Below are 72,089 nucleotides of genomic sequence, written 5' to 3' on the forward strand. Positions count from 1 at the left end.
TTCACCTTTCCTCCTTGGGTGGAATTTTATGAGTATCTAGAGTGTCTGTTTTTCTCCCAGCGCACTGAAATGTTTATCGTATGGCTATTTACTTAATCAAGCTAGAACATTTTTCTGTTAAACTCACTTCAGTTTCAAAGTTATCCAAAATATACCTCTACTTTGACTTTTTGATCTATTTTAAACTCTGGCCTTATTTGAAAACTTAAAATAGTAGTCAGCTATTATTTTTAAGAAATACTTCAGGTAGCCATCAATATTTAAAAATATATAAACCATTTAAAGAGTCACGTGCCTTCTCATTGCAATTTTGAGCACCTAACGTGTGCTATTAGAAAGTATAGAATGAGGTCAGAGTAACGACGATCAGAATAACTTGCCGTAGGAAAAAAAAAAAAACTACTTTAAAACTATTTTTAAAATATTTGAAGCCACTGGCAAATGGCTAATATTGGGTAGACAATGGAGGGAAAACAACCCTTGAAAGAGGCGGACTACACTGGGTGATATTTGCATTTGTGTGGTGCTTTCCCTGAGGGCACCCCCTTGTCCACATCATATGGGACAGCCAGGATTTAAGAAGATAGCCACAGTTTACAAGCTTGAAAAATCAGATAGCAATTAGAGGTCTGACTTTGGGGCTGTTATAGGAGCCTGAAGAGAAGGTATAAAATGCCAGAAGACAGGAGCAGCAAAGGTGGGAGCCCCTCAAATATACATGTGAACTTCATCTAAACTTTCTCTTTGATTGCTTGTCCACAGCATGGCAACTGTGATTAACAATGCTATGTTGTACAGGTAGCCCCTGCCTATCTGCAGGGGTGCGTTCTATAACCCCCAGTGAGTGCCTTAAACCCTACGTACTATCAAATCTTGCATACAATATGCTACATTTTTCCCCTATACTTTCACACCTATGATGAAGCTTAATTTATGAATTAAACGCAGGAAGAGACTAACAACAGGAACTAATAATAAAATAGAAAAATTGTGCCAAAATAAAAATAATAGGGAAACGTTTTCAAAATTTACTGAAAAACAAACATATGGATTCAGGGCACTCAGCGAGCTTCAAGCAAGATTGAAAAGACAAAACAAAACAAATGAACCAACAGAAACAAAAATGAGATAAATCAAAGTCAGACTGCTGAAAACCAAAGATGGGAAGTCTTAGAAGTAGCCATGGAAGAAAAACATGTGAAACGTTACCAGTGGTGAAACAACAGGTACGTGAAGGCTGATTTACAGAATTTCTAAAAGAGTAGATGGAAAAAATGAGGGTAACATCTTTAAAATATTGGAGAGAAAAAAAAAGCTGTTAACCCAGAATTCTATCTCCAGTGAAAATATATTTCAAAAAAGAACCAAAAAAGACCAAGTGAGATGTTTTGAAATAATGAAAAACAATTTGTTTCCAGAAGACTGATACTATAATAAATACAAACAAAGTTCTTCAGACTGCAGGGAAACAATGCCAGATCAAAATTTGGATATTCAGAAAGGAATGAAGAATACTAGAAATCATAAATATGAACTAAATATAAAAGAATATCATTATATGCTTAAATCCTTGATTTATTTAAAATATGCCTAACTTTTGGCCAGGTGTATTTGATCATGCCTGTAATTCCAGCACTTTGGGAGGCCAAGGTGGGAGGATCATTTAAGGATCCTCCAGGGGTTTGAGACTAGCCTTGGTTTGAGACCAACATAGCAAGACCTCATCTGTGGAGAAAAAATATTTTTTAAAAAAGTAAAAACAATTAGCTAGGTGTGATGGCACATGCCTATAGTCCCAGCTACTCATGAGTCTGAAGTGGAAGGATCATTTGAGCCTAGGAGGTTGAGGTTGCAGTGAGCCATGATCATCACTGCACTCCAGCTGGATCCTGTCTCTACATAATAATACTACTAATAAGAATAAAATATACATGACCTCTTAAACAAAAATTATAGTAGTGTTTGATGGAGTTTGTAACCAATACAGGCATACTTTAGAGATATTGCAGGTTCAGTTCCAGCCCGCCTTAATAAGAGTATCACAATAAAGTGAGTCAAATAATTTTTGGTTTCCTGGTGCATATAAAAGTTATCTTTACACTATACTGCTGTCTTTTATGTGTGTGAGAGCATTATGTATAAAAAACACAATCTATATGTATTAATTTAAAAATAATTGCTAAAAAATGCTAATAATCACCTGAGCCTTCAGAGAGCTGTAATCAGTTGGCTGGTAAAGGGTCTTGTCTCGGTGTTGACGGCTCTGCTGACTGATCCGGGTGATGGTTGCTGAAGGTTGAGGTGGCAGTGGCAATTTTAAGAAAAAAGACAACTATGAAATTTGCCACAGTGATTCTTCCTTTCATGAAAGGTTTCTTTGCAGCATGTGATGCTATTTGACAGGATTTTACCTAGAGTAGAACTTCTTTCAAAACTGGCATCAATAATCTCATACACTGCTACTGCTGTATCAATTAAGTTTATGTAATATTCTAAACCTTTTGTTGTCATTTCAACAATGTTCACAGCATCATTACCAGGAGTCATTTCCATCTCAGGAAACCACTTTCTTTGCTCGCACATAACAAACAAGTTCGTTTTATCATGAGATTGTAGCAATTCAGTCACATTGACTTCTAATTCTACTTCTCTTGCTATTCCCACCACATCTGCAGATACTTTCTCCACTTTAGTCTTGAACTTCAAAATCATCCATGAGTTTAGGAATCAGCTTCTTCCACACTGCTATTAATGTTGATATTTTGACCTCCCCCCATGAATCATGAATGTTCTTAGTGGCACTTAGAATGATGAATCCTTTCCGGAAGGTTTTCAATTTACTTTTCCAAGATCCACCAGAGGAATCACGATCTATGGCAGTTATAGCCTTATGAAATGTATTTCTTAAATAACAAGACTTGAAAGACAAAATTACTCCTTGATCTATAGGCTACAGAATGGATATTGCATTAGCAGGCAAGAAAACACATTAATCTCCTTGTACATCGCTATCAGAACTCTCAGATCGTTAAAGTACCCAGATGGCCGAAAGCAATAGATAAATTCAGTTCAATTCGTATCAAATTACCGATGTCTTTTTTTCATAGAATTGAGAAAAAGATCCTAAAGTTCATACGGAACCAAAAAGAGTCATAGTAACCAAAGCAGTCCTAAACAAAAAGAACAAATCTAGGGGCATCACCCTGTCTGATATCAAATTATAATACTAGCCTGTAGTAACTAAAACAGCAAGATTTTGGTATAAAATAGATTCACAGAGCAATGGAATGGAATAGAAAACTCAGAAATAAAGCCATATACCTGCAACTAAGTGATCTTTGACAGAGCTGAAAAAATAAACAATAAAAAAGACACCCTATTCAGTAAATGGTACTGGGAAAATTGGCTAGCCACATGCAGAAAAATAAAACTGGACCACTGTCTCTCACCATATACAATAATTAGCTCAAGATAAATTAAAGACTTAAATGTAAAACTCAAAACTATAAAATTCCTAGAAGAAAGCCTAGGAAAAACTCCTCTAGATGCGGGTCTAAGCAAAAATTTATGACAAAGACCCCAAAGCAAATGCAACAAAAATAAAAATGATAGATCAGAATTAATTAACCTAAAAAGGTCCTGTACAGCAACAAAATAATCAACAGAGTAAACTAATCTACAGAATAGGAGAAAATAATTGCAAATTTTGTCTTCAACAAAAGACTAACATCCAGAATCTATAGGGAATTCAAACAACTCAACCAGAAAAAACAATCCCATTAAAAGGTGGGCAAAGGACATAAACAGAAATTTCTCAAAAGAAGATATACAAGCAGCTAACAAACACATGAAAAAATGCTCAACATCACTAATCATCAGGGAAATGCAAATTAAAACCACACTAGGGTATCACTTTACACCAGTCAGAATGACTACTATTAACTAGATGCAGACAAAGGGAAAACTTGTACACTCTTAGTGAGAATGTAGATTGGTTCAATCTCCGTGGAAAACACTGTGGAAATATCCAAGGAACTAAAAATAGAGTTTCCATTCAACCCAGCAATCCCACCACTGGGTATCTAACCAAATGAAAAAAATTATATAAAAAGACAGCTATACTTGTTTGTTCATTGAAGCACTATTCACAATAGCAAAGTCACAGAACCAAGCTAAGTGTCCCATCAACAGTTGAGTAGATAAATAAGATAGATAGATAGGTAGATAGGTAGATAGATAGATAGATAGATAGATAGATAGATAGATAGATAGACAGACAGATATCATGGAATACTACATAGCTGTAAAAAATGAAATCTGCCTTTTGCAGCAACAAGGATGGTGCCCTTCTGAGAACTGACTCAGAAGCAAAAAATCAAATATTGCATGTTCTTACTTATAAGTGGGAGCTAAACAATGGGTACACATGGACATAGCCATGGAAATAATAGACGATCGGAACTCCAAAAGGGAGGATGGAATAAAGGGGTAGAGGGATGAGCTTTGAAAGATTACCTGGTGAATACAATGTTCAGTATTTGAGTGACAGTTACACCAGATGCCCAATCCCCAGCATTACACAATATACCCATATAACAAACATGAACATGTATTCATTAATCCTAACATTAAAAAGATAAATAAAATATACTGGAAAAAAAGAACTCAAGTTACTAGGTGCTTTGTCAGTGAACAGAAATATTTTGAAAGATTTTTTTTTTTTTTTCTGAGCAGTAGGTTTCAACAGTGGGCTGAAAATATTCAGTAAACCAGGTTATAAAGAGATGTGCTGTCATCCAGACTGTGCTGTTCCAGTTGTAAAGCACAGGAAGAGTAGCTGTAGCATGATTCTTAAGGGCCCTGTGATTTTCAGAATGGTAAGTGAACACTGGCTTCCACTAAGGTCACCAGCTACATTTGTCCCTACCAAGAGAGTTAGCCTGTTCTTTGAATCTTTGAAGCCAGGCATTCGCTTCTCCTCTAAGAAAGTCCTAGATGGCATCATCTTTCAATAGGAGGCTGTTCTGTCTACATCGTGAATCTGCTGTTTAGTGTGGTCACCTTCGTCAATGATCATTACTAGATCTTCTGGATAACCTGCTGCAGTTTCTCCACTTCACCTTGCACTGTTATGTTAAGGAGATGGCTTCTTTCCTTATCTCATGAACTGACCTCTGCTAGCTTCAGATTTTTCTTCTGCAGCTTCCTCACCTCTTTCAGCCTTCATAGAATTGAAGACAGTTAGGACTTTGCTATGGATTAGCCTTTGGCTTAAAGGAATGCTGTGCCTGGTTTGATCTTCTGTCCAGACCACTAAAACTTATATCAGTAATGAAGCTGTGTCTCTTCCTCATCATTTCTGTGTTCCCTGGAGTTGAACTTTCCCTTCAGGAACTTTTCCTTTGCATTCACAACTTCACTAACTGCTTGGTGCAAGAGGCCCGGCTTTCATCCTAGTTTGGCTTTTAATGTGCCCTCTTCACTAAGCGTAATCATGTCTAACTTTTGATTTAAAGTGAGAGACATGCGACTCTTCTTCTCACGTGAACACTTAGGGGCCATTGTGGGGTTATCAATTGGCCTGATTTCAACATTCTTCTGTCTCAGGGAACAAGGAGGCCTGAAGAGAGGAAGACAAAGAGAGAGATGGGGGAACACACTGTCGTCAGAGCGGTCAGAACACACAAACATCATTTATTGACCATTTGCTGTCTTATATGGAGGCAGTTCATGGTGTCCCAAAACAGTTACAATAGTAACACCAAAGATCTCTGATCAAAGATCCCCATAACAGATGATAATTTAGAAGTTGGAAATACTATGAGAATTATCAAAGTAGGACACAGAGACATGACGTGGGCACAAAATGTTGGAAAAATGTAACCAAATGAGTTGCTTGATGCAGGGTTGCCACAAACCTTCAATTTGTAAAGCATGCAGTATCTGTGAAGTTCAATAAAGCAAAGCACAATAAAATGAAGTGTGCTTGAATGTATCATACATGGTAACAAGAATACAAATACCAGATTAATGCATGTATACAGACACAATGCTTCATATATTACATGTTACAGCACAATATTAACTGCATAAACTATAATAATTTAAGGATGCATATGGTAATCCCTAGAATAATTTCCAAAACTATATAATAACAATGCAAAGAATTTTAGCTAAAAGACCACAAAACAAAAACAAGAAACATGTGGGACAAACAGAAACCAAAGAGTAATATAGTGAACTTAAATCCAGCTGTAACAAGACTTACATTAAGTATAAGTTGACTAAGCCTCACAATTAAAAGGTATGGATTGTCAGACTGGGTTGAAAAAGAATAATTTTCTTGTTGCTTTTCTGTATGGAGACTACCAGTTTTAATTCTAAGTCTTTGAATTATCTTTCAATGTTTCATACATTTTAATTCCCATTTTGATTTATTCTTTGATCCATAAATTAACCAGAATTGTTCTGACATTTACAATCGTATGAAAATGTTTTCCTTATCTTTGTGACAATTTCCAATTTAATTGCAGTCACATAATGTAGTCTCTGTGCTACGCATTTTTTGAAATGTATTGAAGTTTACTTTGTGATTTAATAAAGGGTCACATTTTCTTAATATACACCTGAAAGAACACACATTTTCTAGTAGTCCGTTTCAGGGTATGATACATTTCTGTTCAACCAAATTTTGGAATTGTGTGATTCAAATCTCCTGTGTGTTTACTAATATTTGTCTGTTATCTATGGCTAAGAGAGGTATGTCAGAGGTTCCCAGCAAGATGGCAAATGTGTCCGTTTCTCTTTGTCCGTCTTCCAATATCTGCGGAGCTTGTTTTCTTAGGGGTCTTTGAGTGAAAAATCCCTCCTGGTCATTGAGATTCTTCATATTCCTACACGTAATAATGCTTTTCACCTTCAAGATTGTGACATTTTGTTTATTTTTTTATTTTTTATTTTATTTATTTATTTATTTATTTTTTGAGACGGAGTCTCACTCTGTCGCCCAGGCTGGGGTGCAGTGGCCGGATCTCAGCTCACTGCAAGCTCCGCCTCCCGGCTTCCCGCCATTCTCCGGCCTCAGCCTCCCGAGTAGCTGGGACTACAGGTGCCACCACCGCGCCTGGCTAATATTTTTTTGTATTTTTTAGTAGAAACGGGGTTTCACCGTGTTAGCCGGGATGGTCTCGATCTCCTGACCTCGTGATCCACCCGTCTCGGCCTCCCAAAGTGCGCCACCACGCCCGGCACCCTGACATTTTGTTTATTATAACAATAATATTGCTGCTCAGCTTTGTTTTGTCTATTATGGAAGCATCCATTTGTAGCAAGAGTAGCATTCTCTTCAGCTGTTTAACCATGTCTTGACAATAGTGTATAGTGGTCTTATTTAATTCTATCTAAAAAAACCGTAGATTTTTCATTTTGCTTAGTCCACTCTCAATTTGTGTGATCATCGCTATATCTGAATTTGTTTAATACAAGCCTTCTTTTTATCTTCCACTTGTTTCACTTTTTCTGTGTTGTAACCTATTTAGAAGGTGGAGGTAGATTCTCAAATTACTCATTTGTTTTTAGTTTTTTTTTTATCCTTTTATTTTCTTTTGTCTACTGGTTTGCAAATAATACTCATCTTTATTTCTGTGGTTTTACTTGAAAATTATCCTACATAGTTAACTAAATAAATCTAAAGTTGGCATCTTAACCCCTCCCAAACAGTACTAAGAACTTAGAACAGTTAACAATGATCAGCCTCCTCTCAATTAATATTCCATTGTTGTGCACAATTTTAGTTCTGTTTTTGTTCCCCATCATAGATTAAACCTTTCTGTAACTATTTTATATGAAGGTTGGGAGTTTTTATGGTGCAAGTTTACCAATGTCTTTGTTTACCATTTCTTCTTTTTGGTCCTTCATTTCCTTAGACTTTCCTTCTGGGACCACAGTCCATCCTCTAGATACAGTCTTCAGTGTTTCTAAAGGTATGTTGGTTGTAAACCCTCTCACACTACTTGTCCACTCCTGTATTCTCCGTACCTGTAGCCCCCAATACATGAGAGCGAGTCAGTGCTCAAGTCACTGGAATAATAAGAATCTCCCCACATCCCACAAAACACTGGAATTTCCCTCAGTCTTGGTGATACCATCCGTAGGAAAAGGCAATCTCTTTACCAGCATTAGGCCTGAGGAACCCACATGGCCAGATTAGCTGTTGGCTTCCTCCCTAGGGCGGGGCACCTGACCTATAAATTAAACACACCACGGACTACAGTAGCAGGAGGCTGCCATGCGAATATGCTCACGTTAAAGTCGTAAAGGCTAATCTCAAGCAGGTTAATGATGCTCAGAAATCGTACCACATTTTCCTGATACATTCCTTCTCACACTCACGAGATAGCTGTTTCACGCCCTCCATTTGCTCGTCAGATTTTCTGTACCCTTCCCCGTCCGACGTCCACCTGATGACCTATGCCACTGATAAAACAGAAGCCACTGGGAGAAGCCTTCCACAAGCTCCCTCCACCACACAACACACGCTTGTGTCCCCGGCACCTGCTTTCCTATACTGTGCTCGTCCCCTATTTCTGAACTACTCATGCGGCTGTTTACAGCCACCCACTCCACAGGAACACCAAAATATGGCAAAAGCGCTGTTCCCTGCAGCCCTTCCCGCCGCCTTTCCCAGCTGTCTCCCAGGCCATTCCCCTCAGCATGCAAACGTGCTGTCATTTCTCCCATGCGGAAACAAACCCTCTATGGACCCCACTTTCTTCTCTTGGTTCCAATTCTCTATCCCTCTGCACAGCAAAAATCCTTGAAACCTGTCCGTCCACTTTCCACTTCCTCTGCTTCCTTTTCTCTTTAACCCAGTCCAATCAGTCTTATACCCCGACTATGCCACAAAAACTGTGACTTTCACAAATGGCGGTGCCACCGCTGCCTCCTGTGGTTACTCTGCAGTCTGCGTGCCATCTGTGTCGTTTGCAGTCTCCGTGACGTAGGTGGGCAGACCTTCCCTTCCCCACTCAGCGTCGAGGGCCCCAGCCTCCTCTGGCTTTCCTCCTGCCTCGCTGGCCACTCTTCCTCAGTCTCCTTTGCTGATTCCTCTGTGTTTCTCAGACTTTGTATGTTTTGAGTGTCTCTAGTCTGGTCCTTGAATTTATTTCCTGTGTTTTCCTCTGTGAAGATTGTATTCAGTCACATGGCTTTAAAATCGTCTACATACTGATTTCTCTCAAACTGGTAACTCCAACCTTGTCCTCTCATAAGACTCCAAAGCCATTTATTTAATTGCGTTCTTGTCCTTGCCACCAATACATATCTCAAATTCAACAGGTCCGAAAATGAGCTCCAATGTTACCCTAATCCTCCAAAATAAGAAAAAAATAAACTGATCCCTTCGGTCTTCCCTGTCTCAGTTGATAGCAATTCCTTCCTTCTAGTTGCTGTAATTCAAAATTGCAGTCTTCCTTGAGTCTTCTAATTGTCTCATATATTCAATCCATTAGCAAACCTGCTAGCTCTGTCTTCAAAACACACCCAGGATTTTAATATACCCCTGTTTCTACCCACGCTTGCCTCTCTATGGTCTATTCCCATCACCAACATCCAGAGTGTCCCCTGTTACGCTGGCCAGGTCTCATCACTTCGCTGCCCAAAGCCCTCCAGGGGCTTCAGGTCCCCAGGGAAAGGGCATCATGGTCTGATCCCATTCTGCCTCTCCTGTGCCCGGCCCTAGCGTCCTGCTACTCATCCCCTCACTCCTGATCAGACCACAGCCACTCCCTTATCACGCTGGGTACACACCTTAGGGTCTGGGTACTGTCTTGGTGCTCTCTGCCTGTTACAGTCCTTGGCAATATATTCACGTCTGCACCACTAGAGCCTTTATATTGGTGTCAAAATTTCGACTTCGTACTGAGGACTCCATGAGTCTGCCTCCACCCCTCCTTCCTCCCCCGACTGCCACAGCACCGGTTACAGAGATCAACTATCGTGTTTCTTGTCTGTCCACCCGACTGTCCACCCGAGGACTGTATGCCAGAGTCAGTGCTTGACCACGGTTTGGTGTATAATCAATATTGAACATGGTATTATCATTTTTCTGAAGTATCATCACACACAATTTACCAGTATTATCATCATGGAAGCTTAATATAAATACAAATACAAAACAAAAATAATTTTCTGGAAACAAGAACAATAATGTATTTCTAAATTTCTACCTCTGATTCTGTAAAGCTGATGACAAGACCATCATCTATCTATCTACCCATCCATCCATATGCATCCATCTGTATGTTTGCACGTAAGTAGCTTCAAATACAATTATTTTAGTTCACATGCAGACATTTCCTACTTAGGTAGTGAAATGAATTGTTGCTTAGGTGTTTAATACGCCTATGAGAAAATTCTGTTTCATTAGTTTATATTTAAAACTCTCATCTTTATAAGCTATTTAAAAAATGTTATCATCTGCCTTGGATAGAGATAGGAAGTTGATTCTTACATTCAATTTAATTGCATTTTGTTGTCTTATTGTGATGTAAATTACATGATATTATAATGCATCTAAATATCTGGGAATTAAATATTCATTAGTGTCTGTAAATCAGCATAAACCTGTATCTGAGTATTTTGTATCTTGAAAACACACCTCAAAGTAATACCAAATATGGCACTGAATTTAATGGAACAATAGAAAAAAATTAGGAGATAAATATAATGCAAAGTGTGTATTGTATTTGGATAATTGAGTTTTCGAAGTGTTTTATTATGAACATTTCCAGAGTCAAGTTCTAAAATGTTCATTATCACTGAATATGTTGATTGCAGAATTGAATTACATCATTAATAAAAGATGATAAATTTCACAAAATCATATAAAAGTTTTCTTAGTCTTTTCTGGGAACTGAATGTGTTAATGGTTTCATGTATCCAATAAGATTTTGTTTAATAAACTGAAGACAATTTTTGTGTTATTGGTCAATTTTTTTCATACCTTTTACTTTTTCAGTCATTAATTTTTATTTAATTATCACTGAGTCATAGAAACAATTCACAACTATTAAAATAAGTATGTTTTTCATGGTGCCTCTTTATTCTCACTCTTGATTGCTTCACAAGAGTCTCAGGAGAGCAGTGGGGAAAGGGAGAGGTAAATGAAGCCAGAATCTCACCACGCTTTCCCTCCTGTTGAGTATTGGACAACAGTACTTGTGTGCCTTGTTATAGAAGTCGGTTGCAATTTAGCACTTCAAATTAATGACTAATTGTGCCTAATATATTTTCCTGGAGATGTTAGTTGATGAAAATTGCTTTGAGTTCTAAAATATTTTCAGGGATCAATTAACATTAGGTAACTGGGAAAAGATTCTGAAATTGTCCCTGTGGTTAAAAAACAAAACAAAACCCACCTTTATTTTCCCAAATCTATTTTTAAGTTTATATAGCCTAAAACACTCATGGGTAAATATTCCCTTCTGAACATAAATAATAATATAGACTATTCATTAAAAATGTAACCATGTGAGGTATAAGTTAAAAGGCATTTGGAAAAGAAATATGAATCTTTTAGGAGCACTGAGATATTTTGGTTTTGGATTACTTGTTTTTTAAAAGTCCAATTCAGTTTGATAAGCATTTATTGAACAGTGTATTCGTCCATGGCATTATGTTAAGTGCTGACAAGACAAAGACGATGTAGTCTCTCCCCTCAATAAGAACTTAAAGATACTTCTCTTTGTTATACAAGTTCACCTCTCAAGTTATGAAATTAACCTCACTGAAAAAAAAGTGACTAAAAGTTTACTTCAGACAAGGGATTTTGAGGGTTTGCACTGCTTCTCCTTGAGCATAAACTAATGGGTGTTCGTTGAGTGATCCATATTCTTTGGCCAGAAATTTACATTTGAGCTATGAGATATATTTAGCCCAAATTATAAGAAATAGCTTAATCTTTCTGACAAATCAAGAGCAAATATTTGGGTACGTTTTTTGCCTGAAACACGATAGGTGAAAAAGACATTCTTCTATGAGTTTTCAAGTATTAGATAAATCTAGCTGAAATGGGCTCCCAAAATTTTCTCTGCTAGAGAGAAAGGAAATGGAACAGCCACAAGGAAGCAACTTCAAGTATGAGAAAATCACTTATATGTTGAGACCCGTTTTTGAAATCCTCACTATGGATCAGTGATAATTTGGCAAACTTGTTTATTAGTAAGCTTCCTCTACACTGCAAAATCATAAAATGTAAAATTATAAATAGAATAATACAAAATGTGATCTTGCTCTGTTTATAGTAGGAAGTTCAAAATTAATAAAACAAAGTAGCTGTATTAAGGACATAACAGTAATGAAATATGTATAAAGTACACAAAAAAGACAACCAGATAGGAATGGCTCCTTCAAATGTGAGAAAGTCCATATTTGGACATCCAAGTATAAGCGCTATGGGTTTCAGTCTGTAACTGGATTTTCATTCAAGCAATGATAACCGTTCCCTGGCATCCAGTTCATGACTGAATGGCTAGTTAGATTCCCCAAGTTTAAAATGTTTCTTTTTCTTTTCTTTTCTGTCTTTTTTTTTTTAAGAGATGGAGTGTTGCTCTGTCACCCAGGCTGATCCTCCCTCCTTAGTCTACTAAGTAGCTAAGAGCAGGGACGCACCACCACAACTGGCTAAATTGTGAAAAAAAAAAAAATAGAGATCTGGTCTTGTTGTGTTGCCCAGGCTGGTGTTGAAATCCTGCCCTCAATCCTCCCACCTTGGCCTCCCAAAGTTCTGGGATTATAGGCGTGAGCCATTACACCTGGCCTTCTTTAGTTCTTTAGTCTTTAATGATTTCTGAATAGTCTGCTTAGATTCTCTCTGGCCAACACATGTGTACAGAGCCCAAATTTATGTATTGTAAAAAATGCCAACCCCCAAATCAATGACCCAAATTAAAATCCTTACTATGCCCTTAGCCAGCTGTATGAAGATGAACAAACAGAATCAGTCTTTCTTGGCATTCCCTATCTGTAAAACAAGTTTGCCGAAAAAGTTTAGCTAAAACGGTAGTCTTAGCCCTGGGCTGGTGTGCATATGGCTCTGTGTGTTTCCTCGTCTGCGGTGGGGCCAAAGGTGTTCATACAGCTATTCTGGTGATGCCGATGGGAAAATTCACAACAAAGGACTTTTGAAATGGATAAAAATATAAACATAAATGTAAGTTAAAAAGTTTCAGTTATCATATATGTATATAAATTTTTCTAATGAACTATAAGCAACTATCATTACTTATAATATGGTAATTACTAATGCTTTTATATCTGGGAATGATATGTAATATGTAATCATATAATATGTAAGATTACTCACATTATAAATTACTATGAGAAGATTATATAAATATGGTTGTATATAATTAGAGTTGTTACATATAAATATATATTGTATATAATAGTTACTATATATACATATATATGTTGTATATGATAGTTACTATATACAAATATATATGTTATATATAATAGAGTTACTATATATAAAATACATATATGTTTACTATAAAAATAAGCAAATAGATAGCTCAATATATAGTTATTCTTAAAGCTCAACAACTTTGGGCCGGATGCGGTGGCTCAGGCCTGTAATCCCAGCACTTTGGGAGGCTGAGGCAAATGGATTACAAGGTCAGGAGTTCGAGACCAGCCTGGCCAACATGGTGAAACCCCGTCTCTACTAAAAACACAAAAAGTTACCCGGGCGTAGTGGCATGCTCCTGTAGTCTCATCTACTCAGGAGGCTGAGCCAGAAGAATGGCTTGAACTTGGGAGGCGGAGGTTGCAGTGAGCTGAGATCACACCACTGTGCTCCCATCCAGGTGACAGAGCGAGACTTTGAAAAAAACAAAACCAAAACCAACAAAAAAACTCACAACTTTAGAGAAACAAATTGTTTTTTGAAATTTTGCTTCCAGAAAATTGCTTATTTGCTTTAAACTAGCTTAATTTTTTGTTTCTGAACAAAAATTGTACCATGTGGGTGCTGCCCACTTCCAGCAGTGATTCTATACAAGTGGCTTAAAATAGCCAACGCTTTGGATACAGAATGATACTCCATGGTTTTTCATGTGGTAATGTGCTTACTAACAGTGTAATGAGGATCAACTAGAAGCCAGATACTGTGTAATGTCAATGACACGAGGCTAAATAAGAAAACATTCCGGCACTTGAACCATGCGTCGCCTGGCCCTACTGACATGCCATCTTGGAATAAAATCTCCAGGACTTACAAACTTGAAATCCACACTTGTTTATTATCAACTGATTATAATTCAAATTAAAACAAAATATGAAATTCCACCATTATTTTTATAGTTAACTTTGTTTCATTTATACTCAAATAATTCTCAGTTAACTGAAATCACATTAATTACTCAAGCCATTCCTTTGAACACTTAGGGACTCTGCTAGACTGTGGGGATAAAACCAGCTATGCTCATAAGCCACCTCTTTGATGAAAAAAAAAAAAAGTTCTTATATGTGGTGTTTGCAAATTTTGTGGTATAAATACTCCTACTGCAGTTGATTTCAAATAACCACAATGTAACCACCAGCTTGCAAAATTCTTGAATATTTAGTGATCATCTCTCACAAGCTTGTATCAGCCAGCATTAGCAGACCACTAGATAAATCATAAATAAGCTATATGATAGTCTTCATATATTAGTAGGGAGAAACAGGAAGACATCTAACAGGATCATTATTTTAGTAAAAGTTCTATGGGAACCCAAGAGGAAGGAATGCTAGTGGCCAGGGAAGGCTTTAGCGAAAGGGGGTAATTTGAATTGTGTCTTGAGGGATGAGGAGGACCTCCCCAGGGTGACAAAGCTTCTCCAGGTTGAGGTGGTATAGAAACACGAGGATGGGATGTCTTGACAGAAAAGGAAATGTATGTAGAGGAAAGTGTATAGAGCATAGTATGTTTACATTTTGGAATAATATGAGATGACCAGAGAGATGGGAGGGGCCAGGAGAGAAGAGGTACATACAGTAAGAACTGGGGGGTCTGAGGCAGAGCAGCTATGAAGGCACTTGTGTGTTATATTAACGAGTTCAAGCGACTTTGGTAACTTCCCCAGTTGAGCAGAGCAGTGCCATACTGGGCTTTTCGTTTTAGGAAGAACACTCTAGAAGCAGTATAGAGGATACTCTGGAGGTGAGAAGAGGGGTAGCAGGATGGCTTAGGAGGCAGCTACAGTGTACTATGAAAAAATAAATGAAAGCTTGGCCTGAAATGTTAAGTTTGAGGTGCTTGTGAAGATCCTTTATTATTTAAAACAAATCTGCCCACTCTGAACAACAGCCAGTGGGGAAATCTGGTTTTAATGATAACGATAATGATTTTTAAGTACATAAACATATTCTCCTCAATCTGTTTTCCCTTTTCATTGTGGGACTTTGTTGTCAGCAGACAAATCTTATTGTCTTCTCTTTTTTGGTGTAATTAAGATAGTAAATTGCGTGGAATGTTCCTTTCTTGTCAAATCTCTATATTATCTTGCTTCAGTCAACTGAAAATGTATTTGACTCTAGATGTAGTAACAAATCAGATGAGAAGATAAGAACAAAAGGGCACATTTGATTCACATGCACATTCTGGCTAGTCCGGCATTCATCAAATTTGATATTTTATGGAAATTCAGTGATCTTGCCAAATGTGTAAATAAAGCGTTAATCTTACTTTAAGGGGCAAACCATGTTTTGTACAAAAAACAAAAACTGCTCTTTTGGAGCTAATTCAGCTCACAAAAAATCTGTCTACTGTTCTTATCATACATTTATCTCCCCATTTTCCCCAGTTTTGAACTAACACTTGCGTATTTCTAATGTAGTGAAAATTATTTGTGCTCTGTTTGAAATCTACAGTGTCCCAGCACAATGCTGATGTCAGCACACATAGGTTTCAAACGGATGGGTCTTAGCTGGCTTCTAGTTCTTTGTGCCGGAAACGGATGGGTCTTAGCTGGCTTCTAGTTCTTTGTGCCGGAAACGGATGGTCTTAGCTGGCTTCTAGTTCTTTGTGCCGGAAACGGATGGGTCTTAGCTGGCTTCTAGTTCTTTGTACCGGCTGTAGTAAAGGTTCCATGCAGAAATGTTAAACTTCAGGCACTCGGTATCTTATGTCCTCATGGCATCCTGCCAAACCCCGTCACAGCCGCTGTTTCTTTAGGACATATTAGCAAACATATGAGTGGGGGCAGAATCTGAACACCACTCAGGTATATGTCTGCTTGAAAAGCTGCTTTTCTGCTAAGGATTAAAGCATTCGTTTTTTATTATCAGAGGAGATAAAGACAAACTCTTATTTGAAGGACAAATTTTAAACTTGTGTGAAAATTATTTTAAGGGCATGTTTATATCAGAGCAATTAAACTAACGAAGTAGTATATTATGATGCAGTTACAAGCAGGTGATTTTCAGGAAAAATTGGTTCCCCACTGCCCTTTTTGGGCAAATTTGATATTACAAAAAAATTTTTTTGGTACTACTATTAGATAGGTAAAGTCCTTTGAAAGCCCCTTCCTGCCAACTGGAGGATCCACGTCAGAAATTCCCTTCATCTGTGCCCCCTGGGCCTCCAGGCCTTTGAGTTAGTGACGCTCAGGAATAGAGAAGTGCAGAGATGTATGCATCACACAATGCTGGACTGGATTCACCTTTTTTTCTTTTTTGGTGAATTATTTCTCTGTCACCCAGGCATGAGTGCAATGGTGCAATCTCTGCTTACTGTAACCTCCATCTCCCAGGTTCAAGCGAGTCTCCTGCCTTAGCCTCCCGAGTAGTTGGGATTACAGGCACCTGCCACCACGCCTAACTAATTTTTGTACTTTTAGCAGAGACAAGTTTGCCGTCTTGGTCAGGCTGGTCTCGAACTCCTGACCTCAGGTGATTCACCCACCTCGACCTCCCAAAGTACTGGGATTATAGGCATGAGGCACCGCGCCCAGCCTGGATTCAAATCTTACCTCTTCTAATTATTAGTTCTGTAATCTCTCAGAGATTCATGTCTTCATTAATCACATGAGAATAATATTGTTCAGTTTATATAAGTTTTGAGAGAACTTCCTAATCACCAGTGAAAAATGTTTGTCATTTAGTGAATACTCAAAATGTTACTTTACTTAGCAAGTATAATTACTAGTAAACTTCAGATTGAACGGAAATAATTTAGTTAAACTCTCTTGATATTTTCAAGTAGCTCACTTATTTTGTCTTCGCAACCACAACTTCCTTGCCCTTTCTCTTTGTATGTCCCTTATTCTATTCTTTTACAAAGTTACAGCAGTTAAAGCATGGAGATTCATTCTGGAGGAGAATCGGTTTTGTGCACTCTCCTATGTTCTCTGCTTGTAATAGAACTGTCTCCAAACTGCATGCAACATTGCAAACACACAGTGATGCTACATACGTGATTTCATGGGATAATATGATAGCCAAATTTTCAAAGCACAAGGAGGAAGAGAAAACAGTTAACCTTGTCAAGATAAACTAATCTTCAAATGACAATATATAAGCAAATGCTAGAAATAAGCAATTCAAGGACTGATTGAGAAGCTCATGGTCATTTTCTATGTATCTTGAAAAGCATGACAAACTAGTACGATATTCTTTCTTCTTACTCACAAGTGGAAACTTCTCCTACTGTTCCTAGGCTGCCAATTTTTTTCTTTTTTCCTTTGTGAACCAGAGTCCATTCTGCACTCTTTCTCCCTGAGGTACATGTGCCTTTCCAAACCAATATCTCTCACTTTTTCCCTTGGGTTATTTTCTTGTCCTGTCTTATTTCTCCTGGTGCCTTAGGGGATCCTTTCAACACACCTCATAAGGGCCAGGGAGTCCAAGAACAATACTTACTTTTATTACCATGCACTCCATCCTTCATCCAAACAGTCAGTTCTAAAATATGTTGAACTTCAGGTTCACCAGTGTTGCTGGCAGGGGCAGGGGAGAAGGAAGATTTGCCAGGGAGATTTCAGAAGCACACAGAGCAAGAGGGCAGGGAGAGAGGGAACGCCGTGTCTCGGCTTCTCACCTCCCTGTATATGATAAACATCATGATGCCAGTTTCTTCAGCTCTGGCTGGTGACAGTACGGGTTCAACCGTCCCATGCTTTCCTCATTCTTTCCCTTGTTTGTCATCATTCTTAACTTTGACTTTGGGCAGAGAAGACTTCACTCTACAAAAGCTCTTTACAAAGGAAATGGATACAATGAAAGAAGAGTTCTATTTTTTTAAGTAACATTGTGGAAGCAAAGAAGGTCTAGTTTTGTCTCCCTTCCACCTTTTCCGTTCTCGCTCTCATCTCTCTCAGGCACCATAGACCCATCAGTCTCCTTCCTTGCTACCTCCATCATAGGGACAGGAAGTTTTTCTTGCACTTGGCCCCACGGCACTTCATGTTTCTCTACTGAGAAACATATCTAGGACAAGACACAGTGCTTGCCTTACACATATAGTAGCGTCAAGATTGCTCAAATCTAATCGCGCTTTTCCCACATACTAGACATAAATTACTTGAGGGCAGGGATTGAATCTTCTCATCTGTCCGTAGCTTTCAGCCCTGAGCACACTGCCCTGAGCATGGAAAATGCCCTATAAATTTTAGCTGAATTAAATTGACGAAGGCTGTTTTTGCTTTGGCAGATAAGGATAACGAAAAGTCCAAATCCATCATGCCAATCTCTTCATTAAAGTTCCCATTTCCTTAACTAATTCCAATTAAGGCATTAAGGCAAGTATGGTGGTAAAAATCCAATCTTTAGAGCCCGAAGATAAAGGTGTAAATTTCAGTACTCAGTAGTGGCTTAGGTTTCCACATCTGTGAAATGAGGTAAGGCCGTCTTCATGGAAACGCTGTGCAGAATGGAAGGATTTCATGTACTACTGTGTATCCCAATCCCCGGAGGGTTTGTATGTAGAAGAGGAACTGGAAACAGCCCAGTACGTTCACAATAGAGGAATAATCAATGGGTGAGGTCTCATTCCAGAAACTCAACTGGATCCCTGTCTCCCACATTTAAACACTTGATTTCCCTCTCAATTATTTTTTCTTATGTAACTTGAAATATTAATTACAAAAAGCGTGCAGTACATAATTTGTTGGGATATTTTCTACTAAGTGGGCCTAAAACCAGGCTTAATTGAAAAAGATTCCAAGATTCATTTTCCATGAAATTTTTCTGAGATAAAGCAAGAGAGCAAAGAAAGTAAGATTAAATCATAGAAAATAAGGCAAATCTACATCACTCCCTACCCTGCTTACTTTTTATATAACGCCAAGGTTATGAGCAATACAATGCTGAGAACCTGCAAATGAACAATTGGGGGTGGGTGTTCGCTCTATGTGTAACTCCAACAGGGAACATCTAACATCTTTTTCAAATACTTAAGCAAAATTAAGAATCATGCCCAAGGGTTGACTAAAGCTATTTTATTGTAAAGAATTATTCAAGCAGCTCTTATTCCCACTCAGTGAAGTCAAGACATTCTAAAACATAATCTTGCAAGCTAGGTGGAGTCATGCTGCCAAGGGGGCTACTGGTAGGATATATTCTTGAAAATATTCCTTTACCAACCCTATAGGAATGCTGTGCACCCTTTTTGATTATCACAAATTTGTGTTTAAAATCTTCGTATTTATGTACTATGTACTTTGAATACATGAGCATGATACTTTAAATTTGCTGAAGTATTTGAAAAAGATGTTACAGGTATTCGCTGTTAGAGTTAAATGGAGAGTGAACACCCATTCCAAACCATCCATTAACAAGCTCTCAGTATTTTACTGTACTTTGGTATTCTTGTATATATAATATGATATAGGAACAGGTTAAATACATTAGTTCTTTGTTTTTGTAAGTAACTCATTACAAATGATTTGAGAAAATTAAGGTAGACTTTTACATTGAAAGCGTCCTTAAGAGATTTTTAAAGTCAATTGACCCCGAAGGTCTTCATTTGGAGACGGTGGATTCTAATGCAGACACTGGAAAGAATGTTAAAGGACCTGTAATCAAATACTATATTTTGGCTGTTGGTAATTTACTGAACAGTTGACTTTTGGTAATTTGCACTGAAGGTGCTTTGATGTATAAGTAATCCTATTTTCTTTTCACTTACAGTTCAAGCACTTTGGGAAACACCTTCACTATTTCAGACCATTCAGGCAAATGATTGCTGCGATACCTCAGGGAACAGTTTATTCTTTAACAAAATTTGGTGGAGTGTTTTTGAATTTTTGTTTTCTAAGGACCTCTGTACCGATAATCTAACATTTTAGTATCTCTCTATGTTTCTAGAATAAAAGATGCCGTGCACTACAGCCACCAATTCAAACACTCTCGTCACCCTAAGAGCTCTTGAAATTGCACCTGGCGGAAAGCATTTCCCAGCCAACTGGAAATAAGGAAGAGTTCCCTTCCCCTCATCCTGTTTGTTCCTGAAATGCTCATGAATCTTCATTTCTACCTTCAGAAAACAATTACTAGACTGCTTGTACTTTCCTTAGCTGTTGAAGCTCCAATGTCTAAGGATGTAAACATTTGTTTTAAGACAATGTTTCCTTGAATTATATATCTTAGAAGAGCAAATCGCCTACTTAACTGAATCCCTTCAGAGGTTCCCAGTGAGAATTTATACACCTGAGCCCTAAATGGAAATTTGGGGTCATTCAGTGTTTCTGAAGGGCAGGCGGGTGGATATGAAGTCCACATCTTTTTAGGCATTACTTTTAATTACTTTAAAAGTAAACACCCTTCCCGTTAGAGTTGTGTTTCTTCAATTAATGAGATAACAGAGCAGTGTTCCTAGGACACTGGCTGCTCCTCCGTGATAGCAAGTAAACTGCACAAGCTACATCTGTAATTGGTTTTCTGATCCAGCCTCAGCAAACACACATGAGTGAAGTTCATGGAAGGGATAAACGGATTTAGTTACCTTCACAAGCTACCTTCAAAGAGCAATTTAATTTTGTTTCCTTATAGCAGCTTCCCTTCCCCCAGCCCATTAGAGCTTCTTGATTTATGATACAGTAGTTGTAGCTTTCCCAGTCAAGACAGGATTTTCTTCTGTCAGAAAATGTGGCTCCCAAGGATACCGCCCTGGGAGAGTAAATGAGATTCTAATAGTTCCAGATTATTACTAAAGGCAGAGTCAAGGAAATAACTTTTATTTTCTTTCTATTAACCACACATAGCAATGAAAATTCTCAATTAATAGGTTAATTTATATGATTTATAGTTCAATATGCAGAATATTAATCATGAGACATTAAAAGAAATGCTTCCTGTTAATATCAGTTTTCTGTAGTATCTAAGTTGCTTTGTAAGCTACATGATTTGTTACAATTAGACAGGCATGTTACTTACGAAGGCCAAAATAATATTGGAAGGCACCAAGGGCCATTTGTTTTTACTAATGCTGTACAATTTTCTCTTAATCAATAACTAGAATTTGCTTCGTTGGTCTTCTAAAGTCAAATGCATTTACAATGGGATCTGTTGCTATTTTTCTGAGTATTTTGTGTATCAGAGCCTCCTTGTAAGTGGTTTGCTATCAATAAATAATCAAACAACAACATACTGGAGGTCATTACCCTTGAAAAACCTCAGTGGTTTAGAAATTCAGTTCAAATTTTGTACCTTATTGTTATCAATACAATTTATGGCTAAATAGCGGTAACATTACATGTGGGATGTCTACGTGAACTAAGCACAGGATCTGTTCCCAAGATCTTGTGGTCTAAAAGGGGAAACCGACAAGAAGCCAGACCATTGCAACGCGACGTGGCCAGCGGTGCAATCCATGCATGAACGTGCATCGTGACGGTGCCCCAGCGGCTGGGAGAGTCTCTGAATGACCTTTAGGCCAGCACTTCCTAGATACTTGGTCATTTTACTGGAACTCCTTAAGTTCAGTCACTGGTTACATGCATAATTGGAAAAGAGTTTTTATGGATGACTTTAGGAGCCATAGCAGAGAATTAGCTCTTAAAGTCATTATTGACTCTTCTGCAATCAGAAAAGCACTATGATTAAGTAACAGTCTCTGTGGCGAAGCCACCTAGAACAAGCAGATCTTGGAGTGGAGTGAGTCTAGAAAGTGCAGTTAGCTTTTGGCCTCTGTGGAGAAGGGAGGTGCTGGAGCCACCCTTTACCCACGCCCCAGTTATGTACATTTCCATTTCTAGGTGCAAGAATGGCCCTGCAGCAAGAAAATAAAGTCTACATAGAAGATATTTTAATTTATAAATTTTAATCTAAAAAATGTATGTTATTCTGCATTACAAGTTGTAGGGTGGGATATTTAATCCCACATATTTTACTCTGTTGTATATTAGAAAAACTAAGAAGATAATGCCCTAGATTTAATTCAGATGACTTAACATTTGAAGCTCTTATCCCATGAGTTCTGTTCTTTGCATGAGAGAGCCAGTACACACACACCTATGTTAATAGCAGCAATATTCACAATAGGCAAGAAGTGGAAGCAACGCAAATGTTGATTGATAGATGAATGGAGCAACATGTGATATGTACTTACAAGGGAACATTACTCAGCCTTAACATCATAGAAAATCTTGTCCCATGCTACAACATGAGTGTACCTTGAGAACATTGTGCTAAGTGAAATAAGCCAGTCACAAATTGACAAATACGGTAAATTTCACTTATGTAAACTATCTAAAATAGTCAAATTCATAGAAACAGAAAGTAGAAGGCTGGTTACCAGGGGCTAGGGGAGGAGGAAAAGATAAATTGTTGTTTAATAGGTACAGAGCATCAGATTTACTAGATGAAAAGGTTCTGGAGATCTGTTTCAGAGCAATGTGAATATATTCGAACTATCAAACTATATACTTAAAAATAGTTAAGATAGTACATTTTATGTTACGTGCTTTTTCAACAAAATGAGATCGTCAATCTACTGTTTTTACATTTTAAAACATTACTATATCAGAAATCTTGACTAGTGAAATCCACTGTGTATACAGATGTAGGCTGGAAGAAATATACTACCAAATAAGCAGTGCATGGCACACATTTTTGCCATGCAATTTTAAAAGATGATATGCAGAAAAGGCAATGAAAATAGACCAAATATAATGATTTAATCCTGACCTGGAAAATGATTTAGATGAACTCTCTCTCACTTATCTGAAAATAAAATTGAAATCCCCTTAAAAAGGAAGTATAAGCTCACCAGTGCATGTAACAAATCTGTTGTTTGGAAAATCAGATCTCATAATTGTACTTGGGGAGGGAAGGAGGGGAGGGAGCGAAAGAAAGAAGGAAGGAAAGGAGGGAGGAAGAGAAGGAAGGAAGGAAGGAAGGAAGGAAGGAAGGAAGGAAGGAAGGAAGGAAAGAAGGAAAATAGAGGAGGGATAGAAAATAGAGGGGAGAAAGAAGGAAAAAATGTAGGAAATGAAGCCTGGATGCAAAACTTAATTCTTAAAGAAAGCTTTATGACATTCTCATTATTCCTACAGAACCTGCCATTGTAAAGACACATATTGCAAATGACATGGAACTTACAAAGAAAGAAACTTTCTGAGATCTAACGTGTAGTTCTAGAAGCCCACGTATTTCATTCTCTACAAATGAAAACCAGACTGTTTTTATTCATTCCGCATTTTTCCCTAGAGATTTATTTGGCTCCAGAAGAGAACTATACTATATGCTTAAAATGATTGCTATTAATGTTGACTTTCAGACAGGCAAAATATTTGAGATGTAACAGGGAAGGACTGGCATGCTTCACACACTGTAGGCATTATATTTGCTATCATATTGGTGTGAGATAAGTTTATTGCAAAATGCAGATTACCAAGTGAAATCTGGGTGAGTGTTTCAAGGCAATCTTGAGCATACGCTTACGGTGCTGGTTGAAAACATTTTAGATTGAGAATGAGAAGGACTTAAGAGAGCTACTCCAAGAATAGTGTCTGTGAATATCAGAATGACATATTTAGTCACTTTTCATTCTACCAGTGACCAAGAAGTGATTATCCTTTACATGGTCATTTCACTGAGAAAGACAACAAGGAAAATGGCTGAGAAAAAGATGGTTGATAATAAATAGAATGGAATGTTGGCACCACAGGAAACAAATCTAGAATTGGAAGGCTATGAATGTGCACATTTTTAGATTGAGGTGTGGGGAAAGTTTGTGAGTTTGAATATCTCTTTGGCTCTCTATACTCTATTGTCTTTTAATCTATTAAAGAAAATAGTTTCATTATACTTTCTCCTTTTAAAACCAAGGATAGTTGCTTTTTTCTTTCCTGGTGGAAGAAATCTGTCAAATGATAGTTTGAATGTGTTTGTTCTTTTGATATAAAGACTCGTCATGACTAGATGACAAAACAGAGCAGCAGTTTCACATTCTCCTATGAAAGACTTAAACAGTTGTTTTCTGTTGCCAAAAACACCCGTACAAACTTAAGAGCAGACCATAACTTTCCTACTTATGGGCTTTAATAATGGAAGGAATGTGGCTATATCTGAGGAAAATATATTTTTTATCTTATCTTTACAATGCAGGTTAACTCTTTTAGTGAACTTTGCCTGAATTATTATGCTTTTTACTTGATTGCACTGTATTTGAAGATATAATTTGTATTTCAAATAGCACTCAGCAAATGTATGTTAAACAATCAGTTCTGGCCTGGGGTGGTGTCTCACACGTGTAATCCCAGCACTTTGGGAGGCCGAGGCGGGCGGATCACGAGATTAAGAGATCGAGACCAGCCTTGGGGTCTCAACAACCTTGGGAGACCAACATGGTGAAACCCTGTCTCTACTAATAATACAAAATTTAGTTGGGCATAGTGGCGTGTGCCTGTAGTCCCAGCTACTCAGGAGCCTGAGGCAGGAGAATCACTTGAACCCAGCAGGGGAGATTGCAGTGAGTCGAGATTGCACCACTGCACTCCAGCCTGGCAACACAGCGAGACTCCATCTCAAAACCAACCAACCAACAAACAAACATTCAGTTCTATAATATTTGTTGAAAGCTAACACTATAGGAAAGGATGTTTTGTTTATGAAATCTTCTCACTTTCTATTTAATTGCTAGAAAATTACCTGACCGACAGAACACTTTCTAGTGTTTTTACTTAGAATTACAGAAATCACAGAATTGAGTTTTTTCCATTTAATACAAGCTAATGTAAATCTTGACTCCACTCAGAAAGTAAGTAGCAGTGTTCTAGGTATTTACTATCACGCTATCTGGAGAGTAACTCATACCTGTCATGAACAGAAAAAAAGACAGTGGTAATACAAATAATATGTTGTGTACCACTTTTAACTTTTCAGTTTTTTCTTGTGTGACTTTTAATTCTCACAACAGTGGTGTAAACTAAGTTGGGCGTCTGGTGAAAATCAAAGTGTTTAAATGTCTGAGCTTGCACACATATGTAGTCACTAGGGAAGCCAGGATTTTGTATTTAAGTGAGAACGTGGACTCAGCTAAGGCTCAGGGAAAAACAAAGGAAAGCTGATAATTCACGCCAGGCGCACACACACGTTGACGCCCAGGCACACACACACACTGACGTCCAGGCACACACACACTGACACCCAGGGGCGCACACACACTGACGCTAAGGCACACACACACTGACGCCCAGGAGCACACACACACTGACACCCAGGCACACACACACTGACACCCAGAGGCGCACACACAACCCAGGTACGCACACACACTGACGCTCAGGCACACACACGCTGACGCCCAGGCACACACACACTGACGCCCAGGCACACACTGACACCCAGGCACACACACACACCCAGGAGCACACACACACTGACTCTCAGGTGCACACACACGCTGACGCCCAGGCACACTGACGCCAGGCGCATACACACTGACATTCAGGCGCACAAACACGCTGACTCTCAGGCACACACACACTGACGCCCAGACACACACACGCTGATGCCCAGGCACACACACACGCTGACTCTCAGGCGCGCACATACACTGACGCCCAGGCGCGCACACACACTGATGCCCCGGTGCACAAACTCCCAAGAGATTTCGCATGTGATTTGCAATCTGGGTGTGTCTGTTCCCATTTGGAGTTTGCATATATCCATACTTATGTTTGTAATCCCATGGTAGACTTTATCTTTTTCCTATTACTCTTCTGAATTCTTTACCCTTCTTGGATGCGAACCCTTTGCCATTTGACTAGTGACCGAACAGACTTGCCTGCTTTGGCGTGGCTGAGCATGGCCATGTGTTTGGCTTGGCACATGGTCAGTGGATGGATGTTAGTCAGTGTGCCAGCTCTGAGCATCAGCCCTGGGAGGCAATTAATGCCACAAAACTGTCCCTATTCTTCTGGTCTTGGGTAGCCTGCTGGTCCAAGGAGAATGAAAGGCAAGTGGAGCATAACTACATCTAATATGAAGCTTGGAGCCAGCCTGGCTGACTCAGTCCAGGTCAGCAGGTTCCCAGATGACCCCCGCTACATGGAAAGAGTGCCGAGTGTGGTTTTAAGATGCTAAGCTGTGGGCTGTTTGTTTCCTGGCACTATTGTTACACTAGCTAATATCCTATGTATTATGTACTATCGGCAGCCATGAAATAGTTCTAATTCATACAAGATTGTGAATCCTCATGCAAAAAAGCTCTTTTTCTTTTCCATTCTTAGGATATAGTAACGTAGCCTCTTGGATCCAAATAAAATAAGCTCAATAATATTCATTGTTACATAACAAATAGCCATGCTAAGAATGTGCCCTCATAATTTAATCACACTATACTGATCATCAGGATTCTTCTTTATAAACAGAGAAGATAATATCTCTTCATTCCACCCCTTGGAATTCATGTGTTCATTTACTAGCTTATTCAATTAATAGGTGTTGAGAACCTCCTATTTTCCTAGAGCATACAATGGTATAAGATAAAGCCCTTAATGACACAGGCTTCTAATCTATTAGGTGATAGAGGAAAAGGAAAGGCTACTTTTCAATACAATGAACACGATAATGAAGCTAAGTTCTTGGTAGTGTAGGTAGACAGTGGAGAATATTTTAGGCAGGGGAAGCAATATTTGAGTTGAGCCTTAGAGGATTGGAGAAGGGGAGGACAAACAAGCTTATATTCTCATAAGCTTAATAAGTACAACCAGAAAAAAATAACTTGACACTAGACAATCTGTCTTAACAATTTTAACCAAATAATCAAAGTTAATTTAACCAATAGTGAGACAAATGAATGTCTTCTACCTCCTGATCTGAAGCACTGAGGACACAGTATTACTTATGCAATACTTTTTGCTAAAAATGCATAACCTGAAGCTAATCGTGAGGAAGTATCTGACAAATCTGAATTGACAGACATTCTACAAAATAACTGGCCTATACCCTTTAAAAATGTCAGTGTCATGGAAGACAAAGGAACATGGTGGAACCGTTCCGGATTAGAGGAGACTTAAAGAGCACGATAACGCATTTGCTACGTAGGATGTTATTGGGACAATTGGCAAAATACGAATAAAATCTATAGGGTGTATAATAGCATTGTATAAATGTTGATTTTCTAATTTTGATATTTGTACTATGGTTAAGAAAAAGAATATTCTTGTTTTGAAGTAAACACTAAAGTATTGAGAAGAAAAGGGGAAAAATATGTGTGGGGTGTGTGTGTGTGTGTGTGTGTGTGTGTGTGTGTATCAGAAAAACCAACACTTCTTCCTCCCGTGCAGTCAACACAACAGAACGTTGAGTGACCAAAGTGTGGTGGATTTTTCTCCAAGCCAACAGTTCATTCTCCAGCAGACACCAACTGGGTGTGCTGCAAGTTACCTTGATCCTGACACTAGCCGGAGTCAGTGCAGAACCCACAGGGGAAGAGCCCAGTCTTGTAAGACGCCCCCACTTCAGCTGCCCATCACAAGTCCCAGGTGGCGACCTTGTGTCCTGTGCTTCTGACTGCCCAGCTATCCACAGGGTTTTCCGGACCCTCTCCTCAGGTGTAACAGTTTGCAAGAACAGCTCATAGAACTCAGGAAAACATTTAACTTATGTTTACCTACTTATTACGAAGATACAGATGAACAGCCAGACGGAAGAGATGCACAGGGCAAGACATGCGAAGGGGCAGAGCTTCCATGTGTCTGAGTGCAGCAACCTCCAGGCCCCTCCGCGTGTTCAGCAATCCGGAAGCTGAATCCCAACCCCACAGTGCAGGGGTTTTCATTGAGGCTTCATCACGTAGGAGTGATGGGTCATCAACTCCATCTCCAGCCCTTCTCCCCGCTTCCTGGAGGATGGGTGATGGGGTTTAAAGTTCTAAGCTTCTAATTCTGGCTTGTTTTTTTCTAGGGGCCGGTGCATCCCACCTCTAGGAAACCCCCCAAGATCTGTTGCATTCTAATAAAAGTGCTCCTGTCAATCAGGAAATTGCAAGGGATGAGAAACTACATCAGAAACCTGGGTCAAAGAACAATGATTAAAACAAAAAATGCATCTACCACCCTCATAGCTCAAAAAATCATGAGAGTTTTAGGATCTCTGTGCCAGAAAACAGAGGACTGAGACCAAATATTTATTTTGTATTGTATCACAACGTCACTGTGTGTGTGTGTAGATGGACAAAGAGGAAGAAGAAGGTGGATAGAGCAAATGTGGAAAAACGTTAATATTTGAGGAATCTGGGTAAATGACGTATGGGAATTTCTTGTACAATTCTTGCAACTTATATGTGATTCTGAAATTATGTCAAAATAAAAATTAAAGTAAAACAAGACAAAAGGGTTGATCCCGGGGTAAAATGATGACAAAATTAAAGGTACCAGAAATAGTATGTATGTATCAAGTCATGGGTATATGCCCAAACTTGACATGGAAAAATAAAGACTAATGGCTCTCTCTTTTCTGCATTTAGATGCAGCATTTTACTGTAGGATTAGAATACTAACTTTTCTACATGAAAACAAAACTCACAAAATTGGAATGGGCTCTGAGGGTTGTACCAATGTCAATTTCCTGGTTTTGATATTGTGCCATAATTACATAAGCTGTTACCGTTGGGGGATGCTGGGTGAAGGGCACACAGGACCTCCTGGACTTTTCCTTTTTTATAGATTCAACTTTCTGTGAATCTATAATTACTTGAAAATGAAGGTTTGGGTTTTCTAAAAATACTTTTCTAACTCCCCCACACAAAAGAAAGCTTATTTTGTTAACCTCATATTGGTGTGAATAACTCCATGTACTGAGATTTTTACCTCTAAACAGGACTGAGATTTTTCACATTTATGTTAGTAAAAAATTTAGCAAATTTAAATTTAGTATAAAATTTCCAAGGACCATTTATTTAATATTACATTTTAGGATAGCAGAGATTCTCTCCTTGACTCAACTCCAGCTAGCCTCCCCTGAACTCTCTTCTCCACTAGGGCCGGACCTTGGCCTATCAAGACCAGAGCAAACACTAGCATAGTTTCCCACAGCTGAAGGCCGCAACCCTCAGGTGACCCCAGTCCCCCATAAGTGCCTGCCTGAGCAAACTCAAGGCTGCCAGAAGAATTGATTGTTCATTCCAACCAACACCCGAAGCTGCAGCCCCTGCTTCCCAGCCTCTGGGTAAGGGCAGGAGCCTAACGGTAACTCGTGTCCAGCTTTGGCAAAGAGTAAATTTTATTTTTATTTGCTCTGTCGCTATGGCATCCACATTAGCCATAGTGCTGCAGGATTTCACATTTCAGACAATCTCAAGCAAAATGTAATCATAGCTCCTGTGAATTGTCCATCTGCTGCACACCAGATACTGTGCTTTCCTTTATTCCCATCCATGCCTCATCACAGCCCCACAAAAATAAAACAGCAGCAACCCCGTGCACAGAGCAAGTGGCTTGGTGATAGGGCTGGTACACGGCGCAGGAGACCGCGGACCCGGCGTGGCACATCGTGGGAGCATCATTCCGCTCTGCTCCTCAGGTTGGCATGCACGAGCGCTTTGTGTGCTTCCAACTGCTGTCACTTCCTAAGGAGCTCAACAATGGTCAATGGAGGAAATTCCAAGGCCGATCATATTAGAGCTTTACTTAATTTTTGATACTTGATGGCTGACAGCCTTGAAGCCTGACCTCGCCCTCCTCCTCTTTGCTCCTATCCGGGCAAGCTGATGAGACTGTCTGGGCTGCTCTCTTTCGGCACCCACGGGAAGGCTCTGCCCCACCGCGGAACCTCACCCCAGCCCCACCTTCGAACCATCACGCCAATCTCCTTTCCTGGCTCGTTCAAGCCACTTTCGGATCTGCTTGGGAATTGCTCCCTGATCTCCCCAAAAGGTCTCATTATGTGAAAAATAAAGCTTTTCCTGTTCTCTTGGTGTATGTGTGAAATCACCAGTCTTGACTCTCAATCAGATTTTGTATGGGGAGTCTCTGGTACTGCTTCAGAGTGGTAGCAAAAAGATGAGCCACTGAAATGTTTAAATGTAAAGAAATCTATATTTTCAATTCAGTTAATCTTCAGGCCATAGAATATAATTTGTCTCTCATATGGAGCTTAAAGTTAGCATTTAGTTGACATAAATGCTCCAAAATTCACTGTACATGTTGATACTAATACGTCCCATACTGTCCAGTAACTAGGCACATTTCTACTTTCATTCTCAAAGATACAAAGATTTCTGGTTTGTAAAAGTAGCTTGGAATGTTCTTTCTGTGAAAATAACACATTTACAAAAACACATTTGGTGTGCATTTCTTCTGAAGAAAATATATATTTCTTTAGGGAACTTAGAATTGCTTATGAAAACAACATAAAACCTGTCCGTATTCTATTATGGCCCTATTTATACCTTCATTCCTAATAAATATTTTGCATTCATTACTGACTTTTGACTTTGGGTGTAATATAAAGAAAACATAAAAGTATGAAATGGTGTTTACAATTTTCAGTTTTAAAAAGTCATCTTCATGTTTCTTTGGAAAAACATGTCTCCCCATGAAAAGAAATAGTCAACAAGTTCATATTTTTTAGAAAAAGTTAAAAGCACATACTACCAGAAAAAAAAATTCTCTCAAATTATATTAAGCAAAGACAAATAAACTTTTATGCATTCCTTGCTTTAGCATTCCCACAAATGCATACTTGCTTTTTTTAAAAAAAGAAAAATGATCGGCCGGGTGCGGTGGCTCAAGCCTGTAATCCCAGCACTTTGGGAGGCCGAGACCAGCGGATCACGAGGTCAGGAGATCGAGACCATCCTGGCTAACACTGTGAAACCCCGTCTCTACTACAAAAATACAAAAAACTAGCCGGGCGAGGTGGCGGGCGTCTGTAGTCCCAGCTACTCAGGAGGCTGAGGCAGGAGAATGGCGTGAACCCAGGAGGCGGAGCTTGCAGTGAGCTGAGATCTGGCCACTGCACTCCAGCCTGGGCAACGGAGCGAGACTCCGTCTCAAAAAAAAAAGAAAAAAAGAAAAATGATCAGAGATCACAAGAAAGTTAGTAGAAAGTAAAATTTTACACAGAAATGTAGCTGCATATTTCAGTATTAACAGAAGTCCTGCAAGAGAATTACCATGCCGTATTTCAATATTAATACCAATAAAAGGAAATACCAGTTTTGAGAAGCAGTATAACAGCCCTCTGCTGTAATTTGGCCCGCCTTAGTGGGAGACAGTTTTGACTCCCTGTTCTTCATATACATAAAGCTGTAAATACGGCCGCTTCCCTATTCAAACCCAGAATGGAAAAGTCCCTGATAAGAAAGTCTCGCTTAGCATGAATTTGTAAATTATTTTTCTCCAGCTATACTTTTCAACCCCATGCACAGTATCTATGTCAAACAAGCTAAACAGATTCAATTTCTCTCCTCCAAGAATTTGTTCAGGCCATACTCAAATGTATAGGCTTTAAGTGGGGTAGGTCAGCAAGAGAACAGCCACTCAACACGGGTAAATCTTGTTTATGAGGGTGGAAAGTTTTAATGCTTTACTTGATTCATTGCTAGACAACCTTTCCAACCAAGAGGCCACTGTTTTTACAGGTAGCTGCAAAGTATATCAAATATAAAAGAAACAGAAATAATATAAAGAAAAGAAGAAGCCATAAATAATTTCAATGTACTTATTTAAAATTGTATTAAGTAGTCATCATTAATTTCTTAGATGTTTGAGAGCAAACCGTTCATAAGTTGCCTGAGGGTAAGAAACTAGCAGTACAGAAGAGGAGATAGAAATCTGAATGCAAAAAAATAAATAAAAAGAAATAGAAGAAATCTGAATGCACGCCGGCAACAGAGTGTGATGAGTTCAATTACAGAATTATCTACCAGATACAGTAGACTCATTAGCTTTGCCTTAACTACTTAAGTTCACCAAAGCAGACATTTAAGTTGGACATAGAAGAAAGGGAGTCAGGGAGGGCAGGGAGAGGGTAAGAAAATGGGGCTGGGACACTTTTTAGGAGTAAATGGCCTGTCCAAAGCACAGAAATATGGAAGACCTTGATAGATTTTGGACAGTGTAATGAGAACAAACTGAGCGGCAAGAGGACTGTGAGATGAGACTGTGGGGCTGGTGGAATCCATATAGAAAGACTGGTGATGGAGGTCGTGGAAGACCGATTTTCTGTATAAGCCATGGGGAAGTGTATCCTTCAGGGTTTTTTGTTTGTTTGTTTGTTTTTTGTTTTTTGACAGAGTCTTGCTCATCACCTAGGCTGGAGTGCAATAGTACAATCTTGGCTTACTTCAACCTCTGCCTCCCGGGTTCAATTGATTCTCCTGTCTCAGTCTCCTGAGTAGTTGGGACTCCAGGTGCACGCCATCATGCCCAGCTAATTTTTGTAGTTTTAGTAGAGACGGTTTTCACCATGTTGGCCAGGATGGTCTTGATCTCCTGACCTTGTGATCCGCTTGCCTCGGCCTCCCAAAGTGCTGGAATTACAGGCATGAGCCACCCCACCTGGCCCAGTCAGCGTTTTCTGCAAGAATCACAAACAATTCCAGCCATTCTGAGTGGAAAGATGTATAACACAGAAAGTAAGATATTTTCAGGATCTGTAGAAGGTCTACGGAGTAGGTCTGAGATCAGCCTCTTGGAATTGCATTACACTTCAAACAACACAGACTGGAGTGATAGAGCTATTCTCTCTGAGGCCACGACACTGGAACTGTGCTGGAAATAAGGGGTTAAAATTGGCATCTCTGCCAGCACCACCTCTCAATATTCTGGAGTCTGTATAACAGACGCTGGCTGGCTGCTGGAGGCCACCTCACCGGAACTATGCTGGAAATAAGGGGTTAAAACTGGCATCTCTGCCACCAGTGCCTCTCAATATTCTGAAGTCTGTATAACGGACGCTGGCTGGCTGCTGGAGGAACATCATATTTCCATGGCCTTTCTTAGCAGCAGCACCCTCCAAAACTTTCACACAGACGGACTCTGCTCACTCCTGCATTCCAAATATCTCATGAGTTCATCAATACCAAATTCTAGCATCAAAAGAATCTGGGAAATATAACTGAACTTTCCAATCTTCCCAAAGAGAGAAAAGATGCAAGGGGGACTGAGTGAACCAACACAAAGAATCCAGCAGAAACACCGCTAATGATGCTATGCAAAAAACAGTTGTATATTTGAAATCTTCTAGTATTTCTTATCTGTCAATATAGAAATATGGATGTCATAGAAAAGGCATAAATTAGAAGTTTTGCATATATATTTCTAACCTGAGTGCTGATTTATAATATGGGATTGGTTTCTAGGACAAGGAAGAAAAGAGAAATTGCTCTTTTATTTAATTGGAAAAGTTTATGAAAGGCAGGAGGTTCTGAGAGCTCTCCACAAAGGGAAAGGAAGCCTCTTTGCAAACAAAGAATAATGATTTGCTTCAGCTCTAGAGAAATGTATGAAGGATGGGAGGAAAAGAGTTGAGATTCAGAGTAAGAGTGTGATTCCGTTACCTGAAGACGCGGCAGAGCAGGAGGAAACTGGACAATCTGCGGTGGGTGAACGCCACAGTTTGCAGAAGCTGGTGTTCTTGCCCATGAAGGTGAGGTTATTTAAAGTCGTTCATCAGGGGAAGACAAAGGGTACCTCCCAGGTCCATGGGAACTGGGGTGTGAAAATAGTGTCAACACTGTTTATCCAATGTGTCAGCTGGAGGGGAATGGTCAACCTGGAAAAGCGGAAGTCAAGTCGGTGGGAGTTCAGCACCATCTGAGCAGAAGTGAACCCAGGGGCCTCTTAGAGCAGAATTCTTTTGGTGCAGCAGGACTGTTGCAATCAGCTTAGCCAACACCTTGATGACATTCACACTCATCACTTTTCCTCTCTCGCTCTAAAAAGCTAATACACAGTCAGTGACATAGTGTTTGACCTTTCAGGTACCTGAACATCAGGAAGCACATGTTGTGGGTGGGGTGAGAAGGAGACAAGCCCTGTTGTATATATGCACGTTTATATTATCTTCTGTACATACCTTTCATGATACCAGTGCCAAACGATCTTTCATCTACAGCTACATAATGTTCAAGTGTACAGAAAAAGGAAGCTGAGATTGAGATACTGGAGTGTGATGAATGAACCCCAGAGATTGATGTCCTAAACATAGCCCAGTCTGCATCTCCCACATGAAGGAACCCAGGGAATGGGTAGAAATATTGTGATACTCCTTAAATCATAGTTAGGTAAATTATTCCACCACCTGCTACCTAAGTAGCATTTACCCATGCCTTTCATAGGAAAGAGAGTCTGCCAACTATCTATTGGAATAGAAAGTGAGGCAGGTGGAGGAATCTTATTTGTCAGTGTTAGATTCCTTGTGCAATGACAAAAACACATCTATATGTGAAGAAAACTACTTTATCCCAAATACTCCATGCAACTTTGTTTTCCTTTTGCCTTATTAGTCATGTTTCCATATATCCCCACTTGAGGGACATGAGATGGGTGGGTTTCCACAAGGATCAGCTGGAGGAGTTTCACATCCATCTGGCAAAGCTGCATGAAGATAAGCCTCGTGTTTTCCAGGTAACTGCATTGCTCTACAGTGGCAATGCTGAATTATTTTATTTCCTCCCATCAACCTCTCTCTGAAAATTTGCGGATACAGGTCAAATGTCTCTTAACCAAAATGCTTGGAACCAGAAATGTTTTGAATTTTTTCAGATTTTGGAATATTTGCACATACATATGGAGACCTCTTAGGGATAGCATCCAAGACTCAATGCAAAATTCAGTAATGTTTCACATGTATCTTATATGCATAGCCTGAAAGGAATTTTATAAAATATTTTAAATAATTTTGTGCATAAAGCAAAGTTTTGACTGTACATTGACTGGGATCCATCACATGAAACCAGGTGTGGAATTGTCCACTTGTGTTATCATGTTGGTGCTTAAAAATTTCGTATCTTGGAGCACTTCACATTTCAGATTTTTGGATTAGGAATGCTAAACCTATATTACCCTGTGTCATGGGTTCCTAACCCATTCCATTTACTCTTTATTTATTTATTTATTTTTAAAATTTTTACTGAATTCACACTATGAGCAAGACATTGTTTGGTACAAATGGCCAAATGCGGTAAAAAACAAAAAACAAACCAAACAAACAAAACATGCTTTTATGGCTAAGAAAAATAAGGGAGGAATAAAATGGATCTTAGATGAGGCGGATGATGAATGACAAATGTCACAATGACTATATAGAAGGTACTGCCACTTCACCTAGGGAAACTGAGAAAGCTTCCTTAGCTTTGGAGTCATAAAGGATGACTCACATTTACACAGGCATAGGTATGAGTCTCAGTAGAAAGCCAAGAAGAGAGGAGCCTGTTGTGGAAAGCAGTGAATTACGTTTTTGGCTAGTGGGTAGGAGGCAGGACAAGTAAACCTGAAACCTTTGGGGATGTTTGCAGGTAGCTGTATTTATTGCTGTTTGGTGCCCAGAGTATATGACTGTGTGGCGTCATTTAATAATGCTTTAGTGGAACATTTCAAACTAGCCCCACATAAAATTATCATTCAACATAAGCCAGACAATCCTACCTAGTTTGAGAGGCATTTCCAAACTAGACTCCTGGCCCTATTTGCCATATTGCTACATTGTGCTGAGGCTAGGATCTGGGCCAATATGAATTTAGCTTTCTTTAAACCACAGTTATTATATCTTTGCATAGTGTGTGTTGCATCCTGGGCTGAAACTGAGCCTTGGAGGGAGCCTAAAGGAAAGTGAAGAATAGCAAGGTCTCTAAAGTCAGACTGCCTGCATTTCAGTTCTGGCTGGAGACTCCAGAATAAGTCACTAACTTTATGCAAATGTCACCTGTAAAAAGAGGACAATAACAGCACCTGTCTCATGGAGTCATTATTAGAAATCACTGAAGTGAGAGCTCGATAGATATTACCTGTGATGATGGCATTTGAGATGCTCATGGTATTAGTCTGTTCTCAACATTGCTATAAAGACATACCAGAGACTGGGTAATTCATGAAGAAAAGAGGTTTAATCAGCTCATGGTTCTGCAGGCTGTGCAGGCTTCTGTTTCGGGGGAGGCCTCAGGAAACTTAGAATCATGGCGGAAGGTCAAAGGGAAGAAAGCCCATCTTCATATGGTCGGCAGGAAGTGTGGGGAAGGTGCTACACACTTTTAAACAAGCAGATATAAGGAAAATTCTATCACAAGAACAACAAGGGGGAGGTCCACCCCCATGTTTCAATCACCTCCCACTGAGCCCCTTCTGCAACACTGGGAATTACAATTCGATATGAGATTTGGATGGGAACACAGAGCCAGACCATATCATGGTGTAAGGTGCTGATAGTTTGGCTGACATTGCAAACAAACCTGGCTCAGGCCTAGGGTTTGCAGAGTCACATGGGCCTACTTGGGAAATTACAATAGTGGAGCAAACCTTCTAAATACATTTCACTTCCAGAAGCTGCACTTAGATGAAATGCTGTCTCCTGAAGCTCTGAAAGTCCCTTTTCTGTGCTGCTCAAGGAAGCGCTGAAGACAGGTTGGTTCTGTGCTACTCCAGATAGCTCTAAAGAAGACAAGTTTGGAACAATGACCCATAAAATGTCCATACATTTTAGGATACTAATGAAGAGCAATACTAGTCCAAAGTTCAGTGATCAGAGTGTAAGTGTGTTTGTTTTACTTTAGAACCTCTGTATAGCATTTTCTTTGCTTATACAATAGCAGATATCTTTGGTATTCTTTAAATTGAACTTCTAAACCTTCTTTGACAACATACCACATATCCATTTACACTACACACTAAAAATAAGAGGGTGCATCCTTAATTTTAAATCAGTTGCATAGATTTCATTGTATAGATATAATTAGTAGTTTTCCTGTTTATTGGCATCTCAGTTATTTCCAGGCTTCTACTGGCAATATCATCATGAATAAATTGTATATATGTTAAAAAATAATAAGCTTGTTCTTAGTCCTTGTTGAAAAAATTCTGTGTTCACTTATATGAGTAGGATGTGAGACTCAGACAAACAAGGCCTAGGTAGCTCATGCTTCATTCTTTTTGCAACATCTTTTGAAAAGGCTTGGAATATTCTGGTTATAGATGAAAGATGTCATCATTTGCTATTTCTGTTCATCTCCAAGTGAAGTTCTAATGAAACCATGTGTGGAAGAATTAAATCATTGGAAGGTCAAGAAGCATCAAAAAAAAAAAGTTTGAACAAGTTCCTGATATTGTTGAGTGTTAAATACTCTCAACTTATCATTTGCTCTTCTCGCTGCAGTTTTGCACAAGGAAAACAAGTGGGAGCAATTAAATCTTGCACCACTCCTCTTGAATTCAAGACTGAGCCATTTGGACAGAAGAAAATTGGGGTACAGGAGCAAAGACCCTCACTGACTATGTTCTTTTTCCATTAATTAGAAGGAAATTTAAGAAAATCCCTTTGGTCATTTTTCTACCCGTCATGTTAAACAACTGTAAATATTTTCTTTCAATTATTATAAAAATTGAGAATTATGGGATACAGTAGCAGACTTGGTAAATTTTAAACTGAAAAATGTATCAGTGTTTATTACATGGACAAAGCAATAAAAAATTGCTTCATCTAAGTTGCCAAGAAACCACACATGATGGAGTCCAAGGACATCCAGAATCCCCATGGTTTACACAGTAGCTTACACACTTAACTCTTTTTGGAAAATATGGCCACACAATATGCTGATGGGCTTCCCATTCATCTTAAGTGTCTTTAGTGTGAGTCTCTCTTCTCTATGATTTCTTGATAAGTTCCTCATGATGAAAATTCTTTTGTCGTTATATACCTTGTTAGTTCTGATTCTTGTCCTTGGGAATCAAAGAATATTAGGGTTAGAGGTGCAATATCATTCAGTCATTTAGGCGAGCCTTTCATTTTAAAGATGAAGAAGGTAATCTCTGAGCATGAGAAAAGACAGAGGAATTCTGTACTTTCGTCATTATGTCACTCTTTTGCTTGCAAACTCCTTGAGGTTAGGAATTTGTTTTACTCATCAATAAATCCACAGTAATACAATGCAGCTGGTGCACAAACAATATTGAAAGATTGTAGATATCTCTGTTCAAAGTCACACAGCTGCCGGAACCAGTGGCTCACTGGGATGAGCCTTGTGTCTACTGATCACTCGTTAAGGATGTTGCCTCTGAATTCTTCCTCCAAGGGTTTTTCCCCCCTCCTTGGAATGAAGAATAAATATCTATTGTTTTGCTTATCATGTAAAAAGTTATATATGTTTCTACAAATACTAGCCAAAGCATCCTACTTTAAAACTTCTCTTTAAAATTCCGGAGAGTGTCACCTTGACAGTAGGCACAGAATCTTCCAACTGCAATAGATAATTAACAGAATTTTTAAAACTCAGTGACAAAAAATAAACCCCGCTCCCAGTAATTAAACAAACAAAATGAAACAATGCCATACATTTCAGAAGGGCAGGGGAATTAGAGGAGAAAACGACAATAATTTTAAAAAAGAAAGGCAAGATAAGAAGAAGAAGACTGAGGCTTAGCTCTGGGAATCTCCTAACCTAGTCTCCACTCTTTGACAGGTGATGCTGAGGATATCAACAGAATTAAGAGGAACATCCAAGACTTTACTCTAAATTCGTGTTCACGTCGAAGATGAATTATCACCAGGGGAATAGAGTCATTCATGGTAGAGAATATTCAACAAAATCTCAGAAAAGAGGAAAAAACAGATTCAGTAAAGATCTACCCTTAGTTTAGCTTTCCCCTTCTTACTTGTGCCTTTCATAGCCTCAGTATATAGAAATCTATGGCTCAGAAGAAAACGTAAACAGTCCAGATAAGAAGATAAGAGTGTTGGGGTTTCCAGTTTCGTCTCAGACATGTAAATAGCCTGGAAGTCATTATTCCTGTTTTTACAGCAATAAAACACAGAATAAGCTGAAAATAAGTGACTTCCTTGACCCATTATAAAATTGAGGTTGCATGGTGAAACTCCACCCCCAAATCTAGAAGACAGGTAAATACAGAAAACTATAGTCAAGATCGGTTTACCCAGAGTGGAAACCCCTGAAGCCATGACCAGCAAAATGAATCACGTTGAGAGGTAACTGGGCGTATAGCTGGAGGCTGAGTGTGCACTGCAGGAGACTGAGACGCTCTCACAACTCTCAGTCTCAGGGACACCCCTTTTGCCCCTGCCACGCTTTTGTGATTAGACTTCCAAGAAAACTCTCTCTCCTCTCCCTTCCCAACCTAGATTCTCAGAGTAAAAGGAAAGAAAAATCCTCTCATGTTTCTGACAGGGGGAGAGGAAACGTATGTATTTTGAAATACATCCAAAGCATTCTCTGTAACAACACCTACTCAGTAGGGAAAAACTTGACCATATCCTTATCTGACTTGCGAAAAGGGCAACTAAGCAACTCCAGCTACTCTAGCCTTCTTGTCTCTTCTAAAGGAAGGTTGGGTGAAAAAGCTAAGACACATTTTAAGTCAGAAACCAGGGAACAGGTTCCTGAGAGACTAAGATGTAATTATAGAGTATAGAATGCTTCTGTGGTCTGGAACCTTATCACCACCTCAGCAGGGCTTCCATGTAATAACAGTGTGCTATGACTGAAAAAGAGGCAAGATGCAGACTCCACTTAAGGACGGAAGTGGGGTCTAAAGAAGCCCAAAGACATCAGGAGAGACAAAAAGAAAAACACTGGACATATTTGAAGCCTCTGGCACCTGAAGCTACAGTAAACATTAAGCATAGCAGAATTCCTAGGCAGAACAACATAAAGCTTCACAATGAAGGCCTACTTACCTCAGTTTCAATTCTCCAATGCATTATGTCCAGCTTTTCACAAAAAATTATATGACATGTTAAAAAGGCAGGAAAAGAACACATCCTGAAAAGACAAAGCAAATATAAGAACTAGACTCAGATATAACACACACTGTGGAATTGTCCAACAGGAAATTAACTGTGATTAACACATTAAGAGTTCTAACAAAAAACGTAGACAAAAAACAAATGGGAAGTGTAAACAAAGAGATGGAACCCTTGTGAAAGTACCAAAAATCACCTGTTAGAAATAAAAAATTATGCAATAAAGATAAAAAATTCATTTGACAAGATTATCAATAAACTAGATTTGGCCGAAGAAAAATCAATGAGCTTGAAGATTTGTCAATAGAAACTCTTCAAGTTGAAATACGAATAGAAAAGATTTTTTAAAAAGGACAAAATTGTGAAACAATTTCAAATGTATAACATGCATAGTTGGAATATCAGAAATAGAAGCAGGAGAAAACAGAATAGAAGAAATATATGGAGTAATAGTGGCTGAGAATTTCCCAAAGTAATGCCAGAAACAACAAGCCACAAAGCCAAGAATCTCAGAAAATACTGAGGGGAATAAATATATATTTAAAATTCTACTGGGCATACTGTATTCACAGTATACAAAATAAATCACAAAATCAAAAATGAAAAAAGCCAGAGAATGAAATATTAAAAATATTTAAAAATATGTCTAAATTACCCACAGAGGAAAGAATTTCAAAAGAAATTACAAATATTTTGAAGTAAATGAAAATGAAAATACAACTTGTCAAAATTTGTGAGATGCAGCAAAAGCAGAGCTTACAGGAAATTTATAATATTAAGTACATATATTAAGAAAGACAGAATGTAGCATTAATAATTTGAGCTTCCATGTTAGCAAACCAGATAAAGAATAGTTTAATTCTAAATCAAGTGATGCAAATAAAATTAGAGCAGAAATAATGAAACTTAAATTAGAAAACAAAACCCAGAAAATCAGTGACCCAAAACTTGATCTTTGACAAGATCAGTAAAATTCATAAACCTCTGACTAGAATAACTAAGATAATCATAGGAAAAAAAAAGAGTATCAATAAGGATTCACCCAGTATATAAATGCAAGTAGAACTTCTGGCTCAAACTGCCAATTGTAATATTTTAAGGTCTCTGACCTTAAAAGTATTTCTTAGCTTTTTCACCCAACCTTCTTTTAAATGAGACAAGAAGGCTAGAGTAGCTGGAACTGCTTCATTGCCCTTCTCACAAGCCAGATAAGGCCATGGTCAAGTTTTTCCCTAAGGATAGGTCTTGTTACAGAGAATGCTTTGGACATATTTCAAAATACATATTTTTCTTCTCCCCCCATTAGAAACATGAGAAGATTTTTCTTTCCTTTTTACTCTGAGAACCTCGGCTGGGAAGGGAGAGGAGAGAGAGTTTTCTTGGAGGTCTAATCACAGAAGTGTGGCAGGGGCAGGAGGGTGTCCCTGAGACTGAGTTTGGAGAGTTTCTTAGTCTCACTCAGTGCACACTCAGCCTCCAGCAATTTGCCCAATCACCTCTCAATGTGTATGCTGGTCATGGCTTCAGGGGTTTCCACTCCAGGTAAACTCATCTTGACTATGATTTTCTGTATTAGAAAGATGAGAAAAAGAAAAACTATTTGACAATTTTTCAAATATGCCAGAGCAAATTTTTTTTGGAGAATAGAAAGAATGGAGTATGCAAAATACACATACGCCTGTCTGGAAGAGTAAATAACCAGGGAAGAGAAGAGCATCCTGCAAGAGTGTGTAATAATTAAAGGAAATAATAAGCCTGAAAGTTCAATCAAATAAGTTCTGAAAGGTAAAATCCCAATGAAATTAAGAGGAATATTGGAAAGCTATCATAATAAAACAAGGAAGAACAAAACTATTTTTATTAACAAATACATTGGGATGAAAAGCAAAATGGACATAGATAAGGCTAAGTGATCAAGTAAAAGGAATGTTATAGATTAGAGAATACAAAATAAAAACACAAATACATCACATCAGTTAGAGAGTATTTAATAGAGTATTAGGGCAAAAGCAGAGGCATGGAAATGGAAGTATAATTGGTGGCCCCAAAGTGAAGACAATAACCACACAAACTTCAAAATAAATTCAAAGGTATATTTGAGTAGTGTTCTTTGAAATGATTGAATCTGAAGAACAAAAACGATATCACATTGATTTCTAGGAAAAGCTGATATAGAAACTGATATGCATTCACCCACTTTTTAAAATTTAATATTAAAGAAAAAACTACAGAAACCCAGGCAGAAAATGTAAGCAATTGACAGGGAAATTTTTCTTTTACTGACTTATATTGAAAAATCTTCTAAGTCAATAGCTAATGTCCCTAGTGAAGGATTTGCAACCTTCCTTTACACAGACAGCTTCATTATAGTTCAGACTGAAGGCCGTAGTCAGTCATTCTCAAACATGAAAGAATTTAGCATTAGGAGACAAAAAAATAGTGAAAATCAAGAATTAAAGAAAACAGAAATCATCATAAAAGTCTGATAAATAAGAAACATTCCTATTAAAAAACAGAAGCAGAATTAGATAACCAAGATGATTTAGGTTATAAAACAGCATGCCACTAATTTATAACACTAGTTTAGACCATTCTATATCACCGACTATAAATACAATAATATAAATAATTTTTCAAAAGAACTATATTTTTAAACATATTAAATTTTAAATTTATATTTTAGAAGTATAAATAATAAAATTTAGCAATTAGATAAAATAATTTCCTCATCTATCAATCGTCAGTGAATAAGATTCAAATACATTTTTAAGTGACTCCATTATTATTTTTATAATTTTACATAGAAATGTATAAGAATCTTTAATGGCTTATATTTTTATAATTATAAAATTTTCAAATGTTTTCTTTTTTTTAAAATTTGGTCATGTATTCATTATTCACTCTGTCAGAATAATACTGAGTTTTAAACTGAAAATAGCATGTATAGTAAACATCTAACAATTGATGATTTTCAGCTATAACATACAACTACAAAACCTCAGTTGCAAAGAACGAAAAAGACCTAAGCTTAAGGGTCTGTGGGTTCAGCTGATACAGTACAGGTTCAGCTCAGCTGAGCTCAGCGGCTCACACTGCTGGCAGCTGTGAATTGCCTAAGAGCTCTGCTGATTTCTGCTGGGCTTCCTTGTGTCTAGGGGCTGGCTTACTGCTCTGATATAGAATAGTCTCAACCAGTATAACGGGCAACTCCATTCTCTCTCATGTGTCTCATTCTTCAGCAGCCCAGTCCAGCCTATTCTTGTGGTGACTGCAGACGGGAAAGAGCAAGCCAGCCTATTCAAGTAAACACTTTCCAAGTTTTCTGTATGTCCTGTTTGCTTATATTCAATTGGCTGCAGCAAACCACAAGGCTGAGGTCATAGTCAGAGGGTAGGTCATACCAGTGTTACATGGTGAAAGGGCCTAAATATAGGGAAAGATAAAGAATGGAAACCAGAGCCAGGGGTGGTGACTCATGCCTGTATTCCCAGTACTTTGGGAGGCTGAAGCGTGCAGATCACCTGAGGTCAGGAGTCCAAGACCAGCCTGGCCTATATGATGAAACCTTGCCTCTACTAGAAATACAAAAAGTTAGCCTGGCATGGTAGAGCGCACCTGTAATCGCAGATATTCAGGAGGCTGAGGCATTAGAATTGCTTGTACATAGGGGACAGAGGTTGCGGTGAGCTGAGACCATGTCACTGCACTCCAGCCTGAGCAACAGAGTGAGACTCTGTCTCAAAAAAAAAAAAAAGAAATAAGCCATTTAAAACTATATATATTTTTTCTCTCATTGAGTACCTATTCATTAACAAGCTCCTATCTAGCTACCTATGTATATGCATATTCAGATAAATAAAATATTCTCGAAAGATTGTCTGAGTAACCTGATATAAGTAATAATTCCTAAACAAATACATTTACATACTGAAGTTACATTAAATCATAATTTGATGTCCAGGCAACCATTATTTAAAGTCAGCCTTGGCCAAGTATGGTTGTTGGGAAGAGAATCCCCAAAATCTGGCCATAAACTGGCCCTAAAACTGGCTGCAAACAAAATCTCCACACCACTGTGACATGTCCACAATGGCCATAATGCCCACGCTGGAAGGTTGTGGGTTTATGGGAATGAGGGCAAGGAACACCTGGCCCCCCGCCCAGGGCGGAAAACCGCTCAAAGGCATTCTTAAGCCACAAACAATAGCATGAGCGACCTGTGCCTTAAGGACATGCTCCTGCTGCAGTTAACTAGCCCAACCCATCCCTTTATTTTGGCCCATCCCTTTGTTTCCCATAAAGGATACTTTTAGTTAATCTAATATCTGTAGAAAAAATGCCAATGACTGGCTTGCTGTTAATAAATACGTGGGTAAATCTCTGTTTGGGGCTCTCAGCCCTGAAGGCTGTGAGACCCCTGATTTCCCACTTCACACCTCTGTATTTCTGTGTGTGTGTCTTTAATTCCTCTAGTGCCGCTGGGTTAGGGTCTCCCCAGCTGAGCTAGTCTCAGCACGTGGTAGCTCACACCTGTAATCCCAGCACTTTGGGGGGCCGAGGTGGGCAGATCTCTAGGTCAAGAGTTCGAGACCAGTCTGACCAACATGGTGAAGCCTTGTCTCTACTAAAAATACAAAATTAGCTAGGCATGGTGGTGCATGCCTATAATCCCAGCTACTTGGAAGGCTGAAGCAGAAGAATTACTTGAATCCAGGAGGTGGAGATAGCAGTGAGCCAAGATCATGCAATTGCACTCCAGCCTGGGCAACCAGAGTTAAACTCTGTCTCAAAAAAATAAAAAAATAAAAATATATAAAGTCAGTGTTAAATTCAGATTGGAGATCCAATTCCAGAATTGTGGTAAGAAGGACTCCACAGACCCATCAGTCTTGCCATAATTGGTGAAAGATTTTTTTGTGTGGGTTTGTTTTTGTTTTGTTTGAAATCCGTTTGTTGTTGTTGTTGTTTTTAATTTAAAAAAACAATTTCAATTTTTATGTTAGATTCAGAAGGTCCATGTACAGGTGTTCTGTATGAGGGATCTCTTAGAAGGACAGAACGAATAGGAGATATATATATATATACACACACACACACACACGCACATATATGTAAAGGGGAGTTTATTAACTCACATGATCACAAGGTCCCACAACAGGCCATGTGCTAGCTGAGGAGCAAGGAGACCTAATCTGAATCCCAAAACTGAAGAACTTGGAGTCTGATGTTCGAGGGCAGGAAGCATCCAGCATGGGAGAAAGATGTAGGCTGGGAGGCTAAACCTATCTCATCGCTTCATGTTTTTCTGCCTGCTTTATATTCGCTGGTGGCTGATTAGATGGTGCCCACCCGATTAAGGGTGGGCCTGTCTTCCCCACCCCATTAACTCAGATGTTAATCTCCTTTGGCAACACCCTCACAGACACACCCAGGATCAATATTGCATTCTTCAATCCAATCAAGTTTTAACTCAGTATTAACCATCACATGTACTATGTGGGTATATTGTGCGATGCTGATGTTTGGGATATCATTGATCCAGTCACCAGGTAGTTAGCATAGTACCCAATGGTTAGTTTTTCAGTCCTTGCCCCCTCGCTTCTCCCCAGTAGTTCTCAGTTTCTATTGTTGCTATCTATCTTTATGCCATGTATACCCAATGTGTAGTTCCCACTTATAAGTGAAAACATGTGGTATTTGAAAACCAAAGTTTTTGAAAATTGTCCTAAAGATACATAGCAAATGGAGAAACTTTTTTTTCTGAGACAGAGTCTCACTTTGTAGCCCAGACTGGAGGGCAGTGGTAAGATTTTGGCTCACTGCAACCTTCGCTTCCCGGGTTCAAGTGATTCTCATCCCTCAGTCTCTCGAGTAGCTGGGATTACAGGTGCGTGTTGTCACACCCAGCTAATTTTTGTATTTTTTTGTAGAGATGAGGTTTTGCCATGTTAGCTAGGCTGGTCTTGAACTCCTGACCTCAGATGATCTGCCCACCTTGGCCTCCCAAAGTGCTGAGATTACAGGTATGAGCCACTGGGCCCTGCCAAATGAAGAAACATTTATTCAAGAATGTCTGCTAATCTTGGTAGGACTGGCAAGAGTCTGACACTGGGGCCACAACCTACTCTTATCTTTCTCACCCGCAGCTTTGCATGACAGAAGCTCCACTCTAGGTAGATGTGATTAAAAAATAATAATAATAAAAGACAGGGTTTCTCTCTCCTCTACCTTCAAACTCCATAGGAAGAGATATGATATCTTCCTGGGAGAGTCAGAAGCCAGCATTTCTTAACTCCATCTCCCTCCCTACTTTTGGCCCACTATTGTAGAAGGTAAATTTCAAGCAAGTTTGGCTAAAGGTTGGGGCTACCTTGCCCCACCCAGCCCTTATTCATAACACAAAGGCTCTACACCAGGTGTGGCAGGCCCAGAATACTGGACCCTAATTGCCCACCTCCCTGATCAGTCATAGGGTGGAGGTTGCATATTGGAGAGACAAGTCAAGAAGACCAACCAGGGCAGTGAGGAGGGCTGCCACCACCAACCGGGAGAGTGAGGAGAGTTTGTGGATGGAAAATTATTAAAAGGAACTTGATTATGGGTACAGGGACTTTTGTTCAACTTGCTTAGCAAGATTCTTTATTGCAACTGTTCTTGGCAAGCCAGAGGAAGGCAGCAGACTAAGTTTGAGGCCTAGCTGGGAAAAGGGCCTAGTGGAGGGCGACTCAAGTTTGGTCAAGGAAGGAGTCCTTGTTAGTTGAGAGTACTATATGGAGACATCAATACTCCACTTTGAAAACTGAATGAACAACGATGCAGAAGAACAATGAGGACACAGAACGCTTGGACAACATTGTAAACCAATCACACCTAAGAGAAAACTACAGAAATTCCAGCCAACAACAGCAGAACACTTGTTCTCAAGCACACATGGAACATTTGCTAGGACAGATCATACACTACGCCGCAAAATAAGCCTCAATACCTGTGAAAGGTTTGAAACCATACTTTTCTTCTCCAACCATGATTTTTTCTTTAATTTTGAAATTAGAAATGAAGAACAGAAAGACATGACAGAAAACCATAAATATGCGGAAATTAACATGCTTCTAAATAATTAATAGGTCAAGAAAAATCACAAGAGAAATTAATATGGATACTAACACAAATTGAAATAAATACACGACACACCAAAATTTATGATCAACTGCTAAAATCTTGCTTAGAAGAAATTCCTGGTTATAAATATATTTTTTTAAAAAAGATCATTAATCAAGAATCTCAATTTTACTGTGAGACATTGGTAGAAAAGCAAATGAAACCAAAAACAGCAGAATGAAGAGACTAATAAAGATCAGAGAGGAAATGAATGACATGGAGGATGGAGAAACAACAGAGAAAATCCACACAGCCAAAAGTTGGCTTTGAAAGGGTCCTTGAAAAGATCAACAAAATTGAAAAAAAAAAAAAAAAATCTTTTAAGCTCACCAAGAAAAAAATAAGAAACAGCCAAATTATCAAAACCAGGGATAAAAGAGAGGATATTATTACTGACTTTACAAGAAAAGAAAAAGGATTATAAGGAAATACTTTGGATAATGGAGCACCAACAAATTAGGTAACTTGCATGAAATGCAGAAATTCCTATAAAGATACATACTACCAAAACTAATGCCATCTGAAAAGACTATACACTGTGTGATTCCAATTACAGCCTGTGCTTCAAAATTCATCCCTACCCCGACCCTAAACCCTGGCAACCACTGATTTGTTTTACTATCTCTATAGTTTTGCCTTTTGCCCTACAGGCGATTGGTTCCAGGAGCCCTGTATATACCAAAATCCATGCCTACTTGAGTCGCAGTAAGCACTGGAGAACCTGTGCAGTAAGCACTGGAGAACCTGTGTATCTAAAGTCAACCCTCTATATACACAGGTTTCACACCTCATGAATATTGTATTTTCCACCCGTGTTTAGTTGAAAAAATACACACATTAGTGGACCTGTGCAGTTCAGACCCATGTTGTTTAAGGATCAACTGTATACGACATTCAGGAAAAGGCAAAACTAAAGGCAAAACTATATCGTTTTACTATACGTAGTACAAACGATCGGCGGTTGCTAGGAATTGGGGTGGGGGTAGGGATGAATTTTGGAGCACAGAGAATTTTTAGGGCCATAAAAAATTATTCATATGATACTATAATGATGGATACATGTCATTATACATTGGTCCAAACCCATAGAATGTACAACACCAAGAGTGAACCCTAATGTGAACTATGGACTTTGAGTGATTTATAATGTGTCAGCGTAGGATGATCAATTGTAACCAATATACCAGTCTTTTGGGGGATGTTGATAATGAGACTGGTTATGTGTGACAGCAGGGGAAATATGGGAAATCTCTGTACCGTCCTCCCAATTTTCCTGTGAACCTAAGATTGCTCTAAAAACAAGAAGTCTTTAAAAAAAAGAAAGAAAATGGCATATCAATATATCTTATGAATACATACACACAATTCTCAACCAAATACTAGGAAACCAAATCCAGCAACCCATAAAAATGATTATACATCATAAATGAGAGGAGTTTACATCAGGGATGCAAAGTCAGTTTAACTTTAGAAAATCAATTAATGTAATACACCATTTCAAAGGAAATAAAGGGCAAAAAGCACGTAATTATCTCAATAGATGCAGAACAAGTTTTGACAAAATCTAATTTCTTTATGATGAAAGCACTCAACGAATTAGAAATACAAGGGAACTTCCTGTACCTGATAAAGAGCATCTACAAAATCCCTCAGCTAAAAATCACACAATGATAAAAGACTGAATGTTTCCCTGTGAGAGGAGGAACAAGATGGTGATGTCTACCCTTGCTCCATTAATTCAACATTGTACTGGAGACTACAGCCAGGGAAATTAGGCAAGAAAAATGAAACTTAAAATGACAAAATTGGAAAGGAAGAGGTAAAATTATTTCCATTTGTAGATGGCATGATCTTCCATATAGAAAATCCTAATGAATGCACTGAAAGAAAACTATTAAAACTAGTAAGTTCAGAGTGTTTGGATATACATCAATATAGAAGAATCAATTCTATTTTCACATGCTAGCAATAAATATTTTGAAATGAAATTAAGAAAGCAATTTCATTTACAATAGGATACAAAAGAATAAAATGCTTAAAACTATTAAACAAAAGAAGTGCATAATTTGTATGTTGAAACTATAAAACATGATTGAAAGGAATTAAAGAAAGACATCCCATGTTCATAGATCAGAAGATGTAATATTTTTGTCATGATCATATTCCTCAAATTGGTCTACATATTCAATGTTATCATTAAGAAGCTTAACTTAAAATTCACAACAAAATGCCAGGACAAAGAACAGTCAATACTATTTTCTTTCTTTCTTTCTTTCTTTTTTTTTTATTATACTTTAAGTTCTAGGGTACATATGCACAACATGCAGGTTTGTTACATATGTATACATGTGCCATGTTGGTGCACTGCACCCATTAACTCGTCATTTACATTAGGTATATCTCCTAATGCTATCCCTCCCCACTTCCCCCACTCCACGACAGGCCCTGGTGTGTGGTGTTCCCCTTCCTGTGTCCAAGTGTTCTCACTGCTCAATTCCCACCTATGAATGAGAACATGCAGTGTTTAGTTTTCTGTTCTTGAGTTAGTTTGCTGAGAATGATAGTTTCCAGCTGCATCCATGTCCCTACAAATGACACAAACTCATCCTTTTATATGGCTGCATAGTATTCCATGGTGTATATGTGCCACATTTTCTTAATCTAGTCTGTCATTGATGGACATTTGGGTTGGTTCTAAGTCTTTGCTATTGTGAATAGTGCCACAATAAATATATGTGTGCATGTCTCTTTATAGCAGCATGATTTATAATCCTTTGGGTATAAACCCAGTAATGGGATGGCTGGGTCAAATGGGATTTCTAGTTCTAGATCTTTGAGGAATCACCACACTGTCTTCCACAATGGTTGAACTAGTTTACACACCCACCAAGAGTATAAAAGTGTTCCTATTTCTCCATATCATCTAGCACCTGTTGTTTCCTGACTTTTTAATGATCGCCATTCTAACGGGTGTGAGATGGTATCTCATTGTGGTTTTGATTTGCATTTCTCTGATGGCCAGTGATGATGAGCATTTTTTCATGTGTCTGTAGGCTGCATAAATGTCTTCTCTTGAGAAGTGTCTGTCCATATGCTTTGCTCACTTTTTAATGTGGTTATTTGTTTTTTTTTTCTTGTAAATTTGTCTGTGCTCCTTGTTCACTCTGATGGTAGTTTCTATTGCTGTGCAGAAGCTCTTTAGTTTAATTAGATCCCATTTGTCAATTTTGGCTTTTGTTGTCATTGCTTTTGGTGATTTAGTCATGAAGTCCTTGTCCATGCCTATGTCCTGAATGGTATTGCCTACGTTTTCTTCTAGGGTTTTTATGGTTTTAGGTCTAACATTTAAGTCTCTCATCCATCTTGAATTATTTTTTGTATAAGGTATAAGGAAGGGACCCAGTTTCAGCTTTCTACATATGGCTAGCCAGTTTTCCCAGCACCGTTTCTTGTTTTTGTCAGGTTTGTCAAAGATCAGATGGTTGTAGATGTGTGGTATTATTTCTGAGGATTCTGTTCTGTTCCATTGGTGTATATCTCTGTTTTGGTGCCAAAACTATCTTCAAAAAAGAAAAATAAAATTGGAGGACCTACACATCCTGATTTTAACACATAATATAAAACCACACTAGTAAAGATAATGTGATGCTGGCATAAGAATAGACACACAGATCAATGGAATAGAAATTAGAGTCCAAGAATAAACTCTCACGTTTATGGTCAACTGATTTTCATCAAGGGTTTCAAGGCCATTTGTACAGGAAACAATTGTCTTTTTAACAAATAGCACTGAACACCTGGATATCCACATGCAAAATAATAAGGTTTGGCTCCTCCCGCACACCATACACAAGATGGATTCCCAAATGGACCACAGACCTAAAAGTACGAGCTAAAACTATAAAGCTGTTAGAAGAAAGCATAGAAATAAATCTTCATAACTTCAGGTTAGGCAAAGTCTACTGAAAGCGTAAATGACAAAAGAAAAAAATAGGTAAATTGGACTTCACCGAAATTAAAAACTTTTGTGCTTTGAGGCCATCCAGAAAATGAAAGTACAACCCACAAAATGGGAGAAAATATTTGCAAATTATATATAGAACTTTATATATACACACATACACACACACACACACAATTTGTATCTAGAATATATAAGGAACTCTTGCAATTTAATAATGAAAAGGTAACCAATTCAATTAAAATATGGGCAAAAAATCTGAATAGAAATTTCTCCAAAGATACACAGATAACCAGAAGCATATAAAAAGATGTTCAACATCAGTAGTCACCAGGGAAATACAAGGCAAAAATCACAATGTCATTCATGCCTACTAGGATGGGTGTAACGAAAAATACAGATCTAAGTGTTGTCAAAGATATAGAGAAATTGGAACCCTCATATGACACTGGTAAAATGTAAAATGATGCAGCAACTTAGAAAAACATCGGGGACTTCTTCCTCAAAAGGCTCAATACAGAGTTACTATCTGAACCAGCAGTCTTGCTCTTATACCCAAGAGGAATAAAAGCATGTCCACACAAAAACTTGTACACTAATGTTCATAGTAGCATTATTCATTAGAACAAAAAGTAGGAATAATACAAAGGTCCTTTAACTGATTAATGAATAAACAAAATGAAGTATATTCCTATAACAAAATACTATTTGGCAATAGAAAACAACGCAATATCGATGTGTTATGACATGGATGAACCTTGAAAACATAATGCTAAGTCAAAAGTCAGTCACAAAAGACAACATATTATATAATTCCACTTATACACAATGCTCAGAATTAGCAAATCTATAGGCAGAAATTAGACGAGTGGTTGCCTAGGGAGGCCAGTGTGGGATGATTAGATGTTATAGCTAATGGCTGACGGGTTTCTTCTAGAGGTGATGTCAATATATAAAAATGTATTGTGGTGATAGATGCACAAGTCTGAATACACTAAGGACCATCAAACCGTACACTTGCAATGGGTGTATTTCATGGTATGTGAACTATATCTCAACAAAGCTTTTTAATTATACCAGGACTTGAACACAATTTTCTCAACAGAAATGAAACATTTGTAAATTCATGGGTCATCAGATTTTCATTTACATTGAAATTACTAAATATAAATTCGCAAATGTAAATATATATCCAAACATAACCTTGTTTTTCTCATTTTTATGATTATTTAGCTTATTAATTCTGCTCAATGTTAATTTATCCCTCTACTGATTGCTGAAAATCACTAAATTTTTTTGAAGAAAAATTTAGATTTATTTTTAGGGTCAACAAATACCTTGGGAAAAGACACTTTCTTTTTTTTTTTTTTGAACATAAACTCAAGATTTTATTGTCTTCATAATAAAAGATGACACTTAGAACTGGATCACTTGGCCCTTTCTCTTCTTATCTCCTCCCAGTTCAAAATGCTTGCATCTTTTAATAGCCAGCATTCTCTTAGATCTGCAGTTGGGCTCAACGCACTCAAGCCTTAGCACAATCTTCTTTGTAGTTTTAGCCTTTTTCCGGAAAATCGGCTTAGTTTGCCCACCATAGCCACTCTGCTTCCTGTCATAACGCCGCTTTCCCTGGGCATACAGAGAATCCTTGCCCTTCTTGTACTGTGTCACTTTGTGGGGTTGGTGCTTGCCACACTTCTTACGGAAAGTCCGGCGGGTAGTACTGTGTCACTTTGTGGGGTTGGTGCTTGCCACACTTCTTACAGAAAGTCCAGTGGGTTTTAGGGACGTTAACCATGCTTGCGAGAGCGACATCGGCACGGGAAGAGAAAAGATACTTTCTTTATTTTGAAATGTAATCTTTCACTGTTAATTTCAGAGTAAATACACATCAAGAATGACTCACATTTAAATAATTGCAGATAAAATGTGGGAACTGCATTTCAGCAGAGCCAGACTGTCATCCTGTAGTTCTTCAAGGTTTTGGAACTGCCACCAGTGGTTACATATTTTGCTGCTCTAAGTATCTTAAAATGGAAGAATCCCCCTCATACTTTCCATAAAGATTCACCCACCACAAAGCATATTTGTTTGGAGACCTCCTCAGTGACATTTCACAATTGTGAGCGTGAATTATAGATTCCTATCACTTAAGCTTTTTGACAGGCCTAACTCTGTGAATTTGGTTAGACTTTTTATTTTTCACTGATTTCTATTTGAACCTCATATCCATTGTGGATAACAGGAATTTTTCTCTCCTTCTGGAAATCCTTGTTTTGTGTGTGTGCATTTCAGAACACGTTTGTGTGTGTGTATTTCTTTTGAAAGAATCAACAACCAGTGATTGATCTCTGCAGATCTACTGATAAAGGACATTTATTTTACGTCTGTACTTTATAATGTCATGTGATGAAAGAGAAGCTAAAATTCTGGGTGACGAGCCACCTAAGGTGTCTTAAGAGCTGAGAACAAGTTATGTTCAGAATGCATGAATTTCTAGAATGGATATCCCAAACAGCTACTATATACATTATTACGGAGCTGCTTTCTGTTTCTTGAGAACTTGCATTTTCAGAAAGGAATGTCCCTAAATTAAAAATGGTATTTGAACTTAGACTCCTACATAAATCTGTAGTGGGTATTACACATGCTTTGAGGTCTGGGATTCTAAGTCTAGCTCCCTGTTCTGGCATCTTCAATTAGTGCCACTTGGAAAAGACGACTTTAATTCTTCTCACCTCAGTCTCCTAACATATAAAATGTGTATAATTTTTACCTACTTGATAGAACGGTTGAGAAAACTCACTGAAGCAGCACATGTAAATTACTTCACACAGTGACAAAAAACACTAAAATGTTTGTAATAGTAGAATTTAGGTTGTAGAATGTCTTAAATATAGAAGCTAGATACTCAATATACATTAGTTTTAAAATTCTGCTTCCTTAACTTTCTAAAACTATGGAGTGTAGGTTATTTGTAAAAATTCATGTATATATGGCACCACATTGATGAACTGTGTAGACTATCTTATATTATCCTGCGTGGTTTGCGATGAAGAGGACAGCTTGCTCCATCTTTCAGTGTAATTTTAAGACAGAAAGTGTGCTATAAAACCAGCGAATTTCCAGGCCATCATAATAAAATGTCCTATGATAATAATAATGTGCTTTTGTTCAAAATTAAAATATTTGAAGAGATGAGAATTTTTAATATTAATTTCAAAGATTGACATGACTTATTAAAATTGTAATATTAATTTACGCTCATTGTATCTTTTATGATAAAAATTTTAAACCTCTGAAGCAACTCTGAGTTCATTCTAGCAATATAACAAATATTTCAACACCTACTATGTGCCAGGAAGTTTTTAAGTGCTTAGACTGTATCAGGGAACAAAACAAAGATCTTGCTTTGGGGAAGTTTGCGTTTCAGAGGAGGGAGACAGACAATAAATTATACACACAAAAATAAGTCAGCTCTTTAGTATGTACAACAGATAAAGAGAATTAAGAGTTCCACTGTGGTGCCATTTTAAATAAGGTGGTTAGTGTACGTCTGGTTGAGAAGGATTTTAAGTGAAAGCACTTAGAAGAGGTGAAGAAATTAGTCGTGCCGATAATTCAGGAAAGTAACCAGCAGAGGGAGGACCAGGGCAAAAAGGCCCCAGAGCTGGAGTGTTCCTGGCACGTTTGAGGAACAGCAAAGGGCCACTGAGTTGGAAGAACAGTTAGAAATGTGCTCAAAAGGTGACAGAGCAGCTTCATCAGGTGGAAGTTTGTAGTCCATTGTAAGTTTGGGGAATTTTTGTCTAAGTGAAATTAGCAGAGCTCTGATCGGAGTGTCATGCTCTGACTGACACTCAGAAGGAAAGCTCCAGCTCATATGTTAAGAATAGACAGCACAGGAAGAGTCACAGAAACAGGGAACCCGTCAGCAGAGCATCGAGGTAGAGGAAAGAGAAGATGGCGGCTGCAGAGAGGCAGAAAGGAAGCCGGAAGCAGTAGGGATCTAATTTGGGTGTATTCTGAAGGTGAAGTCAGAATGATTTCCTGACATAGTGAATCTGCAATATTGAAGAATGAGGGTAATCAAACAGGATTGCAATGCTTTTCACTTGAACGGTAAGACAGATGCAGTTTCACCAACCGAAATAGGGGTGGCTGCAAGCAGATCGTCTGAGGAAGGTGGAAATCAGGAGTTCAGTTTTTGGAAACATTTAGTTTGCCATGTGTATTTGTCATCCAAATGGAGCTATCAAGAGAACAGGTGAATACGTAAGACCAGCGTTCAGGACAGTGGTCTTGGCTGGAGATTATCAAAGGAATGAAAGCACTCAAAGAGTAGACGATCAAGGACTGAACTCAGGTTATTCAAACATTAAGAAACAGAAAGACAAAGGAGTGAGGTTGGAGAAAAACCAAAGAGAACGTAATATTCTACCAGCCAAGTGGGGAAAAATGTTTAGGGAGAAAGGGGTATACAACTATATCAAATATTTCTGGTAAGTAAAGAAATATGAGAGCTGGTCACTGACTATTGGTTTTAGTAATATCGAGGTTATTGATGATCTCTGATAAAGCAATTTTAGAGGAATTGATGAACTGAAAGCCCTATTTGAATGCTTTAAGAGAGAATAAGGAAAGGAGAATCTGAGATTATGAAAAAAAGTCAATCTTTGGAAGAGTTTTACTGCAAGGGATAATAAGAAAGTGGGGCTAAAGAATTTTAAAGATTCATGAAATAACAGTAGTAAAGGCAATAATTCAGTAGAGAAGGGAAGGCAGATGATGTATGACAGAGAGAGAATTATCTCAGAATAGATAAACAGTAGACTGTCCTGCATAAATGGAGGGGTTGCACTTACATAGGATCATAAATAATTTGTGGTTTCAGGCAGAAAGACAGTTGCTGGGTAGTTGGCATGATAGGATTCTGCAGAAACTTTCTTCTGGTTTCCTGCTTTTCTCAATGAAATAAGGAGCAAGATCATCAGATGAAAGTGAAGATGAGGGAGTTAGTATTGGAGATGGAGGAGGGAAGAAGAGAAGATATGCAACTGTCACCAAGATGCTTGGATAGATTAGCAAACATAACAGGGTTGCTGGGAACATCAAGGACCCACTTGATAATTTTGGTCATAAATTGAACATGTGAATTTAAAGCTTGACCAGTCATTGTTTTTACCCAACTATATTCAATTACCTGGATGCAAGTATGGAATAAGCAGGAGTTGGAGTTAATCAAAGTTGTGTTTGCATTTTAATCTAAAAACTGAGTTGATTAGTTCCCCATAGTTGTAACAAATTGCCACAAATGTGGTGACTTAAAACAACAAGAATTTATTCTCTCACTGTTCTCGAGGCCAGAAGGCAAAATCAGTATCAAGGGCTATAGACTGGGGTTGACAGAGCTGCGCTCCCTCTAAGGCTCCAGAAGAAAATCCATTTCTTGCCTCTTCCAGCTTCTGGTGGCTGCTGCATTTCTTGGCTTGTGGCTGCATCACAATGAACTCTGCCCTTGTGGTCACAGGGCCTTCTCTTCCATGTGCCAACTTTCCCTCTGCTTCTCTCTTGGAAGGATACATATGACTGCACTTAAAGCCGACACCAAAAATCCAGAATAATCTCTCCATCTCAAGATTCTTAATTTAATCACATTTCCAAAGTTCTTTTTTGCCACATAAAGTTACCTTTGCATGTCCAGGGATCAGGACATGAATATCTTTAGTAAGGGCCTTACCCAGCACAGCACACTGAAAAAAGGAAAGGGAGTGAGCACATATTCAAGAGTGAGGTTACTATGATTGCCCATGAATTTAAGCTTTGATAAGTTCTTTTCATAGATTAAGTGGGCTAGACAGAGGAGATGATGGTCAGGAAATGTTGACTTATGAAACCAAAATCATAGTGGGCCAGTACATGTCAGTAATGACAAGGTCTAGTTCGTGTCTGAGATCGGGTGGAAGAAAACATTATCGGAAAAGGAGAAGTCAAATTCAGAAACCAAACATTATTTGGAAATACCGCCTTCAGGTAGACTAAAACTGTCAAAAATTAAGAGAAATGGATAGAAAGAATAAAAAAATTAGTAGACAGAAGGATAAATGAAAATATGATAGATTTAAATTCATACTGTTCACTCTTTATATGATATGTGCCAGTGTGTGAAAAATTCCAATGTAAATCCTTTTCTTTCCCCAGGTAACTAAATAATGCCACTTGAAGTTAAAAAATTATCAAAATTCGGCTCACGCCTGTAATCCCAGCACTTTGGGAGGTCGAGGCAGGCAGATCACAAGGTCAGGAGATTGAGACCATCCTGGCTAACACGGTGAAACCTTGTCTCTACTAAAAATACAAAAAAATTAGCCGGGCGTGGTGGTGGGCACCTGTAGTCTCAGCTACTTCGGAGGCTGAGGCAGGAGAATGGCCTGAACCCGGGAGACAGAGCTTGCAGTGAGCCGAGATCACACCACTGCACTCCAGCCTGGGCGACAGAGCAAGACTCCGTCTCAAAAAAAAAAAAAAAGAAATAAATCAAAATTCAATTTTCATTGAGAGGATTTTTCTAATCTATGTTTATGTCTGCATTCTTAGGCAAATGTAGCCTGAGATATGGACATGGGCTTATCCCTCGAGTTGGGGTGTGATGGTGCTGCACGGGTCTTTCAAGGTGTCTGAAAATGTTTACTTTTACTTCTGCTCTAGACAGCTGTGTGTTTTAAAGCTTGGGTCTGCTATTTATATTTTCTATTACCTTTCTTGCTGCTTAGCTGTCTTCTGTCACTTACTTTTGTTGTTAGTGTGTTTTTAGGCTTTTGCATTCCAATTTGTAGTTTATGTCTTAGAGAGGGCAAATGAGAAATCTAATTATAATTGTGTTCTAAAAATGAGAAATGTGACTCTGAATGAGATCCTTTGCTTCTAACTGAAGTTTATGGACTACAAAGTCTGTGAACAGATAGTCTATGTTGTATGGCTATTTCTCACTTTTACTTGCATTATGGATGTCTGCAAATTTGCTATTAGGAGTCTATTCACATACCATACTTATGCACACTAATAAATCCCCGTAAAAATTAAAAGATTGTATATCAATGTTTATGGACAATATGCAAAAATCTCATTATCTCTGGATAATGTGTTGTTATTATTGTATTTCCAAACCTGTAGACTCTGTTCCCTATCCATTTTCTAAAATGTGTCAGGGTCCTGTCTGGAAACAGATGACTCACTCAAATTTAGTATTTTTAGGAGAGATTTATAGGTGACTATTTACAAAACTGAAAACAGGATTTAGAAAAACCAAAAGGGGAGGTGCAATATTCCAAAGCTAGTCACAGGAAGCTGTTTCCAGGACTAAGCTGACAGGAGTTTTTACCAAAATCTGGAGAGATCCTTGTGTTAGTAGCTGCTGGAGAGGAGCTGTGGTCTCTCCTGGACTGATAAGTCAACCGGAGGATAGCAGGCAGGGAGAAAGCCAGAAGGGCAAAGAGGCGACTTCCCTCTTCAGCCACCGTGACTTCCTAGCGATGCCTCCCTGGCCCACACTGAACAGGAAATTAGAGCTGAAGTGAGCCCACTGGTTTAGTTTGTGTTAGCTGGACTTCCCAGGGCAGAAAGCAGATACAGTTGGGTGAAAGGTGAAGGGTGACTATGGAAGGGCAAATGGAAGCTATCCACCATGGTACAGAAATGAAATCTGAACCTGAACCTCCCTCAGCAAAAGAACAACATATAAAAATACTATATGTAGTAATTAAAACAATATTGATTTCCATCAATAGTATTAGCAATAAAGGCTAATATAATTATGATGACATGTCATCCCTTTTGGAGGTTCCTGCAAATAAATTATCTCTAAAACTTAGGAGCAATCTCAGAAAGAAGATTATAACAAATGTTAATTCCTCATTCAAGGCGAAAAGTTAACATTCTTCTTTTACCATCTATAAAGTCTAAAAAGATACCAGATTTAGACTGACTTTTCTCAAGATCAAATAATTTATTTTGATGAGTCATTCTTCATAGGAAGTGTATGAAGATATGGGTTCCCTGGGGCAGCACACGTGGTCTGTCTTTGTCGGATGTTGGTAAATGATTTTGTCTCAGTCCTTCTAGAGAGAAGCAGACAGTTCACTCCCATCAGAAAGTTAGTCTGTGGAGTATTATACTTTCCCATATAGCATATTCATATTCAAGTTAATTTTAAAATAGAAAACGTCTACATTCTGCTCTCGACAATATGTTTTTCCTATTCATAGTTTACAGGCCAGATGTTATTTTCTGAAGTGCAAGTAATGAATGCAAGAATTTTAGGAATTTCATGAGAGTATTTCAGAGTGAGGAATATAATACTTAGACAATAAAAAAGAATAACAAATTCTTATTAAAGTCATTAAAGAAGGTCACATGAAAAAGTGTTCAAATTCCAGAAGTATTCAGTCTACCAGCAATCATTTGTATTTATTTTATCGATGTTATTTATTTTCTAAATATTTGAGAGCACAGTCACCCTGCTATAATCTAACTATGTGTGTGGTTTTTTTGAGAATTTTTGTTATAATCAGAGGGAAGGTTCTGCATTCTAGTCAATTCAATGAGAGAGAACACTTCAGAATGCATGACAGGAAGACCTAGAGAGAATACTAAAACTGCAGGCTAGAAAAAAAGAGAGAAACAAAATCTCATTATCTCCGGATAATGTGCTGTTATTATTATATTTCCAAACACATAGACTCTGTTCCATATCAATTTTCTAAAATTGAGCAATTTTGGTAAGTTCTCTTTTTATAACATTAAGTAAAAATAGAAGCATTAATGCTAAGTGAACCTAAATAGATGCTAATATCCCTTTTAGTGGTTCAACTTTGCCGTTCAAGAAAGATGCCTCATATTCCATCTGCGGTTAGGCATTGTGTTGGGCACATCAGACTATAAAAATAAATGGGGCACAATTAACCATCTGAACACACAACAACTTCTTAATGCATCTGCTGTGCCAGGCACTGTGTTAGGTGTTAAAAGTATTGAGAAAGAAAAATGCAGTCTTGTCCTAAGGAAACTTCAACCAAAGAGGGAAACAGGCAAACTGATCACATAGAGTGACAACTGAAAGTGGCATTTGCACTCCATGTTTTGAGAGTATAAAGAAGAAGCCCTCAATTTTGTCTGTGAGAGGGTACATCAAAGTAGTTTATTAAGAGCAGGAGAGCATAAGTATTGAAGAATGAGTTAAGCAGTGGGAGGGGACTATTCAGGATAGAGGGTGATAAAATGTTCAGGCAACTACAGATGATTTTATGTGATAAAATGAACTGAAGTTGACCAGTAATTCATCATGATTCTTAGACACAATCGGAAGTTGTCAAATAACTGAATATGCCCTTCAGCAAGGTTTTTGATTTTGAAAAAGACAAATATGCCTTAATTTTTCTTGAACAAAGACATCAACAACAATTAATGTGGAAAATCTTTGCCTGTAGGAGGAATGGGACACTTCCCCAAATTGTTTTACATTCTGTTTAGATTAGAAATGTTGTAGGAGAGAATGGTTAAAAACATACAAAAAATAAACAAGTTAATATTGAGTGCAGTTGAATAGAAATATTATTCAAACATGAACCTACATGGAGTTGATGTGGGGCTAAATATATAGATTTATATATGTTTCTATAATATTTAAAATAAAGTTACTTTTTTTTTTTTTGAGACAAGATCTCACTCTGTCACCCAGGCTGGAGTGCAGTGGCACGATCTCAGCTCACTGCAACCTCTGCCTCCTGGGTTCAAGCTATTCTCCCATCTCAATCTCCCGAGTATCTGGGAGTACAGAGGCACGCCACCATGCCTGGCTAATTTTTGTATTTTTAGTAGAGACAGGATTTCACCAGGTTGGCCAGGCTGGTCTTGAACTCCTGGCCTCAAGTGATCCACGTACCTCGGCCTCCCAAAATGTTGAGACTACAGGCATGAGCCACTGCACCCAGCCGAAGTTGCTTTTGAATTAAAGATTTTATTATTATTGAGGCTAGTTGAAAGAAAATGGCCTAGCTATATATTGTGCAGGAAAGTCTCATGTAGAACCATGTATTGTGTGAATATGTTTACTGTTTATATATACATAAATATCTATGCACACACATTTATGTACATATGTATATATGAACAATAAATACACATATTGTCACATTTATCATTGCACAGAAAAGTCTCATGTAGTACTACGCATTGTGTGAATATATTTTTATATTTATTTACTCTTTGTATATATACATATCTATACACACAGATTATGTACATATTATATATAAACAGTAAATATATTTGTTCACTTGTACATTTTAAAAATAAAACAATGGTCATCTAACAAGAGATGGATGCATCAGGATATACAGAAGGATGGAAACTTCACTTGTCCGATTGCATCTTGCTTTATACTGTATTTCAAATCCATGTAAGTATTTTATATAAGTAACAGAAGATCATAGCCAAAACACAGAATCCACAAAATTAAAAACTCTCAAGCTATGCTTTGTGCTGCCGTCATGTGCCAGTGACTCTGAAGAGTGTAGGTGGTACATGGCTCCTCCCTGCTAGGGAGACCCTGCCCCCGCAGCGTGTTGCTAGTTGGAGCTGCCGAATCAATTCTTACCTGAAGACAGATCCACCCCAGGACATTTTAATTGTACAAGTCATTGGAGTCTCTTTTCTGTATAAATAAGTTTGAGCTGAATTTCTGTCACTTCTCACTAAAATAACTTTAAACGATTCGCTGAATAATAGTGAAGTCTACGTGGAGCTTAAATATGAATGCTGACAATAATTGGAAAAAACAGAACCAATTCAGAAGAAGAAGGGAAAATTCAATCACAGGACAGTCAGGACAAATACGCAGGAGAAAGACATGATGGTTTCTAACCAAAAGCGTGTATTGAAAAGGAGGTGGATTAGAATTGTTTTAAAAAGCTACAGGATTGTCAAATTTTTAGAAGCAGCCTAATGCGTAAAGAGATTGCAACATACAATGCGATATTTAACCATGCTTTGGATGATTAATGTTAACAATAGCGATGGATCTAAACCATTGCACAGTGCTGGAATTTAAGTGGCAGGGATAAATTTCTCTATTTTTGCATGCAGATGCATATGTGTACACACACACACACACACACATACACATCTTGGAACTCATCAAATAAAGCAGATTATTTCCAAGTAAGTCCAGCAACTGCAGGGCTATGCACTCAAAGTGAAAAAAATTACAGAATTTTTGTAAAAATCAAAGTCATCATACCATCATAATTCTCTCCCGATTTCACTGCTTCTCCAACCTTGTCTTACATACAGATGCCTTAAAAATTGCAGTGAATCTTTTTTCTTGAAAAATGTCTTCATGCCATATAATCATGGCTTCCACTCAATCTTTTGGCACTGTCCAATATTAATATGTTTTTAGAAATAAATAGAAGAGTAATGGAAGAGGTACTCAATAGAAAAGTCTCTTGGGGTCTGATTTGGATGGTACTGGGGAAAATGCCCAGAAGGTCTGCAAACAAATAATGGGCAATCTAGACAGTGCTGAGAATAATACAGCAGAGTTTTTAAAGGAATAGCACATATAAAAAGACTTTTCCATTTAGGGTGCCAAAATCCCAATGTAAGGACTTCAAAAAATAATGGAAAGAAACCTCTACATTGAGACTACCGCAGATTTTGTTTGATAAGAGAAGATTTAGTACATGGAAGTTGTGTTTGTCTTCTGAATAGTAAAAATATCTCACTAAGGATATAAAATATCTTTCTACTTTCATGTGACCATTTTAAAAGGGCAGGAATATGAATTCAACTGACAAAAAATTACTTCAGTGTTTCTGGTTTATTTTAATGTGTATTTTTTTTCAGCAAAACCTTACAGTAATAAAGATTTTGCTGTCACCTCATGAACAAATAATTGTATTACTTTACAGGGAAGAGAGGCAAACTAGAATAATGACCACAGCATCATTTGTGGGTATACAGAAATTATGTCTTTTTTATAAAGGAGATCTTAATAAGCAGCTTGGGAAATTATATTATAAGGCATTCTGTATTGATTTATTATCTTCTAATGCTCATTTCTGCCATGCACTCAAAGCTCCAAAGCATTAAAATTGGTAACCACTGTAGTTTGATGCCCGTTCTGAAGTTCAAATGGCAAATAAATTCTCATATTAATGGTAATGGTGTGAAACTGAGAATTTATTGAAGTTATTTGTTAAACTTCAGTATGTACCTATAGCTAGTTTTCATGTGAAAAAACCTTTAGTAAGAGAGTAACTTTGAATGTTTTTCTAATACACTAATGAAATTAGTTGAATTTTGGCTTTCCTGCCACTCTGGCAGCTTTGTTAACCCATGGGGGTCTGTTCAGGGTGTTAACACATAGAGAAGCATGGACCCTAACGCCAGTATAAGGCAGAACGAAGCTGTTCTCTACCATGAGAAGCCGACAAGAACCTATCAGAGCAAGCAGACAAGCATGATCCCAGGGGCCATCGGGAAAGAATATATGTGGGAGTTCCAGGCAGATGTAGCTCATAGGAACAGTTACAATATTTCATACACGTTTTACAAAGGATCTTCCTAAGCATTTTTTCACACTCATTTGCAGATGGTGACTTCTTTAAAAGTAGAAACAGTCTGACATCCACCCAGAATTAAGACCAAGAGAGTTCTGTCTTAAACTAACTGAAACGTCAAAGCATGTTGCTTTTAATGCTGTGAATTCACCCGAACTCACCTTCTCCGAGCCCTCTCTTCTGAAAGAACATAACGAGTAACCTTTAAGTGTTGCTTCCTGCGAGTCAGTGACAGAACCTTCTAACTGGTAGACCGAGAAGCCTGTCAGCATTTCCATCATAAACCTGTATTATCTGGAGTTTATAAGTTGGCTGTAAAACTCAGGCAGAATCTAGGCATTGAAACCTTTCTGGAAACGTGGTATATTTTTAGACCGTGTAGACGACAGGGTGGTAAGAACACAGGATTTTCAGGCCCAAATATAGCAGTACTTTACACAAATTTAAACACATTAAAGTAAACCAGAAATGTCCTATTTCTAAATTCACAGGACACAAAAAGAACACATAATTTTAGGCCACTATCCAAACTTTGTAGCCTGATTTTGTCCAAAGTCTGTCTTCTGTTATGATTATGCAGAAAGGTGTTGAAGGCATTGGAAAAAATTTCAGAAACAGGTGACCAAACCTAAAAACGTAAAGTTTTATAAACTATTCGTCTTTGAGGTGTTGCATATGCTCTAAAGCGGTCATGTGAAATAGCTAAAGCTCTTTGATATTATACCGTTAAAAGTATTTTTTGTAGAGCACTTTGCATTGTATAAAGTAATTTAACATGCAGTATTTAATTTAACTCTAAAAAAGAACCCTGTAACATTACCCTCATTTTACAGAGGAAGCTGTGGAAGCTTAGCACATAAATGTATTACTCAGTCATGCACAGAAGTTAAGTTCAACCCAGGTCTTCAATTTCAAGCTCTGTCTGGTACCACTGAAAACACCCCTATCATTTCAGCCCTGCTAACTTCTCATTCACACTGAATCTGCCGCTCACTATCATTATGGCCTCTCCTGCCGCGATTGCTCTCTGCTCCATCACTCAACCTTCTTCCTCTTTCCACAGCTTCACAGCTTGACCTCCTTTAGATATACCTGTGGATGTCTCATAAGTTCAGTGCAACTCACCTGGGACAGTTTTGCTTTCCAGGGACATTTGGCAATTTCTGGAGACATTTTTGGTTGTCACCGCTGCATGTGGGAGGGTAGGGTACTGTTGGCCAATGTCCAGTGGTAGAGACTAGGGATGCTGCTAAACAGCCTACAACACCCAACACAGCCCTGCCCAACAAATAATTATCCAGTCCAAAGTAACAACAGTGCAGAGGTTGAGGAAACCCTGCTCCGGCCAGAACTCTAGATTCACAACTTAGGATTATTAACCCGCTTAAGTGACACATCTTCGACTTTCTTTGGTTTCTAAACAATGCTATGAAATGTCAAATGCTATTTTGTCATTCTAGAGCTTAGATCTAAGCTCACAGAAAAGCAAGAATGTGAGCTCTATGATGATTCAGGGTCTGCTTTCTTGTTTCGTGTCTATTGTTTAGTGGCTGCCTCACAGTGGGTGCTCGAGAAGGATCGGCTGAAGCAATGGCAAGTATAGGCATACTTCTTCACTGGATTATAGAAATATGTGCTGTCCATGGACACGGGGAGGGGAACATCACACATCGGGGCCTGTCGGGGGTAGGAGGCTAGGGGAGGGAGAGCATTAGGAGAAATACCTAATGTAGATGACAGGTTGATGGGTGCAGCAAACCACCATGGCACATGTATACCTATGTAACAAACCTGCACGTTCTGCACATGTATCCCAGAACTTAAAGTATAATTAATTAATTAATTAATTACAATGAAGAATTATGTGCTGTCTGTGACTGACCCCTTGGGCATTGCCGTTAGTGGCTCCTCTAAATCATTCCCTGTCCTGAGGTCCCCTCCCCTTCCTCCCATTCCTTCTGCATCTTCGAGGCCTTCCTGAAAACGAGGCCCTATCATTTCCATTATTACACTCTGTTAACTCCATCTTCATCACTTTCAAATGCGCTGAAAAATCCTCCTTCATAACTCTGCTGCCAACCTTTCTTTCTGTATTTCTTTTACTGCTAAACCACTTGAGTAGTGATTGGCTCCAATTTTTTAGCATATACAGTGAGTAACCTTTTGCAATCTGAGTGTATTTCCCAGAACGCTACAAACACTGCTCATCTGAAATTCAATCACCATTTTCTGATGACAAACCAAGAAAAGGCCATTGTTTTTGGAAGTGCCCTTGGCCTTGCTAGAGCCTTCAACGATTGTGATCTCCTTCATGAGATTCCTTCCCGTATTTTCTAAAAGACTGCTTATTTACGTCTTTTCACGTTTATACTTCAACCCCAGTTTTTATTTTTCTTCGTGGCAACTTTTCATCTTCTATCCTCCTTAACTGGATGTTTTCTAAGCCTTTGTTGTACTCTGAGGTTATTTTTCTCTTCCTACGTTTTCTCCCTTGGTCCCTGCATTGACTTCTCTGTGAATAACTAAAACGTCTTCGCTTCCAAGTATTCATTCCACATTTCAAATCACCGGCATAACACGGCTGCTGTAACTGCAAACTCAACACACTTAAACAAAACAACTATTTCTTCCTCATCCTTTTTCATGACTTGCCTCCTCACGCTCTGTAGCCCCCAGACACAGGAAGGTTCTATTTAGGGGCAGAAGTGACATTAAGAAGCCTGCTTTCCCCCGAGTCTGCTCCATACTGAAGCCATCCCTGCCACTTTGTCAAGTTATTGACCTAAGATCCTGAAGTTCATCTCTCCCAGCTAAACGCAACTCTGCAGAACTAGCAATTCCACTGGCCATTCCTGTAAGTCTACCCTTCAAAGTGGCAACACCCGCTAAAGAAAACAACTCTTGAGAACTGTTTCATAATGGTGATTGGCAACACTCATGTGGACATGCTTATACATACTAACTTATTAATACCGCTTTTCTATGGGGTAGGCTCTACTCTCATACACAGCTGTTACAGATAAGGATCCAAGGCATCATGGCTTAAGTAACTCATCTAATGTTACACTGCTAATAAGGTAGCTAGGATTTGAACAAAGCTGTGTGGTTCTGGTGTCTATGCTTTTATCCACTATGCTCTATCTCTTCCTTGCTGCAGGGCACATATGAAAATGGTAGTCAGTGTCATTGGGTGGACAGCGTAGAGCAAAAAGTCATGCAATTTTACGGTGAGTTCAGAGGGTTGAATAGCACCCCTCAAAATGATATATCCAAGTTCTAACCCCTAGAATCTGTGAAGATCACATTATTGGAAGAAGGATCTTTTCCGATGTGGTTAGCCTAAGGATCTCCAGACGACCTCATCCTGGATATAGAGTGAGCCTGAAGTCCAATTGTTGGTGTCCAAATGAGAAGAGAGGAAGAAACTGACAAAGAAAAGGTGGCGTGAAGTTGGCAGTAGAGACTGGAGTGATGTGTCGATAAGTCAATGCATACCAAGGATTTCTGGCAATGCCAAAACCTGGGAGAGAGGTAGGAACAGGTTCTCCCTCAGAAATTTCAGAGGGAATCAACTGTGCTGACCTCTGGAATCTACACTTTGGGCCTGTTGGATAGTGAGATGATAGAACTTCATTGATTACGGTGTCAACTTTGTGTGGCCTTGTTAGGGCACCCCTGGGAAACTAATGCCATGGGAGAGATCACTGTGAGCTGGAGCAGAGAGTCCAATAATGGAGCCCTCAGGAAAATGGCAAATCTCTAATGAAATGCATCTCACCAACAGAATGCTGCCAAAGACTAAGTTTTCTTTTATTTTTTCTAACATTATTTTTGTTATTCTACTTTAAGTTTTGTGATACATAATACAGAACGTGCAGATTTCTTACATAAATATACATGTGCCATGGTGGTTTGCTGCATCCATCAACCCATCATCTACATTCGGTATTTTTTCTATCCCTCCTCTAGTCCCCCACCCCACAACAGGCCCCAATGTGTGATGTTGCCCTCCCTGTGTCCATGTGTTCTCATTGTGCAACTCCCACTTATGAGTGAGGACATGCAGTGTTTGATTTTCTGTTCCTGTGTTAGTTTGTTGAGAATGATGGTTTCCAGCTTCATCCATGTCCCTGCAAAGGACATGAATTCATCCTTCTTTATGGCTGCATAGAATTCCATTGTGTATATGTGGCACATTTTCTTAATTCAGTCTATCATTGATGGGCATTTGGGTTGGTTCCAAGTCTTTGCTATTGTGAACAGTGCTGCCATAAACATATGTGTGCATGTGACTTTATAGTAGAGTGATTTATAATCCTTTGGGTATATGCCCAGTAATGGGATTACTGTGTCAAATGGTATTTCTGGTTTTAGATCCTTGAGGAATCGCCACACTGTATTCCACAATTGCTGAACTAATTTACACTCCCACCAATAGTGTAAAAGCATTCCTATTTCTCCACATCATCTCCAGCATCTGTTGTTTCCTGACATTTTAGTGATCACCATTCTAACTGGTGTGAGATGGTATCTCATTGTGGTTTCGATTTGCATTTCTCTAATGACCAGTGATGATGAGCATTTTTTCATATGTCTGTTGGCTGCATAAATGTCTTCTTTTGAGAAGTGTCTGTTCATATCCTTCACCCACTTTTTGATGGGGTCGTTTGATTTTTCTTATAAATTTGTTTAAGTTCTTTCTAGATTCTGGATATTAGCCCTTTGTTGGATGGATAGATTGCAAAAATTTTCTCCCATTCTGTAGGTTGCCTGTTCACTCTGATGATAGTTTGTTTTGCTGTGCAGATGCTGTTCAGTTTAATTAGATCCCATTTTTCAGTTTGGGCTTTTGTTGCCATTGCTTTTGGTGTTTTAGTCATGAAGTGTTTGCCCATGCATATGTCCTGAATGGTATTACCTAGGTTTTCTTCTAGAGTGTTTATGGTTTTAAATCTTACATTTAAGTCTTTAAGCTGTCTTGAATTAATTTTTGTATAAGGTGTAAGGAAGAGGTCCAGTTTCAGTTTTCTGCATATGGCTAGCCAGTTTCCCCAACATCATTTATTAAATAGGGAATAATTTCCCCATTGCTTGTTTTTGCCAGGTTTGCTAGAGATCAGATGGTTGTAGATGTGTGGCCTTATTTCTGAGGCCTCTGTTGTGTTCCCTGGGTCTATATATCTGTTTTGGTACCAGTACTATGATGTTTTGGTTACTGTAGCGTTGTAGTATAGTTTGAAGTCAGGTAGCGTGATGCCTCCAGCTTTCTTCAATTTGCTTAGGATTTTCTTGGCTATACGGGCTCTTTTTTGGTTCTATATGAAATTTAAAATAGTTTTTTCTAATTCCATGAAGAAAGTCAATGTTAGCTTGCTGGGGATAGCACTGAATCTACAAATTACCTTGGGCAGCATGGCCATTTTCACAATATTCATTCTTCCTATCCATGATCATGGAATGTTTTTCCATTTGTTTGTGTCCTCTCTTACTTCCTTGAGCAGTGGTTTTTAGTTCTCCTTGAAGAGGTCCTTCACATCCCTTGTAAGTTGTATTCCTAGTTATTTTATTCTCTCTGTAGAAACTGTGAATGGGAATTCACTCATGGTTTGGCTCTCTGTTTGCCTATGATTGGTGTATAGCAATGTTTGTGATTTTAGCACATTGATTTTGTGTCCTAAGACCTTGCTGAAGTTGCTTATTAGCTTAAGGAGATTTTGGACTGAGACAATGGAGTTTTCTAAATATACAATTATGTCATCTGCAAACAGAATATTTGACTTTCTCTCTTCCTATGTGAATCCCCTTTATTTCTTTATCTTGCTTGATTGTCCTGGCCACAACTTCCAATTCTATGTTGAATAGGAGTGGTGAGAGAGGGTATCCTTGTCTTGTACCAGTTTTCAAAGGGAATGATTCCAGCTTTTGCCCATTCAGTATAATATTGGCCGTGGGTTTGTCATAAATGGCTCTCATTATTATGAGATACATTCCATCAATACCTAGTTTATTGAGAGTTTTTACCAGGAAGGGGGGTTGAATTTTAACACAGGCCTTTTCTGCATCTATTGAGATAATCATGTGGTTGTTGCCATTGGTTCTGTTTATGTGATTAATTACGTTTGTTGATTTGTGTATGTTGAACCAGCCTTGCATCCTAGGGATGAAGCCTACTTGATTGTGGTGGATACACTTTTTGATGTGCTGCTGGATTCAGTTTGTCAGTATTTTATTGAGGATATTTGCATCAATATTCATCAGGGATATTGGCCTGAAATCTTCTTTTTTTGTTGTGTCTCTGCCAGATTGTGGTATCAGGATGATGAAGGCTTCATAAAATGAGTTAGGGAGGAGTCCTTCTTTTTCTGTTGTTTGGAATAGTTTCAGAAGGAAACATACCAGCTCCTATTTGTACCTCTGGTAGAATTCAACTGTGAATCCGTCTGTTCCTGGACTTTTTTTGGCTGGTAGGCTATTACTTTCTGTCTCAAATTCACAACTTGCTATTGGTCTATTCAGGGACTCAACTTCTTCCTAGTTTAGTCTTGGATGAGTGTATATGTCCAGGACCCTATCCATTTCTTTTAGATTTTCTAGTTTATTTGTATAGAGGTGTTTACGGTGTTCTCTGATGGTAGTTTTGTATTTCTGTGGGATCAGTGGTGATATCCCCTTAATCATTTTTTATTGTGTCTATTTGATTCTTCCCTCTTTTCTTCTTTATTAGTTTGGCTAGCAGTCTATCTATTTTGTTAATCTTTTCAAAAAACTAGTTCCTTGATTCTTTTATTTTTTCAAGGGGTTTTTCATGTCTATCTCCTTCATTCTGCTCTGATCTTAGTTATTTCTTGTCTTCTACTAGCTTTTGAAGTTGTTTGCTCTTGCTTCTCTTGTTCTTTTCATTGTGATGTTACAGTGTTGATTTTAGATCTTTCCTGCTTTCTCCTGTGGGCATTTAGTGCTGTACATTTTCCTCTAAACATTGCTTTAGCTGTGTCCGAGAGATTCTGGTATGTTTGTCTTTATTCTCATTGGTTTCAAATAACTTATTTATTTCTACCTTAATTTTATTAAGGTAGAGATTTAAGTTATTTACCAGTAGTCTTTCAGGAGCAGTTTGTTCAGTATCCATGTACTTGTGTGGTGTTGAGTCAGTTTCTTAATCCTGAGCTCCAATTTGGTTGCACTATATCTGAGAGACTGTTTGTTGTTATTTACAATCGTTTTCATTTGCTTAGGAGTGTTTTACTTCCAATTATGTGGTCAATTTTAGAATAAGTGTGATGTAGAGCTGAGAAGAATTCTGTTGATTTGGGGTGGAGAGTTCTGTAGATATCTATTAGTTCTGCTTGGTCCAGAGGTAAATTCAAGTCCTGAGTTTCTTTTTTAATTTTCTGTCTCATTGATCTGTCTAATATTGACAGTGGAGTGTTGAAAATTTCCCACTGTTATTGTGTGGGAGTCTAAGTCTCTTTGTAGGTCTCTAAGAACTTGCTTTATGAATCTGGGTGCTGCTGCTTTTCTTTCAGACATGCCCTGCCCAGAGAGAAGGAATCTAGGGAGGCAGTCTGGCTACAGCAGCTTTGCTGAGCTGTGGTAGGCTCTGCCCAGTCCAAACTTCCCAGTGGCTTTGATTTCACTGTGAGGGGAAAACCACCTACTCAAGTCTCAGTAATGGCGGATGCCCCTTCCCCTACCAAGCTCGAGCATCCCAGATCGACTTCAGACTGCTGTGTTGGCAGCGAGAATTTCAAGCCAGTGAATTTTGGCTTGGTGGCCTCCGTGGGGGTGGGATCTGCTGAGCTAGACCACTTCGCTCCCTGGTTTCACCTGTATTGGGTGCATATATATTTAGGATAGTTAGTCCTTCTTGTTGCATTGATCCCTTTACCATTATGTAACGCCCTTCCTTGTCTTTTTTGATCTTTGTTGGTTTAAAGTCTGTTTTA

The 72,089-nt window shown here is 38.4% G+C and overlaps 1 long non-coding RNA gene across 1 annotated transcript; it reads left to right on the forward strand.

Annotated features, from left to right (window-relative positions):
• Positions 1-33,907: 33,907 nt before the first annotated feature.
• On the forward strand, positions 33,908-35,166 carry LOC114678197 (uncharacterized). Its single transcript, XR_003729474.2, has 3 exons — positions 33,908-34,035; positions 34,552-34,684; positions 34,943-35,166. It is a non-coding gene; the product is annotated as an uncharacterized LOC114678197 (long non-coding RNA).
• The last annotated feature ends 36,923 nt before the right edge of the window (positions 35,167-72,089 follow it).

Source organism: Macaca mulatta, chromosome 5 (assembly GCF_049350105.2).
Source record: "Macaca mulatta isolate MMU2019108-1 chromosome 5, T2T-MMU8v2.0, whole genome shotgun sequence".
In the NCBI taxonomy this organism is placed as follows: domain Eukaryota; kingdom Metazoa; phylum Chordata; class Mammalia; order Primates; family Cercopithecidae; genus Macaca; species Macaca mulatta.